Source organism: Hevea brasiliensis, chromosome 15 (genome assembly GCF_030052815.1).
Source record: "Hevea brasiliensis isolate MT/VB/25A 57/8 chromosome 15, ASM3005281v1, whole genome shotgun sequence".
Classification (NCBI taxonomy): domain Eukaryota; kingdom Viridiplantae; phylum Streptophyta; class Magnoliopsida; order Malpighiales; family Euphorbiaceae; genus Hevea; species Hevea brasiliensis.
This window is the reverse complement of record NC_079507.1, coordinates 54,815,657-54,885,662: the sequence shown is the minus strand read 5'-3', so window position 1 is coordinate 54,885,662 and position 70,006 is coordinate 54,815,657. Positions and strand designations below refer to the sequence as shown.

The 70,006-nt window shown below is 33.9% G+C and overlaps 7 protein-coding genes across 20 annotated transcripts in view; 5 read left to right on the top strand and 2 right to left on the bottom strand.

Moving 5' to 3' along the window:
- The window catches only part of LOC110656573 (uridine kinase-like protein 5), a 3,199-nt gene extending 318 nt beyond the window's left edge, over positions 1–2,881 (bottom strand). Inside the window, exons 1-14 of the mRNA XM_021813417.2 lie at positions 2,726–2,881; positions 2,541–2,632; positions 2,296–2,365; positions 2,092–2,207; positions 1,849–1,945; positions 1,643–1,722; positions 1,341–1,535; positions 1,161–1,244; positions 1,014–1,074; positions 687–747; positions 516–609; positions 355–427; positions 202–284; positions 1–111 (exon numbers count right to left, since the gene is read on the bottom strand). The exon at positions 1–111 is cut by the window's left edge and continues 318 nt beyond it. Coding sequence (XP_021669109.2) covers positions 1–111; positions 202–284; positions 355–427; positions 516–609; positions 687–747; positions 1,014–1,074; positions 1,161–1,244; positions 1,341–1,535; positions 1,643–1,722; positions 1,849–1,945; positions 2,092–2,207; positions 2,296–2,365; positions 2,541–2,632; positions 2,726–2,837 — 1,329 coding nt within the window. The 5' untranslated portion in view covers positions 2,838–2,881. The remainder of the gene's footprint in view (positions 112–201; positions 285–354; positions 428–515; positions 610–686; positions 748–1,013; positions 1,075–1,160; positions 1,245–1,340; positions 1,536–1,642; positions 1,723–1,848; positions 1,946–2,091; positions 2,208–2,295; positions 2,366–2,540; positions 2,633–2,725) is intronic.
- Positions 2,882–7,307: 4,426 nt separating this feature from the next.
- On the bottom strand, positions 7,308–11,549 carry LOC110656574 (probable methyltransferase PMT9). Of its 2 annotated transcripts, none has more exons than XM_058136379.1 (8): positions 11,141–11,549; positions 10,685–10,849; positions 10,415–10,597; positions 9,558–10,152; positions 9,314–9,426; positions 8,960–9,180; positions 7,976–8,304; positions 7,308–7,694 (listed from the first exon to the last, which is right to left on the bottom strand). In XM_058136379.1, the coding sequence occupies exons 1-7, from the start codon at positions 11,378–11,380 to the stop codon at positions 7,989–7,991; spliced, it is 1,833 nt and encodes a 610-aa protein (XP_057992362.1). In that variant the 5' UTR covers positions 11,381–11,549; the 3' UTR covers positions 7,308–7,694; positions 7,976–7,988. The 2 variants fall into 2 exon arrangements, with proteins under 2 accessions (XP_057992362.1, XP_057992364.1); XM_058136381.1 differs by having other exon boundaries at positions 7,308–7,688.
- A 28,793-nt stretch (positions 11,550–40,342) lies between these two features.
- On the top strand, positions 40,343–61,159 carry LOC110656575 (E3 ubiquitin-protein ligase RGLG2). 9 transcript variants are annotated; one of them, XM_021813429.2, is made up of 12 exons: positions 40,343–40,563; positions 41,407–41,717; positions 58,313–58,397; positions 58,477–58,617; positions 58,700–58,813; positions 58,920–59,017; positions 59,278–59,357; positions 59,433–59,538; positions 59,634–59,761; positions 59,853–60,036; positions 60,452–60,508; positions 60,609–61,159. In XM_021813429.2, the coding sequence occupies exons 2-12, from the start codon at positions 41,415–41,417 to the stop codon at positions 60,687–60,689; spliced, it is 1,377 nt and encodes a 458-aa protein (XP_021669121.2). In that variant the 5' UTR covers positions 40,343–40,563; positions 41,407–41,414; the 3' UTR covers positions 60,690–61,159. The 9 variants fall into 9 exon arrangements, with proteins under 9 accessions (XP_021669121.2, XP_021669118.2, XP_057992339.1 ...); XM_021813426.2 differs by having other exon boundaries at positions 41,334–41,717; XM_058136354.1 differs by lacking the exon at positions 40,343–40,563 and adding an exon at positions 41,002–41,184.
- Positions 46,063–47,116, top strand: LOC131173824 (uncharacterized). Its single transcript, XM_058136367.1, has one exon. The coding sequence runs from the start codon at positions 46,597–46,599 to the stop codon at positions 46,975–46,977; it is 381 nt and encodes a 126-aa protein (XP_057992350.1). The 5' UTR covers positions 46,063–46,596; the 3' UTR covers positions 46,978–47,116.
- On the top strand, positions 49,127–54,514 carry LOC110656576 (pre-rRNA-processing protein ESF2-like). The gene is made up of 8 exons (XM_058136361.1): positions 49,127–49,277; positions 49,864–50,574; positions 50,713–50,776; positions 51,018–51,085; positions 51,576–51,665; positions 51,755–51,885; positions 53,925–54,071; positions 54,149–54,514. Exons 2-8 carry the CDS (start codon positions 49,869–49,871, stop codon positions 54,167–54,169), a joined length of 1,227 nt encoding a protein of 408 aa, XP_057992344.1. The 5' UTR covers positions 49,127–49,277; positions 49,864–49,868; the 3' UTR covers positions 54,170–54,514.
- An 867-nt stretch (positions 61,160–62,026) lies between the features above and the next one.
- LOC110656579 (uncharacterized) lies at positions 62,027–62,407 on the top strand. The gene has a single exon (XM_058137104.1). It carries the CDS (start codon positions 62,027–62,029, stop codon positions 62,405–62,407), a length of 381 nt encoding a protein of 126 aa, XP_057993087.1.
- Positions 62,408–63,858: 1,451 nt separating this feature from the next.
- On the top strand, positions 63,859–69,236 carry LOC110656583 (pre-rRNA-processing protein ESF2-like). Of its 5 annotated transcripts, XM_058136364.1 has the most exons (9): positions 63,860–64,068; positions 64,555–65,030; positions 65,061–65,265; positions 65,404–65,467; positions 65,709–65,776; positions 66,269–66,358; positions 66,448–66,578; positions 68,628–68,774; positions 68,852–69,236. In XM_058136364.1, the coding sequence occupies exons 2-9, from the start codon at positions 64,560–64,562 to the stop codon at positions 68,870–68,872; spliced, it is 1,197 nt and encodes a 398-aa protein (XP_057992347.1). In that variant the 5' UTR covers positions 63,860–64,068; positions 64,555–64,559; the 3' UTR covers positions 68,873–69,236. The 5 variants fall into 5 exon arrangements, with proteins under 5 accessions (XP_057992349.1, XP_057992348.1, XP_057992347.1 ...); XM_058136363.1 differs by having other exon boundaries at positions 63,866–64,068; positions 64,559–65,265; XM_058136362.1 differs by having other exon boundaries at positions 63,866–64,068; positions 64,555–65,265.
- The last annotated feature ends 770 nt before the right edge of the window (positions 69,237–70,006 follow it).

Here is a 70,006-nt window from a genome sequence, read left to right as displayed (position 1 = left end):
CCCCATGCCCGGAATCACACGTAAATCATTGTCCAATGTTACATCAATCTCTGATGTTACAATCTTCACTTTAGGAAACTTCTTACAGACCGCGTGAATACCTTGAGGTGCCTGCACAAGATACTTCTGGTAAAAATGAAACAAGACATGTAGAGAAAATTGGTGAGTTTCTGAGGAAAAATGAGTATCTGAATGACTTACTGCTATGAGGTTAAGGAAGATGATGCTAGATTCTGGAACGCCTTTACTAAGAAGAAGTGATATAGCTTTGACTGCACAGTTTCCTGTTCAAGCATAGATGTGATGTTACCTGAGATTATGTTCTAAGGAGAACTACAGGTTTGTGTTTCAAACCTGAGGCTAGAACTGGATCAAGCAATAAGACATGGCGACTTGAGATGTCCGCAGGTAGCTTCTCATAAATTAACTGCATCAACATTTATAACTACGTAAAAGGATGATGCTCAAGATGGAAAAAGATCAGAAGTGTGAGATAGTCGATTGCCCCCACGAACCTGTTGTCCGTTGTTGCCCTCTCTGTGGATGAGGATTTTACCAATTTTGATTCCTTTGCAACATGCTCTTAATGCATTCTCCATACTCTCTCCACTGGTATTAGGAAATTTACTATTTGTTATATCATTGAATTTGTTCTGATAACTTGGTAGATAAATGGAAACACATACCTTCTGATGACAGATACCCCACACAATCTTTTACAAAATGCAACTCCAGGATATATGGATCCTGTAAACCATGAAAATGAAATATAAACCAACCAAATTGTGAAAGACACTCCAATTTTTAGAGATATTGAACAAGTTCAATATGCAGACTGTGCAGAAAGAAGCAAACTTCGAATCTGTGAGAAAAAACACACAGATGTGAACTTCTTCAAAGAAATTTATCAGAGATGGGAACTTCAAGTAAAACATTTATGGCTGATGAATGATGATAATACAGGGATGCCTTTGCTGATAGAGATATGGAGCAAATGATATTAGCAGAATTACCTGTTGGAGTTTTGATTTGTCTTTCAGTAAAAGGAAGATGACCAAGACCATGCTCCACAACCTGAAACATTATTTCAAAGAAAATTGCTTTACATTGTTCCAAGAACTCAGTTGTCTTCAGAATGTTCTGCTCATCAAGAGATCTACCATTCGGATTAGTCGGTCTGCATAAAAGACAAAATCATGCTTTGTTGTTTTGACATCACGAATCAGAGTGTGCATTCCCCTTATCTGAAGGCAATTCAGAAACTCTATCAATTATGATTTCCTCTTTTTCAAGAAAGTAGAAATTTCAACTAGAAATAAAGTATACAGTAATTTTTTTACCTGAAATGTTGAGCAAATAACAAAAACGTTTGGATATATTTTGCATAAATCATGCTGGCCAAGCTTGCTTTGGATATGTTGTACTATTAAGTCAATTGCAACATCATTATCTCCTCCTCTAGGAATTATAATGTCTGCATGTTTTTTTGATGGTAAAATATATTCTTCAAAGCTAGGCTTTACAAATCTGGCATACTGCAAGTTAAGTGTAAATGGTTAGTGAAAAGAATATGCAAAGAGAATAAAAGAACCATAGTACTGAAACAGTAGTACAAAGAGGTGAACAGAAGAACTTCACAGACTTGATCAAGCACATTTTGAATATTTCTTCCTCTTTCAACAGTATCTCTTTGAATTCTTCGCGCAAGCCTCAGGTCAGAATCTGCACTGAGAAATCATTGTGATGGTTACCAAGTAAGATATCAACACTAAAAAAGCAGACAGACAAATAAGCTATGTGAAGAAAAAAAAAATCTGCAAATGTATAAATAAGATGATGAAAAAGAACCTGTGTCAACAAAGATCTTCATGTTCATGAGATCGCGAACTCGGGGATCATGAAGAACTAGTATTCCTTCTAAGATGATAACATCTGAAGGGTTAACCTATGCTTAACCAAAAAAGGTAGAACTGAACCATAAGAATAATTTTATCCATTCAAGTGTCAACAATAATTTGGGGATTCAAGACAATTCAAACATTTCATAATAGGGAAATTATATCTCAACAATTTTTCAAATGTGTTGTGTACCTTTTGTCCTGGTCCTGTACTTTGATGGCTTTTGAAATCATAATTTGGTAGTGTAATTGCCTGTCCATGTTTTAATTTTTCCATGCAAGAAAGGAGAAGCTCTGTATTAAAGGCATCTGAAGAGCAAGTAACAATAATGAGAAAAATGTATTGTACTGTATTTTGATCAAAGAACTTGGAATGAGGATATGCTTAATTAATTACCAGGATGGTCAAAATTATACTCATGAACTCTTTCCAATTGTTCATTGCTGAGGGAGTGATAAAAAGAATCCTAAAAATGATTGGAAATCAATGCATGCAGGACAAATTCCAAGAAAAGCCATCAAATTAACCATTGTATTTGATTCATTATAATGATTTTTTCTTTTGTGATCTCTAATATTTCACGAACATCATAAAGAACTAGAAGAAGAAAAATGACAAGAAAAAGAAAGAAATCAAATTACTTGATTTATAAGAAGAACGCCTTGATCATGAAGCTGAGAAATGATCATATTGCAGACGGTTGTTTTCCCAGATGCAGTCCCACCAGCAACACCTTAATTATAATTGAAACAACGAAATAAAAGAGATTAAAACTGAAAGAAAATTGCATATATAAATGGTGTAGAAAAAAAAAACTATAAAATACCAATAATAAAGGGTTGTTTAGGAGGGCTTGAAGCTGATAGGGAGCCATTAGATTGGAAAGACAAGTGATCTTTGATGCTGTTAGCCAATGTAGCTAATGTTTCAGACTCCATCTTTCACCACAAGCTCTCTCTCTCTCTCTCTCTCTCTGTTTATGTTGTTGTTGTAGAGAGAAATTTTGGCATTGAAGCCTTAAGCTAAGGTGGTGATTTATTGATTTATTTATTTGGGGTATGAATTTTGATAGAGTAAGATGAAGCCTTTGTGATGTGAGATGAAATCGGATGTTAAGGTGGTGATTTACGTGTTTGTTTTGCTGTGATTTTTGACAGCGAGATGAGTGGGGAAAGAATAGACCGAGCTACGGGTGAACAAAAGCATGTGTATGCATCCATCCATCCATCCCATTTTTGTAAATAACATTTTATTTAAAATTATAATTAATCTTATTTTAAATTTATTGTTTCAAGTCTACTCAATAATTTTTCTTAATAAAATAATATAATTTAAACCCTTAACGGACACTTATGAAGTGCAAAATAAAAATCTTATCACATTAGCCTAGATTTTATATGTTAACTAGTGGATATATATATATATATATTATTAAATTATTTTTCAAAATTTTTATTTAATTAATTTCATTTAAATAAATTTTCTTTTATTTTAATTTTAATAGTAAAATTTTAAATTAATTTATGACAAAATTATTTAAAATATATATTTTTTAATTTTTTTATGCATAAATTAATGATAATTTATGTAATTATTTTATTTAAAATATAATAACATTATTTTATTTAAAAAATAATTTAAAATTTATTTATGTTATCAGTCAAATAAAATTGATGAAACTAAATTATTACCTAACATGATAAGATTACAAATTTGAACTTTTTTAACATTTAATTCATTTATTAAATTATTATATATATTTGAATTGACTTCAATTAATATTTTTAATTATTTTTACTTGTTGTTAAACTTTTAATATAATTTTATTTTTATATATTTTTAATATTTTTTGGCTGCAAAAAAAAAAAATTTCAACTAAAGCAAAATAATACGCAAATGGGAAAAAACAAATAAAAAGGACACGAGAAAAAATTATTGTTAACCCTTATAATAAATTATGACTTGAGCTATATAAAAAGTGTAAATTGTGTATTTGGGTGACTTTAGATAGAGAATATAGGTTGACTTTTATTAATTAATTATAATATAATATTAATTTGTGTTTAATTATTTTAATTTAATTCATAATTTGTATTTGTTTAATTTTTTTAAAAAAAAATTAATTTGTTTTAATTTTAGTGTGCTTAAAAGAGTGAGAAAAGTAAAATAAAAATTAAAAATAATAAGATTTATAAATCAAGACAAATAACTCTTGAATGAAACAATAAAAATAATAGAACAAATTAAAAGAGAATTTAAGAGCAATAAAATGAAGGAGAAAATGCTTAGCGAGAAGACAAAAATTTAGTGTGTCAAATATGAAAAAAATTTAGTGTGTGTCAAATACAAAAAGTATCAACTGTTTGGATAAAATTCAGATCAAATTTAATTAGGTCATTAAATAATTATTATTAAAAAAAATTAGCAAATCATCAATAATTAAATACTAAATACAATTGCAATTAATGTGTTTAAAAATATTTTACTAAACGATTTTTATTTTCCTTCAAAATAAATATTGGTCTTGATTTCACTACCATTTACTTTTTCATATTAAAAATTGAGGAACATAATACTTTCATGGATGATAATTATATTTAATAATTATAACTGTTTAGGAAACATAGAATAAAATTACTGTTGACCTTTCCTTTTAAAAAAAGAAAATAAAAATTAATAGATAGATACTACCTTTAATAATCAGACTTGTTTAAAAAAATTTAATCATTAACTTCTCATAAAGATTCAAATATCCCCTAATGATTGGTTCTAATTTGAAACAAATATTTTGAAAAAAAAAAAATTAAACCTTCAATTGTGATAATAATTTGTAATGGCTCGGCCCACTGACTAGTATTGTCTACTTTGGCCTAGCTCATACTATGCCTCACGGATTTGTTCCGTTGATTTTTACACCAAAAAGCGCGCTAATCAGTATTCTAATACCACCTAATTTAGGTCCAAAATCTCTCTCGTGCTTTTGTCGATGTGGGATTTGCCTAAGGAACCTTTCTCCCCTCCTTTTGGGACTCAACGTCCTCGCTGAGGTTTGGCTGAGGTTTGCCCCATCATCGCTCAAGAGGCCACGTGTAGTGCTTTGATACCAATTGTAACGACCCGGCCTACTAGCTAGTATTATCCGCTTTGGCCCAGCCCATACTAGGCCTCACGATTTGTCTCTTAGATTTTTACACCCAAAAGCGCGCTAACCAGTGTTCTAAGACCAATTAATTTAAGTCCAGGATCTCTCCGGTGCTTTGTCGATGTGGGATTTGTCTAAGGTCCCTTAGGCAAATCCTACATCGGCAAAGCACGGAGATTATCTTAGGTTCAAAAAGTAATGATATATAAAATGGGACCTTTTGGTGGAATGGCTTGGAGAGTTTGAAGAACTCAAAGGTTAAGCGTGCTCGCTTGAGAAAAATTCTAGGATAGATAATTCCTAGGAAGTTCTTCATTCCATCAATAGGATAAAACCGTGAGGCTTATGGCCAAAGCTGATAATTCCTATAGTAGTTGGAGCCCGACCGTTACAATTGGTATCAGAGCTGCTCGCGTGTCATCTTGGGAGATGGTGGGGTAAACCTCAGCGAAAACGCTGAGTCTCTAAAGGGGGGAGAAAGGTTCCTTAGGCAAATTCCACATGGGCAAAGCACGAAGATAGTCTTGGGTTCAAAAAGTAATTATATATAAAATGGGGAAACTAATCACTAGAGGCGCCTTTTGACGAAATTGCCTGGAGAGTTAGAAGATCTCCAGGGTTAAGCGTGCTCGCTTTGAAAGAAATTTTTGGACGGGTGACCTCCTAGGAAGTTCTCTATTTCATCTATGGGACAAAACTGTGAGACTTATTGCGAAAGCCGACAATTCTTATAGTAGTTGGAGCCCAACCGTTACATAACTAAAGAGTCTTATAATATTCATTAAACTTTAAAATTAAATATCTTGAATTGACAAATTATTAGTAATTAAATACTAAATTTAATTACAGTAAATATGTTTTAAAAATATTTCACTAAACGATTTTGATTTTTCTTTAAAGTAAATATGAATCTTAACTTTATTGTTATTGACGTTTTTAAATTAAAAGTTAGAGAGCATGATAATAAATGATAATTATATTCGATAATTAATAATTTTTCAATATTTAAATTTGGAAGATCAAATTAATTAAAAATTATATTTAAATAATTAAATTATATAATAATTATATATTACAACTATTTAGGAAATACATAAAAAATTTTGTTATCAATAAATTTAATTAAAAATTACTACTTGATATAAATATGATAAATTTAAAATCCTATTTGGCAGTACAAAAGAAAAAGTAGGCTTGAAATCTTATGTAACAAGAAAAATTACCATTAATAAATACAATTTAAAATTACTATTTTGCATAAATGTAATAGCTTTAAAAGTCTATGTGGCAGAACCAAAGAAAAATCTATCTGCCTTATATATATATATATATATATATATATATATATATATATATATATATATATATATATATATATATATATATATATATATATAACATAAAAGATTACAAAATTATTAAATGATATAATTCTTAAATTCTACTTGATTGGTATTATGATAATCTTGAAGTTTAATTACATCCTAATACTTATTGAGGTTTTTAATTTTTATCTAATTTAATTCAAAAATTTCAATTTAACTTAAATTTAATCTAAAAATAAGAAAATCAAGAAATTAACTTTCTTAATTTTTAATACTTAAATCAAGAAATTTAATCTAAAAATTAAAAAATTAAACTTCTTAATTTTTTTATTTAAATCAAAAAATCGATAAATTTAACTTATAAGTTTTAATTTTTGAATTAAATTAATTTAAATTGAAACTTTTAACCTACTAAAAAATTAAAAATAAGTTAAATTAAATTTCACCAATAAGTACGGCTAAATTTTCATATTTAAGTATGTTTTACATATGATTGTGAAATTAATTAAAATCATATTAAATATAATCATCTTCACTTCAATTTATAATTTAAATTTAAACAATTATATACATTTGATGTGAAAAATATATTTTTTTTATTCCAAAAAAATACAAATATTTTAAAATAAGCGTTCACATCCATTGTGAAAAGACAAAAACGAATTACACGGACCAACCATTGATTCCTTGGAGCATGCCTTGTTAGATTCATAGCTAACATGTTTTAAATCTAGCTTTTTTTTTTAATTTTATTTTTTTGATCAAACATGCCGTAAACCTATGACATGCTAATTGCTAAAGAGTCAAAGAATCAGATAAAGTTCAAGAACCAAAGCCTGCATGATTCAAGATTTCAATTGAAAAAAAATGCCAATAAAAAGAAGCGTGCATGACTCGTGTATCATGTCCTTCAGCGTCCTTAATGGAACAAATGATGGCAGTGATCATGGTACTTTTCTTTTCTTTTCTTTTCAATGCCATATAAAGAATCCAAGAACAGAGTATCTTTGAAAAATAAGCAACATAAGTTCCAAGATTAGATGTGAGATAACATTAGTGTAAACAATTACATCCCAATAAATAGAAAACCATCTCCTAATAAATACTTGAAATGGAAGCTCCTCTTTTCTTCATTTTCCCCAGGATAGGCAGCCTTTAAAGCTGTATATCGTGTATGTGCTTTGCACATTCCATCGAACAATGGTATAAATCTTACTTCACTCTCAACCTTACAAACAAGAATCTGCTCTCAATATGGCAATGGAGCACGAGTCCTGACTTTCCCTATCATGTGACACACAGGATTCCAAAAGTTCAACAAGCTGCCCCTTCAAAGAAACAATTTGTCTTTCAGAAAAATAAACCTCAACAGTGGTTCTCTTCATGTACTAAGAAAAGGAAGCAATTTTGCTCTGGTTTAAACCAAAGCTTCTAATTCAATGTTAAGGCTTAAAAAATGAAAAATTACTAATCAGACTATGCTCTTATCATGTTTTTTCTTTAGGTTGTTTCAACCAATGTAATAAATGTAAGTGAAATAGAAAAAACTACACTAGCGTTAAAAGAAGTAAGCGTCTGTTAACAAGAGAAATAAGATAGGGATATATACCTCAGAGCCATATTCACATTGTTGAAACTTCCCCACTCCAAAACTTTTTTCTCACAATCAAAACTTGTTCTTCACCTGAGGAGAGAGTATCACTCCTTGGTTCAACTTCTGATATCCAGTGATCCCACCTTAAGGCAGTCACAAATTTGCGGATATAGTTTATGATTGAGGGTTTGTCCCTTATGATGACAAGCCCTTCTGGCCTTAGTATCCGATCCATTTCAATTAGTAGATCCTCTAAACCACAATCATACTCCTCAATCTTGGTAAATATTTGCCAGGCATGAAGAAGATCATAAGTGCGAGGATATGTAGAAAATGCTTCACACCTACAAAATAGATCAGGTGAAACTCATGTTAGAAACATAGAAACAGGGGGAAAAAATAATGCAGAACTGAGAATACAGGGATGACTACACCTGTTGATGGATAGTATTTGTAATCCTTGTAGTAATACTATGAGTTATATGACAACAGACAGTCTACAATATAAATGAGCAATTATGCAGCCTTTAAAACTAAGAGAAAATGTAATATCACAATCGTTTGAGAAGAGGAAAAACAAAAAAAAAAAAAAAAAAAAATTGCGCATGCCAGGTACCACCAGGACACAAAAGTCATTCCATAAGCCAAACAAGAAGTCAGAATACTCAGATTCCAAGAGCCATTATTCAAGTTCAAATTCCTCACTTTTAAAGTTCATGCTGGAAGAACACCCTCTCTCCCCCCCAACAGCCCACCTGCCAACACCCCCCCCCAACCACACATACACAAACAATCAAACAAAAAGATTAAAAAAAAACCTCAGGTCTCTGCAATACACTTTTTTTGTTTAATTCACAGCTCACCAATTTATGAATTATGAGTCAACTTTAATATTATGAATCTTCTTGTTTCCAATAAAATCTAATGCATTAAGTATAAAATATGCTCTTGTTATAGAATTAAGCTCACTCAAATGCATTAACAAGAATACATGCATACCAATCATGAACAGTTCCAATTAAGCCACGGTCATAAATGATCTTCAATCTAGAAGACTGGTTGACAGGAGACACATTCATCACCCATACATCTGTATCTTTGAGAGCAGCACCAAAACCCCCAAGGTTTGAGTTCATATCCATGACATTTCTGAAGTAATTCTTCCTTACGATAGATTTCATCTGCTTCCAGTACTCACTCACTCTAAATTGCCATATCCTCTGCACCACATTACTCTTTTAGTGGCTTAAATCTGTCAGATAATATAGGAAAATACTAAAAAGAAGATGGTGAGCATGATAGAACTGAATATACATAATTATTTTCTGCAGTGCTAAAAATATAACAACATACAGTGTCTTCATGGAATTCTTCAGCACTGACACCAATTTCTTCCAAACGAGGAGGTGCCTCAGTAAGCCTCTGTGGCCAAGGAACTAGTCCGCTTCCTCTTCCCTTGTGCATCTCTGTAATCAGGCAGCAAGTTTAAGAAAATGACTAAGAAAAAGAAAATCCACCACCGAATCAATTAAGTTTAAGGCATAAAGAAGCCAGCAACTCTCACTCTGCATTAAATGCACATATCAGTGCTGCTTACTTGATGAGTACAGGGAGATGCATGCCTTCATGTGTACATTCCAACTTGCATCTGGGTCATCATCAATACTGCACAAAGGGGGTTGAGTTCCAGGTTCTCTTTTCAAGAAACAACTATTACTTGTGGGCTTTGCCCAGATAACAGTCTGGTCTTTCCTCACAACCACTCTCCAACACATTCTTTTCAAAAGATCATGCATAGCATTCCAGATCCTTCGATTTTCTGGATCATGCGCATATGCTTCAGGAGAAGAGTATGCAAAATATCCTCCAGGTCTCAGTAATCTGTCAAGTTCTAATAAAAGAATTCCATCTCTTTGGAGCCAATCAATCCGACATCTTGAACAATGAGCCAGTTCAAATGATCTGCTTGGAAAAGGAAGCCTTTTTGTTCCCAATACACCAAGAGTCGATGGAATCCCTCTTTCTAATGCAAATTGTATTTGATTTTCATGTACATCATTAGGCGCAATGGACATAGCTATAATGTCATGGGCAAGAAGATAGGCTCCAAAGCTTGCAACCCCACAACCAACATCAAGAACATTCCGGACATTCCCACCATTGTGAAGTTTATCATTCGGAAATTTAAGCATCTAAATGAAATAATTTTAAGGTTGGTAAGAATTAAAAAAAATAAACAATGCAGATTGAAATACAATATTTATAGATAAGGGAAACAAATGGGATTTTCAGTGTTCAGATGACTATTTTGAACTGGAAATTAATACATAACAATCATATTGCAACCTTTTAGCTTCAACAATTGTCAAGGTATATTTTCTATTTCAAATCAATTTCATTTCTCTTTTCAATCAAAAAAACGAAAAAAAGATCAAGATACCATTATCATATTACCCTGGCAAGAGCAACAATGTACTTATCAGCCCCATAATGGAAATGGGTTCCTCCACCAGGAAAATTTATCTTCTCCCCATTCACCACCATCCAGTTTTGATCAGACTTCTCTTGCGCAAGGTGCGTGTGGGGTATATTTGCCTTCCATACTTCATCTCTACTCTCAGGCCATCTTATAGGAATCTGGAGTTCTAAAAATAAATGTCGGAATCAAAACTGACTGAAAACAACCTGAAACAAACGATTACATTCACAAGAACACTCACTAACCTTGTAGCCAATGGGGGGAGGAATAAGACAATTAAAACGGCGATCCTGAGGAGGACAATGCCGTTCATAGTGCTCCATCAATGTCAAATTGGGCTTCAATTTCATTTGGTAGATAAGGTTTCTATCTAAACACGGTATCAACTCCGAGTATTTAACATCACATATCTGCAATGCCAATCACCAAAAACAAAATATAAACAAAACTCTTTTCATCAAAAAAAGAAAAATTCATATGATACAATTCAAGTAAATAAACATATCTGCAGTACCAATCACCAAAAACCAAAAATAAACAAAAATCTTTTCATCAAAAAAGAAAAATTCATATGATACAATTCAAGAAAAATTATTACTTAAGCTTAGATTATAGTAATTAAGTAATTAACCAGCTAAAACATAAAGAAAAATATTAAAAGCTTATTAAATATTTCGAATCAACACATATATGCAATGTACAGGAATGCTATGCGGTATATGCTCCTGGAACAAATCATCAAGATAACGGGTTTCGGAAAAGCCTCCAATAACCGGGTCGGTGCCCTCATGGCTAAAAGAGTAGCGTTCGGATCTGGAGGAGAGTCCAGGAGCGACGGAGGATCCATGGTACAAACAAGTCAAGCCAAGAAGCACAACGAGTCCGATTAGAAGGTAGGTAATTAGCTTGGAAGTGCGAAGTTGCTCGCTCTTCGGCTTCATTTCCGTATAGGACTCTGAAAAGAAACCCGACCCAACAAAATCAGATAAGGATAGTGGCCTCCGAACCCTAGAAGCAGATTTGCCAGAGAGTGAGAGTGCTAAGATTTTCGCGGGACTGGTCTGGAGATAGACCGAGGAGATTTGTGTTGCGCTGTGCAGGTGCTTGCTAGAGTTAATGAAAGTACTGTCTTAGGATTATCTCGTGCGGCAGGGCTCATTTTAGATCCTGAAATTGATTGGTTGATTTTTTGGATTGGCTTTTTAAGCAAATTGTAAATTGACGCGTGTCCTTGTAGTGTCGTTATCCGCAAACCTACTTCGTTTGACTTTTGTGGGCTATTTGGACTCCTTTTATTCTTTTGGGTATTTTAAGCGCAGTTGTTGCTTGAGAATGAGTGTGAGGCCAATATGATGGGGAAATTATATTTATTTTATTTGATTTATATAAAATAACAAATCAATAAAAAGTATAATTATAGTGATTGTTTGATATTCTGTTTAAGGGTTTAAAATTATTTTTTAAAATAAAAATATTATTTTAAATGTTATTAAAAAAAAATTTTTTTAATTATTTTGATTATTTTAATATTTTTATAATTAAAAATTATTAAATTTAATTTTAAATTATTTTTTAATATTCTTTAATTAATATATCTAAAAAGGTAATTTTCTTAACAATAATTTCAACAAACAATAGGCTATAAATATTATAATGGGTAAACCAGAGGTTTGACAAAAACATAAAACTTAGTGATTGTATTTTTAAAATTAAATAATTTAATTTTTAAAATTTAATAAATTTTATAATTTAATTTCTATTGTTATAATTTTAATTAAGTTATTAATAATTTTAGAAAAAATAATCAAATTGTCTTTAACTCTATTTATAATATGAAAATAATTTAGTTTTGAGATTTAATTTTATTAATAATTTAATTATTGAGATTTAATTAAACCTATAATTAGACTTTATAGTTCTAAAACTAAGCAATATAGTTCTTAATATTTTAATAAATCTATATGTAAGTCTTTTATTATTAGAATTTTGATTAGTTCCTCATTAAATTTAGTAAAAATACCAAAATACTTTTAACGGTATTATCAATTTGAAAATAATTTAATTCTTAAAATTTTACTTTAATAACATTTTGCATCAATATTCATATTTTTTTTTTATGTATAACAATATAATATAATATGAAAAATTATAAAATCATATATATATATATATATATAATTATTTATATATTATTAAAATAATAATAACATAAATAGAATTTTATAAAATTAAAAGTGCTTATTTATAAATAGTTATAATATTTAAGAATTAAATTGTAAAATATGTAACACCCCGAAATTTTAAATTTTATTATTTTATGAGCATTATTGGTATTTTAATTTTATTTAAATTTTTGGAATTTTTTTGAGATTTTTCGGATTTTAAAAATCGGGTTCGATTTTCCGAAAATATAAACTTTGATGATTTTTAAAAAATTAATTTAAAGACTACGTGGTAAAACTAAAAATATATTTGGAGTCTACGTATTTTTCTGAGTTTTCTGTAATTTTTTCGGAATTTTTGGACCTCGTTTTCGGTCCCGTGGCAGAGTAAAAATTCAAAATTTTGTATCTTGAATCGGACCGGCCAAATCGAACCGGACCGGATCGGACCGGTCGAATCGGACCGGCCTTTTCCTTTTTCTTCTTTCCTTCCCCGCGCGCGTCGACCTCTCTTCCTTCTCTCTCTCTCTCTCTTTTCTCTCTCCTCCTGCCCCTGCCGCCGGCCAGCCACCTCCCCTTGCCACCCAGTAGGCCGTGTGGGCCCCGACCTTCCCGGCCAGTAGCGCGCTAAGCAGGAAAACACGCGAACTCCTCCCTCGCTTTTCGTCTTCGGTCGAAATCCGCCGATCCGCCACCTGTCGGACACAGTCTTGTGTCTAAAATCATCTACTCGACGAGAGCTTTCCATAGACACCAAGAACACCGAAATCCATTGAGCGGTTTGTCCGATTTTTGCTCGGAAAGATTTTAGCCCATTTCGACTTTTGGGCTAGATTTCTCGAAAACCGTGAATCCCACGAGAAAACCGAGGGTACCAGCACGCTCCACTCGTCGAGAGTTTCGCGGCGACATAAATTTCGAATTTTTTCGACACCGTTTTTCGGTGGGTCCCACGGAACTTCGCAGTGTTTTTCCGAGCATTTAATGAGCTTAGAAAATTCTGAAAAATTTATGTACTAACCCCCGTGTTATGGGCTTCGTGTAGGTATCCTCAATTCGCGGAAATTAGACAGTTGATCAGTGCGTGAATTTACGGCGAACCGCATTCTGGGAAAAGTCTCCGAATTGGATCGAGGTTTTGGCTATCCCCCCATTGTCAGATGTCCCGAGCGCGTCACCGAAGTCGGAATCGGCAAAGGTAAACCCGAACCTTGCTTTTTCGTAATTTTCTAGTGCTTAAATAGGATTAAAAATCCATAAAATATTCGTGGTAGCTTAGAAAATTATGATTCTTTTTGCAATAGCTTAGTAATATTGCTAAGGACCACGGGGAAAAGTTTTAGAGTTTTTAGAGCTTGTTTGGGCAGTTTTTGCAAAAATGATCAATAATAAGGACTAAATTGAAATTTTACATATTGTGATGGATGATTGATTTGATGGGCCCAGGAGGGGCTGTGTGATGTAATTGAGTTGTGAATATATGGATTGTGAATATAGAAGTGTGTTTTGAGCCCTTTTGCAGGTTGAGTAGGTCCTAGGTATAGGGGAAACTCTGCCGGATTTTCGGCACGACTTAGAACGTATTTGGTCTTTTCTTGATTTGTATCGAGTCATTTGTATTAAATAATTGTAATATAATTGTCAGGTGAGCCGGGACAGCCTTCTTCCTCCGCCCAGCCGCCACAGTGACCGTTGTTAAGTCTGTGAGTAAAATATTAATTTTAATTGTAATTTCGATATTATTATATGTTCAAGCATGCCCATGCATCACTTATATGCATATATTTATATAGTTAAACTCTAGGCACGATTTATGTTGCATTCATAACTGTTAACGTGCCATGGATGTTGTTGTGGTAATTTGGAGCAGTGTGCGTGCGTTGGTGTGCGTGTGATGTGGTGTGGACTATGGGCGGGGCGGGTAGTCACGGCTTGAGTTCTTGGCGGGACCCGATCCTTGGGGTAGTGACGGCTTGAGTTCTTATTTGGGACCCCGATTTGGTTTATTAAGCGAAAGTCCGGCTTGAGTTCTTCGCTGGCACCAGGTTGGATTTAAGAGGGCTGTATAGGGGATCAGCTCCCATATATTATGATTGATGTTACAGGGTGCGTGAGTGCTCCAAATTACCTTTTTGATGTTATGATGTGAAAATGTTGTTGATGTTGCATTTCACTCTACAGGGTGCATTAGTTTTAGATAGTTATAGAGATTATGGTTAAAATTGATATTTTACTCTGCAGTCGAACGCTCACTCTGTTCAAAATTTTTCAGCCACAGGAGGATATTTTTGAGGTTAACCTGCTTTCTCCCTCGCAGGTCGATTACTAATGTTTGTATAAACTTGTTAAATCTTAGAATTTCCGCATGTGTTAGAAATGTTTATTTGATTTGGACCTGTAAACTTAATATTCTATGCATGTTGATGGATTGGATGAGGGAGCTGAGCTCCCATTTATTTTTATGCTGATGAGTATGTGGAGGGTGAGCTGAGCTCCCCAATTGATGATATATTATGTTTACAGGTCGGGTGAGTCAAAAACTCCCCGTTGAAAGGTCCACTTTATGGCCGGACTCTGTTCGGTTGGTTTCTTGAATTTGGGCCCAAATGGGCCTTAGGGTTGGATTAATGAATAGTTAGGCTTACGACGGGCTTCGGGGGCTTTAGGCTGGCCCAGGTCCTAGTGCCGGTCCGGCCCATAGGTTGGGTCGTGACAAATGTGGTATCAGAGCTTAGGCTCCAGATTCATAGGGAATAATTGTCTAAAGTGTTGGGAAGAGTCTACTAGGAGTCACATGCGGAAAATAGGGTTCACTTTCGTCTTGCATTGTCATCTTTGCTTCTAGTTTCTGCTCCATATATTGTAAATAAATATGAGTTTATAGAGCTGTGTAATGTGCAGTTTTGAATTTTGTGGGCTAATGCTGCTGAATTTCAGGAAAATGCGTAGAAGCAGGAGAGCGCCTTGCACGAGAACGGATGTGCCTGACGAGGTGTCGGCACAGGATGAGGCGCCTCCCCCGAGGAGGCGGGGTAGGAGGCCTAGAGCTGCTTAAGTAGAAGAGCAGCTGCCACCAGTACAGGATCAGTCTTTTATGGCACAGGGTCCCATGGACCCAATGGCAGCTACTCTAGTCGGTTGCAGAGGACCATCGATATGATGGCGCAGTATATGGTCCACCCTCCACAGCAACAGTAGTCCACCGCACCAAGAGGGGAAACTTACAAACAGATCATCAACTTCAAGAAGTTGGTGCCTGGTACTTATGATGTGTCAGACGATGCATATCGGTTTTTGGATTCCTGCAGACAGGCAGGAACAGAGTTGCAGTTGACTGATAGGAGACTTATAGAGTGTATACAGCACGTCATGGGGCCTATGCCTAGACAATGGATGAATGACTACGTGTTACCCAGGATGGAGGGTTTGTCGTGGACTCAGTTTGTGGAACTGTTCATCAATCGGTTTGTGCCAGAAAGCTTCAGAGATCAGAAGCAGTGGGCCTTTGAGGCCTTAAGACAGAATGGTAGGTCTGTAGATGAATATGCTACAGAATTTCTGGAATTGAGCAGATATGCCCCTACAGTAGTAGCTACAGAAACTATGAAGGTGAAGAGGTTCCTAAAGGGGCTTGACAGGAGGTATGCGAACCTGGCCATGATGTCTGATCAGTCTTTTGATGTGGTGGTTGATCGAGCCAGACAGATAGAGATTAGCTATGCTGTGGATGACAGCGGAAGAGCAAAGAAAAACAGAGCATAGGGTTCTTCAGGTGTTCCCCAAATGGGTACTCCAGATAGTGGTGGCCAGAGTAATTACAGAGGAAAGAGTAGGAACATGAAAAGTGGTTTTAGACACAAACCTCGAGGATTCAGACTAGGGTACGGATCCAACAGTGGTCATAGTTCGGGGTACAGCAGTTCTGGGTCTGGTTCAGGATCCTCCTTGGCACCTTGTGCACAGTGTGGAAGAGGACATTCAGGACCTTGTTTGATGGGTTCAGGAGTATGCTTCAGGTGTGGCCAACCAGGTCACTTTGCTAGAGAATGCCCCGTGTTCAGCGAGCCACAGATGGGGTCACAAGGTTCTGTTGCAAATGTTCCTCGACAGTTGTATCCTGGTGCTTCCAGCATGGCGGCGATCGATTCGATGGCCAGGGCCGAGGACAAGGGGGACATGGATTTGGAGGCAGATCAGGAGGTAGAAGTCAGTATCAGGGTTATGCCACTCAGGGTAGGGGTCAAGCTCGGGTTTTCACCCTGACCCACCAGGATGCTCAGGCTTCAAATGCAGTTGTGGCAGGTATTCTTCTGGTCTGTTCCCATGAGGCTCGTGTTTTAATAGATCCAGGTGCTACGCACTCATTTGTCTCCCCTGTGTTTGCCATGAGATTGGGTAGAAACCCTACAACCTTAGAATGTCCTTTGTCGGTAGCTACCCCGCTTAGTGACAACATAGATGTAGATATGATTTTTCCGGGTAGCCCAGTAGTAGTGGATGGAAAGATCCTCCCAGCCGACTTGGTTCCTCTACCAGTAATGGATTTTGATGTAATCCTGGGGATGGATTGGTTGTCAACTCATTATGCCACTTTAGACTGCAGGAAAAAAAATGTGTATTTCCACATACCTGGTGTGGAAGAGTTTAGCTTTGACGGTGACAAGAGCGTGGCTCCATATAATTTGGTGTCAGCAATTAGTGCTAGAAAAATGTTGAGGCGTGGATGTCAAGGGTATTTGGCATTGGTGAGAGATACATCTGTAGAAGGTGTCAGCATGAAAAATATTCCTGTTGTCAGAGAATTTATGGATGTCTTCCCAGAGAAACTTCCAGGGTTGCCACCAGGAAGGGAAATAGAGTTTTGCGTTGATGTTGTGCCGGGTACAAATCCCATATCCATGCCACCTTACAGGATGGCACCAGCAGAATTGAAAGAGCTGAAGGAGTAACTACAGGAGCTTTTGGACAAGGGTTTTATATGTCCGAGCACTTCACCTTGGGGCGCTCCTGTTCTATTTGTGAGAAAAAAGGATGGGTCATTGAGGTTGTATATCGACTACAGACAGCTGAACAAGGTGACTGTGAAGAACAAGTATCCACTTCCTCGGATCGATGATTTGTTTGATCAGCTCCAAGGAGCTAGATTCTTTTCCAAGATAGACTTGCAATCAGGCTACCATCAGTTGAGAATCAGGAATGAGGACGTGTCCAAAACGGCTTTAAGGACAAGATATGGTCATTATGAGTTCTTGGTGATGTCTTTTGGACTCACTAATGCACCAGCAGCCTTCATGGACTTGATGAACAGGGTGTTCAAGCCATTTTTGGACCGTTTTGTCATCGTATTCATATATGACATTTTGGTATACTCTCAGACCGAGGAAGAACACGTGTGGCACTTGAGAATGGTGTTGCAGACTTTGAGGGAGCACCAGCTATATGCCAAATTTTCAAAATGTGAATTTTGGCTAGAAAGCATCTCATTCTTGGGACACGTGGTTTCAAGAGAAGGTATTCAAGTGGATCCCAAGAAAATTGAAGTCAGAATCGATTGGCTTAGGCCTACAATCCATCGAGGTGCGAAGTTTTCTGGGTTTAGCTGGCTACTATAGGCGTTTTGTGCAAGATTTTTCCAGGATAGCGGCTCCCCTAACTAAGTTAACTCGGAAGAATGTTCCATTCATTTGGACAGATGACTGTGAGAAGAGTTTCCAGAAGCTTAAGGAGTGTCTAACCACTGCCCCTGTGTTGACACTACCTATGAGTGATGAAGGATACACCGTGTACTGTGACGCCTCCAGAGTTAGCCTAGGGTGTGTTTTGATGCAGAATGGAAAAGTAGTGGCTTATGCTTCAAGACAGCTGAAGAGGCATGAGCAGAACTACCCCACCCATGATTTGGAAATGGCGGCTGTAGTCTTTGCACTAAAAATCTGGAGACACTACCTGTATGGTGAAGTGTGCGAGATATACACCGACCATAAGAGTTTGAAGTACATCTTCCAACATAGGGATTTAAACTTGAGACAGAGGAGATGGATGGAGCTTCTGAAAGATTATGATTGCACCATCCAGTACCACCCTGGGAAGGCCAATGTAGTGGCAGATGCCTTGAGCAGAAAATCTTCTGGCAGTTTGGCGCACATTTCAGCAGAGAAGAGACCATTGATTCAAGAAGTACATGAGTTGATGGATCAAGGTTTAATCCTAGATCTTTCAGATAAGGGGGTATTGTTGGCTCATTTTTCAGTGAGGCCAGACTTGCGGAACAGAGTTAGAGTTTCCCAGCACAGAGACCAACAATTGATGAAGATCATAGAAAGAGTACAGCAAGGTGAAGGTGGTGAGTTTGGATTTGCCAATGATGGCGCCCTAGTGCAAGGTTTTAGGATATGTGTGCCCGATGTGGACAATCTCAGGAATGAAATCATGCGAGAGGCACACTACACACTGTACAGTGTCCACCCAGGTTCCACCAAGATGTACCATGATGTGAAAGATAACTATTGGTGGAATGGCATGAAGAGAGACATAGCAGACTTTGTGTCCAAGTGCTTGACTTGTTAGAAGGTGAAGTTTGAACACCAGAGACCGTCAGGGAAGCTGCAAGAGCTCCCTATCCCAGAATGGAAGTGGGAAATGATTACTATGGATTTTGTGACTGGGTTGCCTCGTACCACGCGAGGATATGATTCGATATGGGTAATTGTAGACCGTCTAACCAAATCAGCTCACTTCTTGCCTGTAAAGACTACATACTCTGTGGCACAGTATGCCCGGCTCTACATTCGAGAAATAGTCAGATTGCATGGAGTTCCGGCTTCCATAATATCGACGAGAGGGCCCGATTCACTTCTCGATTTTGGAGAAAGTTGCAGGAGGCACTTGGCACACAGTTGAACTTCAGTACGGCTTTCCACCCTCAGACAGACGGACAGTCCGAAAGGACAATCCAAACACTGGAAGACATGCTTCGCATGAGTGTCTTGGAATTTGGAGGTCAATGGGATGATCAGCTAGCTTTGGTGGAGTTTGCCTACAACAACAGTTACCATTCCAGCATAGGGATGGCACCTTATGAGGCACTATAAGTAAGGAAGTGTAGGTCTCTCCTGCGTGTTGGACAGAAATGGGGGAAGCGAAGGTACATGATGTAGACCTAGTGCAGTACACTTCAGAGGTAGTTCCTTTAATCGAGGAACGCGAGGCGGCTTTCGATGAAGCAGAAGAGTTATGCAGACCCCAGACGGAGGGATGTGGAGTTTGCAGTAGGCGACTATGTATTCCTGAAGGTTTCTCCAATGAAGGGAGTCATGAGGTTTGGAAAGAAGGGCAAGTTGGCACCTCGGTATATTGGACCTTTTGAGGTTACTGATAGAGTTGGAGCAGTTGCCTACCGGTTGGAACTACCACCCAACCTTTCTCACGTTCATCCCGTGTTTCACATCTCCATGCTCAGGAAATACATTCCTGATCCTTCTCATGTACTACAGCCGGATGTAATAGAACTAAAAGAGAATCTGACATTTGAGGAGTAACCTGTAGCCATAGTGGACTACCAAGTGAGACAACCAAGATCAAAACAGATCCCTATGGTTAAGGTTTTGTGGAGGAGTCAGTCAGTGGAAGAGTGCACCTAGGAGTCAGAACGGGACATGCGTAGCAAGTACCCTTATCTGTTTAATGTGTAATCATGTACTTTATTCTGCCTTGTGAAAAAATTCGAGAACGAATTTTCTGTAAGGGGGGAAGAATGTAACACCCCGAAATTTTAAATTTTATTATTTTATGAGCATTATATGTATTTTAATTTTATTTAAATTTTTGGAATTTTTTTGAGATTTTTCGGATTTAAAAAATCGGGTTCGATTTTCCGAAAATATAAACTTTGATGATTTTTAAAAAATTAATTTAAAGACCACGTGGCAAAACTAAAAATATATTTGGAGTCTACGTATTTTTCTGAGTTTTCTGGAATTTTTTCGGAATTTTTGGACCTCGTTTTCGATCCTTAGGCAAAGTAAAAATTCAAAATTTTGTATATTGAATTGGACCGGCCGAATCGAACCGGACCGGATCGGACCGGTCGAATCGGACCGGCCTTTTCCTTTTTCTTCTTTCCTTCCCCGCGCTCGTCGACCTCTCTTCCTTCTCTCTCTCTCTCTCTCTCTCTCTCTCTCTCTCTCTCTCTCTCTCCTCCACGCCCCTGGCCATACCTCCCTGCCACCCAGTAGGCCGTGTGACCCCGACCTTCCCGGCCGCCGCCCCAAACGGCCGGAAAACACGCGCGAACTCCCCTCCCTCGCGCGCGCGGCTTTTCGTCTTCCCGGTCGAAATCCGGCCGATCCGGCCACCAATCGGACCTGGTCTTGTGTCTAAAATCATCTACTCGACGAGAGCTTTCCATAGACACCAAGAACACCGAAATCCATTGAGCGGTTTGTCCGATTTTTGCTCGGGAAGATTTTAGCCAATTTCAACTTTTGGGCTAGATTTCTCGAAAACCGTGAATCCCACGAGAAAACCGAGGGTACCAGCACGCTCCACTCGTCGAGAGCTTTGCGGCGACATAAATTTCGAATTTTTTCGACACCGTTTTTCGCTGGGTCCCACGGAACTTCGCAGTGTTTTTCCAGCTTAGAAAATTCTGAAAAATTTATGTACTAACCCCCGTGTTATGGGCTTCGTGTAGGTATCCTCAATTCGCGGAAATTCGACAGTTGACCGGGTTTGTGAATTTCCGGCCAGACAGACCCGTTACTAGAAAAGTCTCCGAATTGGATCGAGGTTTTGGCTATCCCTCCATTGTTAGACGTCCCGAGCGCGTCCCCGAAGTCGGAATCGGCAAAGGTAAACCCGAACCTTGCTTTTTCGTAATTTTCTAGTGCTTAAATAGGATTAAAAATCCATAAAATATTCGTGGTAGCTTAGAAAATTATGATTCTTTTTGCAATAGCTTAGTAATATTGCTAAGGACCGCGGGGCAAAGTTTTAGAGTTTTTAGAGCTTGTTTGGGCAGTTTTTGCAAAAATGATCAATAATAAGGACTAAATTGAAATTTTACATATTGTGATGGATGATTGATTTGATGGGCCCAGGAGGGGCTGTGTGATGTAATTGAGTTGTGGATATATGGATTGTGAATATAGAAGTGTGTTTTGAGCCCTTTTGCAGGTTGAGTAGGTCCTAGGTATAGGGGAGACTCTGCCGGATTTTCGGCACGACTTAGAACGTATTTGGTCTTTTCTTGATTTGTATCGAGTCATTTGTATTAAATAATTGTAATATAATTGTCAGGTGAGCCGGGACAGCCTTCTTCCTCCGCCCAGCCGCCACAGTGACCGTTGTTAAGTCTGTGAGTAAAATATTAATTTTAATTGTAATTTCGATATTATTATATGTTCAAGCATGCCCATGCATCACTTATATGCATATATTTATATAGTTAAACTCTAGGCACGATTTATGTTGCATTCATAACTGTTAACGTGCCATGGATGTTGTTGTGGTAATTTGGAGCAGTGTGCGTGCGTTGGTGTGCGTGTGATGTGGTGTGGACTATGGACAGGACGGGTAGTCACGGCTTGAGTTCTTCGCTGGGACCCAATCCTTCGGGGGGTAGTCACGGCTTGAGTTCTTCTCTGGGACCCCCGATTTGGTTTATTAAGCGAAAGTCCGGCTTAAGTTCTTCGCTGGCACCAGGTTGGATTTAAGAAGGCTGTATAGGGGATCAGCTCCCATATATTATGATTGATGTTACAGGGTGCGTGAGTGCTCCAAATTACCTTTTTGATGTTATGATGTGAAAATGTTGTTGATGTTGCATTTCACTCTACAGGGTGCATTAGTTTTAGATAGTTATAGAGATTATGGTTAAAATTGATATTTTACTCTCTGAGTCGAACGCTCACTCCTGTTCAAAAATTTTTCCAAGCCACAGGAGGATATTTTTGAGGTTAACCTGCTTTCTCCCTCGCAGGTCGATTATTAATATTTGTATAAACTTGTTAAATCTTAGAATTTCCGCATGTGTTAGAAATGTTTATTTGATTTGGACCTGTAAACTTAATATTCTATGCATGTTTGATGGATTGGATGATGGAGCTGAGCTCCCATTTATTTTTATGCTGATGAGTATGTGGAGGGTGAGCTGAGCTCCCCAATTGATGATATATTATGTTTACAGGTCGGGTGAGTCAAAAACTCCCAGTTAAAAGGTCCACTTTATGGCCGGACTCTGTTCGGTTGGTTTCTTGAATTTGGGCCCAAATGGGCCTTAGGGTTGGATTAATGAATAGTTAGGCTTACTACGAGCCTCGGGGGCTTTAGGCTGGCCCAGGTCCTAGTGCCGGTCCGGCCCATAGGTTGGGTCATGACAAAATATATGAATAATTTTGTAATTAATTAAAATTTTTAAGCATCTTAATGTAATTAATCTAAGTTATAATTTAAATTTAAAATTTTTAATTTAATGGGACCACATTTTAAAAATATAGGGGCTAAATTATTAATAAAACAAAATCTCAATGACTAAATTATTAAGAAAATAAAATTTTAGGAATTAAATTATTTTCAAAAAAAAAGTATATTTTGGTTATTTTTACTAAAATTAACAATAATTTAATAGAATTCTAAAAATTTTATTGCATCTGAGAGATTGAATTACTTGATTTTAAAAATATATCGATGAAATTTTAGGTTTTGTAAAACTAAATTGTAGTTTATTATTATAATTTACATTTTTATCTTTTTATATTTTGTATTTTTTAATTTTAATAATTATTTTTATTTATATTTATAATGATAATTATAAATATAAAAATTCTATATAAAATAATGGCCCAATTGAAATGTTACAGTTTTGGTATGTTTGAAATTAGTTTTAAAAAGATATCTTTATAAATATATTAAGTAAAGAATATTAAATTAATTTTAAATTAAATTTAACATATTTAGTTATAAAATTTTAAAATAATTAAATAATTTTTTTATATTTTATAAATATAAAATAATATTTTAATAAAAAAAATACTCTCTCAATTTTAATCTCAAAACATGCCGTTAATTTCCTACATCCTACTCTATTGACTAAAATGTATTTAAGTAATTTTATTACAAATTTATAATTATTCAAAATGGGAAAAATTTCAATACAAAAATCCTTAAATGAATTCTTATTAACTTTTTGTTTAAAATTTTAATTATGAAGTTATATCAAAAGGGTTGTCTAAAAATATTAATGAGATTTAGCTTTATATTATTAAAATTATTTTTAAATTATAAAAATTTAAATTTAAATCTCAATTAAAATTAAATAATTTATATTATTGTATCCTATTTTGATAAAGAATTCATTTCATCTCAATTTTAAAAAGAGATTTTGTCTTGACCAAAGTAATGAGATAGAGATGAGTTTTATAACATTTAATAATATAAATAAATTATGATTTTTAATAATTAAAAAAAATTAATAAAATGATTTTTTTTTTCATAAAAATATATTTCATTAGATGAATTAAGTTTACAAGATTTAAGTCCACTAGAATTTAAAATGCTATAATAACTCCCACTCAAGCCCAAGCCAAGCCATGAGAAAGTGGATGCAAACCCTGACAAATATGGAACCCTAAACTAAACAATTAAGATCCGATCAACATTTTCAACAATAGCTGGCTTGAATTCCTCATTCACTGGCCTCATTTTCTCGGCGTCCAAATGAGAGAAGTTTGGTAGAAGTGAACGCAAACCATACAGAGACACTAATCACAACATAAAAAGAAGCATAATCGCCACTGAAAATTTCACTTATTTCAAACACTTACAAACTTGGATGAACAAATTTTTGTTTGGTATAACCGTTATACATACAACGATTTAATCCAACACAATCAATGATTATAATGAAACAACTTATAACAGAAACTTAGACTAGTATTAGATGGATTGGGAAAAGGATTAGCACATCCAGTAACTTACATGTGAAGCTTTGACGAGAAGGGTGACCTCATCAACACCAAACCTCCAATACTACCAACCAAATTGCTCCCAAAAACATAACAACAAACATTAGAGAGAAAACTCCTACAACACACAAAGCAACCCACTTAAGTCTAACTAAATCCTCATTCAAGAGGGATATTAGGGCTAGGAGACTGAGAAAACTCGAGAAAAACAAAAAGAAGAAATTGAAAATAACTAAATAAGAGCAAACTTAATGAAAGGGTGGGGAATGATCGGCCAAAACAACTAACCCCTTGGACGACAATGAATGTAAGCCTTTTTAGAAAAAGGGGAGAACATTTGTCTTTAATAATTCGATGCTACACAGAAAGAAAAATGAGAACTTTGATCTTATAATGGTATTTACTAGTAAATTATGACAATAGTAAAGTAGTATTTATTTAATGAATATCCTAAATATTAAAAATGTAAAAAATATTATTAAAAAAAATAACAAAAAAAAAAAGCACTCTTGGATGCGAGACCTTCTTCTGCAGTTGCTGCGAGTTTTCATACGTACACAGCCAGCATTGCATATCATTTCAGTACACTTCCAATTTAAACCCGTGAATGGCGTATGGAATTCAATCCAAGAAGACTTGAAGGAGACTTGACCAGTCAACGACTGCTGTTCACAGATCTTGATTTTCCCTAATCATTGAAATAATTGTAATTGATTAAAAAATTGGTATGGTAGGAATTGAATAGCAAGGACAACAGGTTAGGTACTTTTCTTTGCATTTCAACTCCATCGAATTTATATATAAACTATTAATTAAAATATATAAAAGTCTTATTTAATAATATTAATTAGTAGTCGTCATTTATTTTAATAATTTTTAATTATTAGATATTAATTATTAGTATTTAATTATTTGTGTAGAAAATTAAAGTAAAAATATTTGATAAAAATAATTATTAATTTAACTATTAAATATAAAAATTTATATTATGTCAAAATATTCTCTCAATTTTTAAACACTACTATAAAAATTATGTCAACTGGATAGTATAAATAAGAAAAATATTATTTTAACTATGATCAAAATAATTAATGTTACCTTAAAAGCTGTTACTGAATAGAACCAAAGTCAATTGAGTTCAAATTTGATGATGATAATTTTCACTGATACCCTTCTCGTTACTATTCTTGTAATAAAACTATATCAAATCAAATTCATTTTGTTATTTTAATACAATTTTAAAATTTTTATTAATAATCCAATAGTAATTTTTATTAAATAATATTGAATAATAGTGAATCAAATCAGAATCAATTTATACATATAGTTTTTTTTATATTATATATATATATATACTATCTCTCTTATTTCTGTAATTTTTAAATTAACTTATAAATATAAATATATTAAATTATTTGCATTATAATTTTCTTTTAGTAAGCTTTATTAATACTTAAAGGTTCTACTAAATACTACAATATTGACTATAAATGGATTGTATACACATTAATATTATATTTTCCATTGCACTAATTTTTCTTAACAATTATAATTGCATTAAATCAATAAAAATTAATTTTCTTATTTTTTATAATTAAAGATTTTTATTAGCACTTTATAATAAAATACGTAATATTATGAAATATTGGTTACATATTAAAAATATAATTAAATGATTTATTAAAATTAATTAAGTTATATGATTAGATAAATTTCATAATTTAATATATAATAAAATAGGTGTATGATTTTATTAGAATTAGTTAAGCTATCAAAATTAAATTTAAAGACATTTATTACATAAAAATATAAATTATATATAAAAATAAAATTTTACGTTATATGAACGTGTTATACAAATTATACTATGATTTAATGAAAATAATTAAGCTATGAATTTTATATATTTTTTAAAAATTATAAATATTTAGAAAGATAAACTCAAATTTAATATTGTTTAGAAAATTTTAGTTTAATTTCCAAAAATTAAAATAAATAAATTTATCTTAAAAAATGCCGTTTTCAATTAAATCACATAATTATGATGTCAGAATTAAAAATCTAAATCGATAACTAAACAAGAATTAAGAATTAAAATTAAAAAATTGAAATCAAGAAAGGCTCCTTTCATGAAAAATTTTTTATATATCAAAAATATTTTTCTGGATATCTTTTTCATAAAAATATTTTTTTAAAAAATATTTTTTATTATTTGGTTGTAATATTAAATTAATATTATACATTTATTTTATATATGGATAAGTGTTTTTACATTTTAACAAGATTATTAAAATCTATAAAATGAAAAATGATTTCCTTATTTTGAAAAAAGAAGTCATTTTTTTTTAAAATAAGCTAATTTTTTCTTTAATTAGAAAAATATTTTTCGTTAATCAATTTTTTTAAGTATCAAAATATTAAAAAATATGAATAAAATATTTTTCTTAAAATAAATAGTGCCTGAATCTTAATTAGAATTAATTTTAGAAAATTTTCAAATTCTAAATCAAATGGAGTCCATCGTTGCAATCAGTCATTCTGGTAGAAATCCATGTGTCTTGCTTCCTTAGTTTTCTTTCTAAAAATCCCTTATTCTCTCAATTTTTCTCATTATTTTTCCTTTCTTCTCTTAATTTCTTCCTTTGATCTCCTTTTTGAGTGATTACTAGTGAGTGTTTTCACATATGATAACCCCCTCTCATTCCTGTTCATTTAGTTTTTTCTTCTTTTTAATAACTCTCATATTTATATCCGTTTGAAATAGATTCTGGATATATATCAGCAAACATATTATTGTAGATAAATTTTAAGTGAATAAATCCATATTTATCATTATTGATAGATTTTGAATATATAATTTTATTATATTTTTCTCATTTAATGGAGTTATAAGTTATTATATATTTTTGTCAATGAGTTATTTTGTTTTTGAGAGAATAGTGCTATACAAGGTGCATATCATTTGTTCAGTGGGATATCTAAATTTTAAGGTTATCTAATGGAACTAGTGAAAAGATAGTTAAATCGAATAGTGGAGCACGCAACTCACTCTCTTACATGCTCTTTCAATGTTATCTTATCTTTCAATTATTTTATATAAAAAGTTAATTTCATTTTTGTATAAATATAATATAATGATATGTACTACACTTTCAAGCTCTATTTTCAATTAAATGAAATATCTTTCATATTTTATAGAAAAAATGCATTTTTTTTCAAAGATAAATATTTATTAACATGTAAATTGTATATTTTAAAACTTGAAGGATCACTCCTTTGAATAGCGTAGGTGTCGCCCACATTGTCGAGCCATTGTCGAGCTACTCTTGCTCCCATCAAGGCTACGACGATCAAGCAAGAAAAATGAAGACAAGCAAAACTAAGATGAGCAAGAGAGACGCCCTTCAACCGATAAACATGTTTGATTGAGTGAAGCCACCCAAGGCACAAAAAAAAAAAAAAGGCCCCCATTTCCAAATCAATCGCCAAAAAAAAAAAAAGAATATTGAACTTGGTCTGTTTCCAAATCAATCTATTTACAGCATTTAAGAAGAAGCATGGCAAAAATCATGGTATCGGTCTGTTTTAGCCGTAGAAAGGCCATCCATCACCATCTAATGCTAGCACCACAACCCTTGAGATACCACCTTTCTATTGCTAACCCAAACAAGCCACCTTTCCCACAGAGGCAGACTTACACACTACAACCCAAATCCACATCAAGAAATCCCTCTCAATTAGCACAACAAATCTCTAGAAAAGGAACCCAAATGAATGTATATACACCCAACCTATAGATGGGAGGGAGCAACCCACTCTCCAAACTAAGGGAGGATTTTTCCTTGCCCAAAAAGGATAAATGAATGCCTACAAGACGCAATAAATCTAAGATTTAAATTTGAGATTTCTCTCAATCTCATCTTATTATTAATCACCAGACCAATAAATCATTGACCCTAACCTATCCTTGTCAAATCCCTTTTAATTTCATCCATGCATACACACACTGTATATTCTGTTGCCTTTTTGACTTGTTCACTTGAATGATTATTAAGCATCATTTACCTGAGAATATGACTCGCACAACCATTACTGACCCCACTTTATTTAACACAATTTTTGAATTTTCAATATAAAAAAAAAACGCTAATGAAACAATTTCAATCTAAATTGACTTGTTAAAAATTTGATCCGTCAACTCACTACTTGAGAACCATCTATCGTTTAGACCAAACCGATTAACTTGGATCCCAAACCTTTACATATGGGAAAATTCGGATAAATTTCAATATCCGCCATAGAATTATTTCTAAAATTAAAAATATAATATAAAATTTTTTAAAATTAAAAATTTTATATAATAAAATATTTTTAATTCATAATAATTAATTTATAAGTAATACGTTAATATAAATAATTCAAAATAATGATAATATAAATAATTTTTTTTATTTCATATGATTGAAATTCTTTTATTATTAATCTGTAAAAAAAATTATAGTTGATTTTATTATTATCATATAAAAAAAATTATACACATCACTATTATTCTTAATTATATAAACTGATTATAAAAAATTTAAAAAATTTTATTATATAAAATATTAAAATTCAAAAATATTATATTATATTTTTTAGTTGAGGAAAGATTTGGAGAAAATTTATATGTAGGTATATGACATTGTGATTAGACTTGATGCAAGTTTTGGAGGAAAAATTTTTATACCTATTTGATATTATTAATGAAACTAGTATTAAAAAATATTTTTTAAAATATATTATTTAAAAAATATTAAAATTAATTTAAATTTAAAAATTTTAATTATAAAAATGTTAAAATAATAATTTTCATACAAATCACATCAAAAAGGTAATTTGCAGCACTCACACACCCGATAATGTCAAACAATACATATATGGGAGCTGATCCCCTATACAGCCCTCTTAATTGAACCTCTGCCAGCAAAGATCTCAGTCGGACTTTCGCTTGATAAACCAAATACGGGGTCCCAGCGAAGATCTCAAGTCGTGTCTACCCCGAAGGACCGGGTCCCAGCGAAGATCTCAAGCCGTGTCTACCCCGAAGGACCGGGTCCCAGCGAATCTCTCAAGCCGTGTCTACCCGTCCTGTCCATATCCAACACCATACCACACGCACGCACACTACTCCAAATTACCACAAACAACACCCATGGCAATCCATCAATTAAGAATGCAATATAAAATGTGCTTAGTGTTTAACTACATAGATATATACATATAAGTGATGCATGAGCATGCTTGAACATATAGTAATATCGAAATTATAATTAAAATTAATATTTTACTCACAGACTCAATCAAAGTTACTGTGGCGACTGAGCGGAGGAGGAAGGCTGTCCCGGCTCACCTGACAATTTTATTACAATTATTTAATATATTTTACTCAATACAAACTGAGAAAAGACCAAAAATGTCCTTATTGACCCCACAAGCTCAAAGGAGCATAGATTTTGATGATACCAAAACTCAACTAGAATCAAACTAACATTATTTTAAGTGTTGTGCTTTTGAAGAAAGGATGACATTTTAAGATAACACAGGACGAATCAAAGGAGATAAAAGAAGAAAAGTTTACCTTCCAAAGCTGTATTGAAGATCAAATTTGAAGGTACATATAGTATAGAAGTTAGTTTTAACTTTTAGGATTGCTTATGAAAAGAATTGAGGAGTAGAAGTCAATGATACTTATTTTCAATCCCTCAAAAGATTTTCTTTTAAATATCTTGAATGGCCTAAAAGCATTTGATTATGATAAAGGTTATTGCATTACATTTTTAAGGAGTGATCATAAAAAGAATTTGAAAATAGTTTGTTTGAAAATTTCTGCTCTCAAAATGGTATTTATCATACATTTTCAGCTCCTAGAACTCCACAACAAAATGGAGTTGTTGAAAGGAAAAACAGATCTTTGTAAGAAATGGCAAGAACAATGCTGAATGAAAATAGTTTACCAAAATATTTCTGAGCAGAAGCTGTAAATACAGCATGCTACATTTTGAACAAAGTTTCCATTAGAGCTATTTTAAAGAAAACTCCTTATGAACTTTGGAAAGGAAGAAAACCTAATATTGCATATTTTCATGTCTTTGGTTGCAAATGTTACATTTTAAATAACAAAGACAACTATCTCAAGAAATTTGAAGTTAAATCTTGTGAAGGAATATTTCTAGGTTATTCAACAAATAGCAAAGCATATAGGATTTTCAATAGAAAAACCTTGACCATGGAAGAATCAATGCATATACTTTTTGATGATACTAACACTTTCTTGCAAAGGAAAGATTCTTATGATGATGAAATTGAGCAGATTCTAAATTCAAAGAATTCAAATAAATATGAGCTTGATTCAAAACAACTAGTGGAGACAAAAATGACAAAGAAGAAGAACTTCCTTGCTCCACAAATGTTGAAATTCAATAAGGCTCCCAACCAAATGTGGAAGAATCACAAATTGAGGAACCTCAACATCAAGACATTTCACAAGAATAGAGGTACCATAGAAATCATTCCAAAGATGACATTCTTAATAGTCCATCACAAAGAATGATGACAAGAGCTCAACTTAGAAGATATTTTGGTAATGTTGCTTTTGTTTCTCAATTTGAACCCAAAACATATGATGATGCTCAAAATGATGAAAATTGGCTTTTTGCTATGCAAGAGGAATTAAATTAATTTGAAAGAAATAAAGTGTGGACACTTGTTCCTAAACCTAAAAAGCATTCTATTATTGGAACTAAACGGGTATTTAGAAATAAGATGGATGAAAAAGGACATGTAATTAGAAATAAAGCTAGACTAGTAGCTCAATGATACAACCAAGAGGAAGGTATTGATTTTGATGAAACCTTTGCTCCGGTTGCTAGAATTGAAGCTATTAGAATGTTGTGTGCATTTGCATGTTTTAAGAATTTCAGGCTTTATCAAATGGATGTTAAAAGTGCATTCTTAAATAGATATATTGATGAAGAAGTTTATGTGGCTCAACCTCCTGGTTTTGAAGACCCTCATTTTCCAAATCATGTTTACAAGCTTACTAAAGCTCTCTATGGTTTAAAGCAAGCTCCTAGAGCATGGTATGAGAGACTTAGTAAATTTTTGCTTCAAAATGATTTTAAAAGAGGAAAAGTGGATACTACTCTTTTCATTAAGAAACTAGGAAAAGACATACTTATTGTGCAAATATATGTGGATGATATTATTTTTGGTGCTACTAACCATTCCCTTTGTAAAAAATTTTCTAATATGATGAAAAGTGAATTTGAAATGAGTATGATGGGTGAACTTAATTTCTTCCTTGGATTGCAAATCAAACAAATGAAGGATGAAATTTTTATAAATCAGTCCAAGTACATAAAGGATATGCTAAAGAAATTCAAAATGGAAGATATGAAAAGCATTGGAACTCCCATGAGCTCAACAGTTAAACAAGAAAAAGATGAAAAAGGTAAGGAGATAGATAATAAACTCTATAGAGGTATAATTGGTTCTTTACTCTACTTGACAACATCTAGACCAGACATTCATTTCAGGGTATGTTTATGTGCTAGATTTCAATTATGTCCAAAAGAATCCTATCTTATAGCAGTTAAAAGAATTTTTAAGTACCTCATTGGTACACACAACATTTGCTTGTGGTATCCAAAATGTGAATCATTTGATCTTATTGGTTATAGTGATCCAAATTTTGCTGGTAGTAGATTGGATAGAAAAAGCACTTCTGAAACTTGTCAATTTCTTGGTCATGCATTAGTTTCATGGCACAGTAAAAAGCAAACTTCTATTACACTATCCACAGCAGAAGTTGAATATATTGCAGCTGGAAGTTGTGTTGCGCAAATTTTATGGATGAAACAACAGCTTGAAGATTTTGAAATTAAATTTGATCATATTCCCATAAGATGTGACAATACTATTGCTATAAACTTGTCAAAAAATCCTGTTCAACACTCTAGAAGCAAGCATATTGAAATTAGACATCATTTTATTAGGGATCATGTTCAAAATGGTGATATTCAAATTGAATTTGTCCCTTCTGAAAAACAGCTTGCTGACATTTTTTCAAAGCCACTTAATGAGGAAACTTTTTGCAAAATAAGAAGAGAACTTGGTATGACTGATGCTCTTGATTAACTTTTGATGCATACTCATGTTCTTATATAAAAAAATGAAGTGATATATGTTGGTTTGTGGTGTTAAAAATGTGTTCTAATATTTCTGGTGCAATTTGAAAATTTTTGGGTTTGATCTGATGTGAACAGTATTCTGCAGAATTTGATTGTAGTGGCATACTAATTTGTTTGCTAATTTTCTTATTTGCTAAGTGCTTTACCACTGCTCCTAATTTTTCGTTGGAAAACTAATAGTCAGGTCTGATTGTACTAAAAATCTAAGATTATTCTTCTTTTCTGAGCGCCTATTCTGTATTTTTAAAAGGCACATTGCTAAAATATCCTTTTATTTAAAGCATTGCATCATTATGTATTTTAAGGGCAAAACAGACTTTTGACATATTAACCAACGCGGGACTCAAAATTTTTTTTAGAACCATCAATCTTCTCTCTGCTTCTCCACTGGTACACGGTACCCATCACTATGCAAAAATCTTCATTTATGTCTTTTCAAGTTTAAAATTCAAAATTTCTTCTCTTTTCCGATGCATCGCCTCCCAAAACTCGATCAGATGCATCTTCTCTCCATTGTTAACCCATTTCACTCACAACCCTCTCAACCATCATCTCCCTTCATCTTCTTTAAAAATTTTCGAAACCCATTGGCTCTAAATCAAATCGATCATTCCGCATTCTTCAAGTTAGAAAATCCCTAAAATCTTCCTATTCATTCCCCGTTATCTCTCTCAATCTGCCGAAAGAAACCATTCAAAGTGATTCTAGTTGGATTAAAAATTTCTGACGCATTCTCTTCTGTCACCATCGATTCGTATTCTCTCTCTACAAGTCTCAGGTATTGAATCCGAAACATTAATGGAAACGTGCTTTACAATTTTTTGGTTGTTCTGTCTATTTTGATTTCGTCTCTCATTCTTGAAATTAGTTGATAAATTTTCTTAGTTTGAGTATTCACATTACGCAAAAATGCGCCATATGACAAAATCATAAATTTGTTGTTGTTGATTCTCAAAAACCCGAATATTTCTTACTGTTAGTCCTAATTTTTTTTTAATACATGACATTGTGCTAAAAATGTGTTGATATGCTTCTAATGGTTATACGTTGACTACTCACATTGTTAATTTTGTGAACCTAGCCTTCTCTATCCCTACTGCCAATTTTCTTTTGGTTTGGTCATGGCACGGTCAAAAGGAAAAGGCAAAGTAAAAGTCACTACACCCTCATCATCTTCAGATTCCACTGATGCGAGTGTCCCTGCATCTCCTCCTCCACAGAGAGAAGTTCCTCTAGTAATTGGAAAATCAAAAGAAAAGTCCAAGAAAAGGACCAGTGAGCCTGTCCAAGAAAAAGGATCCAAGAAGAAAAAGACTTCAAAAGCTCCAATTACGCATATGGAAAGGGCCATTCATGAACCAAGGTATATTCACTGTCCTGCTTTTACTGAAGTCTCTGTTCCATTACAGTCTTTGTTTGAATATCAAAAATGGGACAGATTATGCTCTAACACTAAAGGAGTATATGTGGACTTAGTTCAAGAATTTTATAAGAATTTAAGGGTTGATGATGCTGAAAGAGATGAATCTTTTAAGGTAAAAATAAAAGAAAAAGTCAATGAGGTGACAGTAGAAAGATTAGCAAAAGCCCTAGGCATCCCAAATAGTGGGAATAAAATCTGTTCTCACAAAGAAGTATTTGCTGTTGGCGGGTTCAAAAAAGAGATTTTGAGGTTGAAGTGTTTAAAGGAGAAGTGAAAGATAAGACTAGCATTACCCATGCTCACCAAAAATTCTTCATAGCTGTATCATCTATATGCTGAATCCTAGAACTGGTAGTCCAAACTATTTAAGCACACTTGATCTCTACATAATATGGCATATTGTGAATCAAATTGAGTTTAATCTTGCCTACTTTATGCTGAAGCAAATTATGAAATGGAAACCACCTTATAAACTACCCTATGCCCATCTTCTTAATGGCCTATTTAGAGACTTTGGGATACCTCTGGAAATTGAGAAACTTAGAACAAATATGATCCCAATTACAAGTCTGCAGAAAGATGATGATGGCAGAAAACTAAGGTTTGAACAAGGTGTTAGTTCTAAGGATAGTGCAAGTGGTACTTTTAATATTGAAAAAATTCTGGAAGAAGTGAATAATTTAAGGCAATTTGTTGAAATTGAATTTGAAGAAATACAGAAATTTAGAGCTTTTCAAACTGTTCTTATGAATGCTTTTGATTCCAAGATTGATGGAACTTTGATGTTGATGTATAAAATTGTGGAAGAACTATTCAAAATCAAAGTTCATTTGGGTATTTCAAGCACTGAAGCTGGAGAAACCAGTAAGGTTGCTACTAATTCTGTTCCTTAAACAGAAAAAGAAGAGGAAGAAGAAGAAGAAGAAGAAAAATAAGAAGAAGAGGAAGAAGAAGAAGAAACTGAAAAAGAAGAGGAAAAAAAGGAAATAGAACAAGAAGAAGAGGAAGAAAAGGAAGAAGAGGAAGAAGAGGAAACTGAAAAAGATGAAGAGGATTCCGATGATGGAAATGGAAAAGGAGGCAGCAAAGAAGGAAATGGAAAGGATATGGGTGACTCTGATTCTGAGCAGGAACCACAGACTCCTGCTCCTGCTGCACTTGCAAAAGAAAAGGCAAAAACAGCTCAAGAGAAACAAAGAAGCAAGCAGAAAGAGGAAACCGATAAACCATCTGGCAAAAAGGCTAAAACTGATAAAAAGTCTACAGTAGAATCCAGTACTACTGCTGCATCTGAGTTAGCTGCTGGCCCTATTATTCCCTTAACACTTGCAACTGCAATGGCTGCTGAAATCCTTCAAACCTTGAGTGATAAACCTATCAAGCCAAAAAAAGTGAAGATGGATGCTTCACGACAAATCAGAAGAAGCTCTAGGCTAAGAGGATAAATAACCATACTGCATGTTTACTGATTTAATTATGTCTGACAGTCTGTCTCTTAATTTGCTACTTAGTTTGCTATTTTTAGTTTTCTGAACTTTAATTAGTTTATTATATTATCTACTATTTTGACTATTTTGTTTACTGCACTTAAACTGAATTTTGATTTATACACATGTGCATGTTTTCTCCCATGTTCTTTTGACGCTGACAAAAAGGGAGAGAAATGAATGAGTAATCTTATTGGTATAACTTGTGATTGATATAGTTTGTGATTAATATATTGTGCATATGTAGTTAGTATTTTAGTTACACTTGCCTAAAACTCCTTGAGACAGAAAATGCTCATGAATATTTCATTGAAATTATTAAGGGGGAGTTATTTGTGATTAAATGTTGATATAAGCACATACATAGGGGGAGTTATTCCCACATATACATTCATACACAAACTCATACTTGTCAATATTTACATGGCGATTCGATTGAGTTTTGTCATCATCAAAAGGGGGAAGATTGTTGACCCCACAAGCTCAAAGGAGCATAGATTTTGATGATACCAAAACTCAACTAGAATCAAACTAACATTATTTTAAGTGTTGTGCTTTTGAAGAAAGGATGACATTTTAATATAACACAGGACGAATCAAAGGAGATAAAAGAAGAAAAGGTTACCTTCCAAAGCTGTATTGAAGATCAAATTTGAAGGTACATATAGTATAGAAGTTAGTTTTAACTTTTAGGATTACTTGTTAAAAGAATTGAGGAGTAGAAGTCAATGATACTTATTTTCAATCCCTCAAAAGATTTTCTTTTAAATATTTTCAATGGCTTAAAAGCATTTGATTATTATTTGGTGTAAAGTTTTAAAGTTTTCAAAGTTTATGCAGAAAAGTTTTTTTGGTATGCTAACTGGTTTGCTACTTGTTTTGGTATGCTAACTGGTTTGCTACTTTTTCTAGTATGCTAACTATCTCAACTCTGCACAACATCACAGAAAAAGACAAAATAACGGTTATTTTCTTGAAATTCAAAATTGTAACATTCAAATGAGTTCTCAAACGGTCAAAAAAGTTCCAAAGCTATAAATACACCTATCCTTGCACTTAATGAAAGTCTCTTTACTATTCCTAACCCTTTAAGATCATAAAAGCTTTCATTCAAAGTACTCAAAGTGTTTTTATTGCTCATCATTGGCTTACCTACTCATCTCTTCTTTATAGATTCTGTTGTATTGAGTGAGAGTGAGTTTTAAACACTTTATTATCATTTATAAGAGGTCATTCAAGCACCCATTGAAGCTTGATTGTGAAAAGTGTTTGGGATAACATTTGGTAGAAGTGTGAAGCTACTTGTAAAAGCTTTGGTGAAAAGATTTGTAAATGGCTTTTGTCTCTTGCCTTTAAAAGAGAAGATTAGTGGAGTGAAGACTCAAAGTTGAATCTTTGAGAGAGTGGATGTAAGCTAGTTGAGCTGAACCACTGTAAAAATTTAGTGTTCATTTTTCTTAACCCTTACTCTTTACATTTATGCATTTTATCTTTCTGATTGAGGTGCTTTTGTTGATATGAAAGTTGATACTGTTTATTATTAACCTTGCTGCAAACTGAGAAAATTGGTTTACTGCTGAATCTGCTGACATCTGATTTAATTTGCTTATTGTTTTATTTGCTGTCAATTAATATATCCGTGTAACGCTCTGTTTTGTCGTGTTGTGAACTTATTCAGACATCAAATTTCTCACGAATACCAATATATTTTGTTAGATCAGTATACTGATTGCTTATGACCAAACTTTGAATCAACTTATCAATAGAGCTGTATTGTTCATATTTCACATTAGAAAATTAGGTTGAACCAAGCTGCAATTTTTCAAAGGTTTTGAGCAAGAACCGAAAAATTATTTTTAGAGTCCAATTCACTCCCCTCTTGGACATATTTTGGGACATCAATACTAAATCGTGCTGAAAATCCGGCAGAGTCTCCCCTATACCTAGGACCTACCCAACCTGCAAAAGGGCTTAAAACGCACTTCTATATCCACAAACCATACACCCACAACTCAATCACATCACACAGCCCCTCCTGGGCCCATCCAAACAGTTATCAATCACAATATGTAAAATTACAGTTTAGTCCTTATAATTAACAATTTTGCAAAAACTACCTAAATAAACTTTAAAAATTCTAAAACTTTGCCCCGTGGTCCTTAGCAATATTACTATACTAATGCAAAAGGAATTATAATTTTTTGAGCTACCACGAATATTTTATGAATTTTTTAATTCCATTCAAGCACTAGATAATTAAGAAAAAGTAAGGTTGGAGTTTACCTATGCCGATTCCCACCCCCGGGACGCTCTTGGGACGTCTGACAACAGTGGGGTAACTAAAATTTTGACCAAATTCCAAGACTTTTTCGGTAGCCTGTCTATCTGGCAAAAAATTTACAGACCTGGGCAACCGTTGAATTTCCTCAAATTGAAGGTACCTACACGAAGTCCACAACACGGGGGCTAGTATATAATTCTTACAGAATTTTCTAAGCTCATTTAGTGCTCGAAAAAATACTACGAAGTTTCGTGTGACCCACCGAAAAATGGTGTCGGAAAATTTTGAAATTTATATTGCCTCGAAGCTCTCGACGAGTGGAGCGCTTCGGTACTCTCGGTTTTCTCGTGGGGTTCACGGTTTGTGAGAAATCTAGCCCAAAAGTCGAAAATGGGCTAAAATTTTTCAGACAAAAATTGGGCAAACCACTCGATGAATTTTGGTGTTCTTTATATCTATGGAGAACTCTCGAGGTGTAGATGTGTTTTGGCACAAGACCCGGTCCGATCGGTGGCTGGATTGGCCGGATTTGCCGGGAAGGTGAAGTGTCGCGTGCACTCAAGGGAGGACTTCGGGCGCGTTTTATGGTTGCTTGGAGCGTCAGTCGGCGGTTGGGCAGAGCTAAGCGGCGTGTAGACGAGTGGGGAAGGTTGGGGTGGCGTGGCGCGGCGAGGGGAGGTGAGAGGAGAGAGAAAATGTGAGAGAGAGAAGAGACTTTGGGTGCGCGGCAGAAGGGAGAAGAAAAAGAGCTGGCTGGTCCGATTAGATCGGTCCAATTCAGTCTAGTTCGATTCGATCGGTCCAATTCAGGATACAAAATTTTAAATTTTTTACTCTGCATTGGGATCGAAAACGAGGCCCTTAAAATTCAGAAAAAATTCTAGAAAACTCAGAAAAATTCATAAAGTTCAAATATATTTTTAGTTTTACCACGTGGTTTTTAAATAAATTTTTAAAAATCATCAAAGTTTTATATTTTCAGAAAATCGAATCCAATTTCTAAAATCTGAAAAATTTCAAATAATTTCCCAAAAATTAAAATAAAGTAATATATTAATATTTATTCACAAAATAATAAATTTAAAAATTAAGGGTGTTACATCAAAGACTCAAAATAGAATAAAAAAGAGAACAAATATTCTCTAGCAACTAAAGAGAGAGAATCTATATTTACAAGTACATTAAATATACCTTTTTCTGGTATTTTGTTATTTTTATTATTAGGTAAATTATCATTCATTAATAATAATTATTTATAAAGTAAAATTTATTTTATTAAAAACAAATTATTCTTATAATTTTCCTTGCTTCAAGCATATACTGATCTAGTTTGATTCAAATGTATATATTTTATTCACTAGAAATGGCATCTTATTAAACTCCGATGACTACTTCAAATTTAAATCTGAGATTTCTCTTAATCTTTAATCACTAAATCAATAAATCATTAACTGAATCTATCCTTATCAAATCCCTTTTAATTTTCATCCATGCATACACACACTGTATATTCTGTTGCCTTTTTGACTTGTTCACTTGAATGATTATTAAGCATCATTTACCTGAGAATATGACTTGCACAACCATTACTGACCCCACTTTATTTAACACTATTTTTGAATTTTCAATAGAAAAAAAAAGCTAATGAAACGATTTCAATTAAATTGACTTGTTAAAAATTTGATCCGTCAACTCACTACTTGAGAACCGATTAACTTGGATCCCAAACCTTTACATATGGGAAAATTCGGATAAATTTCAATATCCGCTATAGAATTATTTTTAAAATTAAAAATAAAATATAAAATTTTTTAAATTTTAAAATTTTATATAATAAAATATTTTTAACTCATAATAATTAATTTATAAATAATACGTTAATATGAATAATTCAAATAATGATAATATAAATAATTTTTTTTTATTTTATATGATTGAAATTTTTTTATTATTAATAAATAAACAAAAATTATAATTAATTTCACTATTACCATATAAAAAAAAAATTATACACATCACTCTTATTTTTAATTATGTAAATTGATTATAAGAAATTAAAAAAATTTTATTATTAAAAATATCAAAATTCAAAAATTTTATATTATATTTTTTTTTATATTTAAATATTAAAATTAATTTAAATTTAAAAATTTTAATTATAAAAATATTAAAATAATAAAATTAATTTTTATTAATATATTTAAGAAAAACACATATATTTTTTTAACGGCAGGTTAAACTGCAATCCGTTTACGAGACTTCTGTCGCGATCACAGCCAAACACGAGCGTAACAGTCCTTCCGTATCTTCACGAGTATGCGACAGGCACTCACTAAACTGACACTTCGATTCCAAGTTAAAGCAAAAACAGCTATAATTGCATTAGCACGAAATTTCCATGTGCTGGGCTCTTCCATATCCCAAGAACAAAACCCAATCAATTACGGAAAATCTCATCTACAAAAGTTTTCACACTTTCTTGTTGATTTAAAATTTCACAATCTTCAAGCAGAGCATCATCAGATCTACATCCATTTCCATTATTCAAGAATCTCTGCATTTCCAGACGATGCTACCTGGGTAACTCCTCCTTTCTTATTTATTTTCAGGGTTGTCTTGAATTTCTTTAGTATTTGAGTATTAGTGTAGATCTTAAGCAATGCGGTTGATTTGCCTCTGGTTTTGCTCGATTATTGCTTATTAATCTCTGTTAGAGTTCATATTGGACAACAAGTTTTGTCATTTGTTCTTAATTTTTTGTTTTTATTTTCCCCATTTTTTGCCATTTCTAACAATTATTTTTTGTATATTTTTCTCTCTCGAAGCAACCCACTTGGCTGCCATTTGGCGACAAAGTTGGAGTCTTTTGACCTCTAACTTGTGTTTTATTGGTAGTTTCCTTGAAGAAATTAAAAACTTAGTTGAAAAGGCCCGTCTCTCTAACTCTAAGGCGGTGGGAGGACTCTAAAGATGGTTACGTGAGATACCCCTTTATTGAGCTGTCTGTTAGGTCATTGTTTTTGGCTAGGAACTTACCTTGTTTTTTCTTTTTTCTTACTGGGTCTTCTTTTTCTCCTTAACCATTTGAATGAATCTAACGCATTACATATTTTTATGTGTATTTGATGATTTAAATTTTGGGTTCGTCATCTGCTTGCTCATAAAATACATTTCAGTTGAATTTTGAGCTCTTTTGGCTGTGTAGGTTTTCTTTTCTATTGGTTTGAATAAAGAATAATAGAAGTTGTTTTTTGTAGTTGATTTGGTGTGTCATATTGTATTAGGAGGAAAATTTATTCTCCTTCTCTTGCTCTGCCATTTTTCTTTTCTCTTCTTTTTATTTTTTATAGAAGGGGAGAACCATTTTATGAGATTTGTTCTTCTATCGTGGAGGAAAAGTAATTGGCAAATTTCTGTGGGTAGTTAAGTTCATGGGGGCCAAAAATTCAAGGGAGGGAAGTTGGAGGTCGAACTCTTCTTTACGTTCAAATTCGTCTTCATGGGGTGGTTCACATCATGGCTATTCTCATTCCTCGTATGGTCAAGAAAGTAACGGCTACAGCTACGCGGCCCAGCAATCTTATGGTCAAGAAAGTTATAGCTACAACTGCGCACCTCAGCAATCTTATGAGTCACAGCACCATTATTCCTCCTCTCAGAACTATAACAATGATAAAAGGCAGCTTGATAGGAAGTATTCAAGAATTGCTGATGATTACAAGTCCTTAGACCAGGTAACTTGCAGTGTGGTTCTATTTCAGATGAGAAGTAAGATGCCTGGAGCTTTTATGATACTCATTTTATTTTTTTGTAATGTTAAAAATATGCTCTTTGCACATTTATAATTTGCATGTTGGTCCAAATTCAGTTTCTTGTGTAAATTGTGTTTTAATGTTCAAGAACTATGGGATTGCCTATTGATCTTTCATTTTGTTGCAACTAATTTGGATTTCATATACTCAACTGTTCTGCCGTACTTTTGTGGTGGTGGTTGCATTTCAAATTGTGGAACGTGACACTTTGGTGGGAAGAATTTTAGTTACTAAATCTTGTCGGTATTTTTACAATACCATTTAGTGATAATAGCTGGTTATGTTTCGCATGAAAATTTATTCTTTATTAGCAAGTAGACGAGTAGAACTTTTGGTGGCTCTTAGTCCAATTTATTTTGCATTGTAGACGGTAAAGTTGGTCATCTTCCTTCATGAAGAGGCTATTTAGTTGTGCTATGTGCTATTTTGGTTTCAGCCTGAGTTTAGAAGTATACTAATTATAAGTGGTATGAAAATTCTATACACATGTACTCCTTAACTAGTTTCTAAACTTCTACAAGAGCCTGGCATGGTTTATGTAAGTGGAATGTTGCATTGCATTCGTCATAGATTCTTAGGCTTTAGACGTTCTATAGGTCATTTATGCATACCATGATCCTTCTGTCTATCAATAACTGCATGCATTGCATGGTGAATGTGAAGAAGTAAACCATTATCTCGGCAATAATGAGCCAAGCTAGTATTTGCAGTGAATTCCCTTGTCAAGTAGTCATGCATTACGATAGGAACTTCTAATTCTCTTGGTCTGTGAAGATACGTTGTTAGGTGCTCCATTTTATTTTCCCATTGAGGCCAAACCTAGTTATAGTTACGAAATCCCATTGATCGCCTCTACTCGTGCCCTAGCTCGTCTGAGAGCTATATTTGCCTCAATTATTTGTCACCTGCCTTTCGCTTTCCTCAAGTTAGCTTCTGCTATTTCAAGAGTTTGCTGAGCTTCTTGTGGATCAATGTCACTAAGTGTTGTGGTTTGATTACCCATGGTTATGCATTAGTGATCATTATCCTGTTACTGGGATTAGAAGTAATCTTACTATTATCTTCATTGCAGGTGACCGAGGATCTTGCTCGTGCTGGCCTTGAGTCTTCCAATCTCATTGTTGGCATCGATTTCACAAAGAGCAATGAGTGGACAGGTTAAACTCCATCTTCCATATTTGAAGTGTATCTTATGAGTCATTTTGGATGTACTTCTAAATGTAATTTGATGAATAGGATCAAGATCATTTAACAGACGAAGCTTGCATCACATTGGAGATGGTGTAAATCCCTATGAACAAGCAATATCCATTATTGGGAAAACTTTAGCTGCCTTTGATGAGGATAATTTGATTCCCTGTTTTGGATTTGGGGATGGTATGTTATTACTAACTTGCTTAGCTATGAATATTCAATTGAGAAATTGTGAGGTAAAAAGTGCAACTTCTTATGTTGGCAGCATCTACGCATGATCAAGATGTTTTCTGCTTCTATCCGGATGAGAGATTTTGTAATGGATTTGAAGAAGTTCTGAGTCGCTACAGGGAAATTGTGCCCAATCTCCGACTTGCAGGTTTATGTCACAATTCTTGAGGATTTTTTTTTCTCATAAGTATTAATTGATGGCTTGATGCTGTTAATGGTTTGTTATAGCTTATGTTTATTATCATTTGCTGGCAGGACCAACCTCTTTTGCACCTATCATTGAAATGGCATCAACCATTGTTGAGCAGAGTGGTTGCCAGTACCATGTGTTATTGATAATTGCAGATGGGCAGGTATACCTTTGCATTGATTTAATCTTTGGTTCAGAAATAAAAAGAGGGGCAGACTTGCTACCCGGCTAAGATGGTATCAACTGACTGAATAGTTGGACTGATATTAACAAGAATATGAAAGGAATTATAGAATGTTGAAATTATGTTATGATAATCATTATTGCTGTGCAATGGGTTTTTTGGGAAATTAGATATTGAGTTCTTTTAGCAATCATGAGGCGTTTTCTGAAGGATTTAATGACTCTTTACGGTTGTCTCAGGTTACTAGAAGTGTTGATACGGAGCGTGGACAGCTAAGTCCACAAGAGCAGAAGACTGTTGATGCCATTGTAGAGGCAAGGTAAATTCTTTCTCCTCAGGCTATACCTCTCTCCTACGTTAGCTGATGAGTAATTATGTATTTGTTCTCTTGCAGTAAGCTTCCCTTATCGATTGTATTAGTTGGGGTTGGAGATGGACCTTGGGACACGATGAGGGAATTTGATGATAACATCCCTGCTCGAGAGTTCGATAATTTCCAAGTGAGTTTTTTCTTTTAGATGTTGCTGCATAGATTTTCTCATGTTTTTGAAACTTTTTGATCGATGAGATTGTTAACAGTTATTTCTTGCCCTAGTTTGTAAATTTTACAGAAATTATGTCAAAGCATGTGGACTCATCCCGAAAGGAGACAGAATTTGCTCTGGCAGCTCTAATGGAAATTCCTTCACAATATAAGGCCACGATAGAGCTTAATATATTGGGGTAATAAATTATTCTTGCTGTTGTCTATTTTTCAAGACCTTCAACACGTGAATTGACACAATATTTTTGTCATTTTAATCTAATTGGGCAGTCGTCGCAAGGGGAATGTTCCTGAGAGGATTTCCCTCCCTCCACCTTTATACAGTGCAACATCTTTCAGCACCTCTAAACCTTCCCAATCGAGCAGTTTTAAGCCAAGTTTTCCTTCTAATCCAGTTGACACCCAACCAGCCAGCTCAGCTCCACCTGCTCCAGCTTCAACTTATGATAATCAGGTGAGTTCAAAGCTGGAAATGCTCTTTTTCTTCTGCTTCCTTTTTTTTGGGGTATAAAGAGCGGTGTTTTATTTATGTTTTTGCTTTAACTAGATAAAACTGATTTCAAATTAGCTGACTAGATTTTGAATGGGATTTATGATTTTATCTTACTCACCTAAGTAGTTTGGAAATCATACTATTCTTGCTTATTATCTCAATTTGATGCTACACACCATCAATGTTGTTCTGGTGGATGCAAATTATTGTTTGGCAATGACTTGCATTAGGAAGCTTGATTGTCTAGAGATAGTGCTTACCTTTTCACATTTTTTCTACCAGTATGGTGGTGATGAGATGTAATAGTCATTATTTATGCTTCTTTGCTGGTTATGAGGGTAAAGATTCACTCATGTGGTTGTTTCATAGGTTTGTCCCATTTGCCTCACTAATGCGAAGGACATGGCCTTTGGTTGTGGTCATCAGGTATGTTTCCTTGAATATCGTCTTGCATTTTGTATAGCTGTGTAGGATATATGTCAGGACATTGATGTGAATTTCATTTGTGAATTGTCTTGCCTATTAGACGTGCTGTGAATGTGGAGAAAGCCTTCAGTTATGTCCGATCTGTCGAAGCACAATTCAAATGAGAATAAAGCTCTACTAAGCAGTGATGTAACCATTGTTTATATATATATATATATATATATATATATATATATATATATATATATTTCATCATTCATTGTGATTCATTATTAAATATTGAAAATATCGGTTCTGCTGGTATTAGCTTCAGATGTATGATGTGGATTCAAGGGAATGAAATCAATGCTCTATGTACATCACTCCTACTGGATTGATTCTTTCTTATTACTCTTCCATGGATGCTGGTCAGAATGTTCCCCCTTAAGACTTAAGAACCATACAAGAAGTAGATGAATGCCTTAAAGGCATTTGGTTAAAACCAATCCATGTCAAGCCGCTGGAAACATAAATATTATCTATGGATGTATGATTAGGTCTGGTCATTTATTCTTACTAATCAAAGAGTAGATCCAGATGGTGGGATCTATCAGTTAAAGTTGGTAGTTAGGTACCTTAGATTCTCGACTGTTTGATCTCAATTGTGGAATTTCTCAAGGGAAGCATTTTTATTACTTTTACCTTCCCTAAAACATCTTATTATCTCCATTGGTTAACTTTTGTATCCTATTTATTGGTTTCCATCTAAATTTCATGGAATTCACCTATGGATAAATGGTGAACGGACTTTGTGTCACCTATGCTCGGTTAAGAAGGAAATAAATTTGACAACAATCAGAATTCACAAGTCTCATTTCCATTGGTTCTCATTCAAAGGCTGTTATAGAAGTTATTCAATGGCTGTTGTAGAAGCTTCAATGTTTCTAGACAACTTGTTTAAGGTTTCATCAATATTCCATGGTTGATGTTGATGGACATTTTTGTACCCACTTAAGGTTCTGTGACTTGTATGTATTTATTTACTCAGAATAATTTCTGTTCTCTTCCTTTCTCTTCAAGCAAGGCAAACCAATCCATTTTGATATGAGTAGACTACAGTGAACTAAGCTGTCAAAGGGATTTCTTGCAAGCATACTGGGAATAAAAATGGAAAATTGGAGTCAATATGAAAATTTGACAAGCAGTGTGATTCATTATTATCCTTACATGGAAAGGCAAAGCTTCAAAAGTAATACAAGTTAGGTACCATTAATTATGATTAAAATGGTGCAAAAGAGTGATATATGAGGTATGAAATAAAGAACTTAGGTATATTACCCACTCAGTCACCAGCTTCTGCTACAACATTCAATGCGCTCTACTGTTTCTGAAACTCCAATTCTCATTCATATATAGGCTAGAGAAAACCAATAAAACAAGTTCACAGCATTCTGTGGGGTCGAAAAGGACAAACCATCTTATATACTTCTCATAAACTAATCTATACATTTATCTTCATTTTCCTTCCCTCAAAAACTCATCATTTCTGCTGCCCTGGAGATGGCCTCTGCCTCCAGCATTCCCTACCACAGACTGAAACATGATGATCTGTTTGGTGACTATGACGAAGGAGAGAGACTCGTGGGAAGACCATCATCTAGAAGCTGGCACAGGTTTAAGAGGGTGCATCAGAGAAAGAGATTTAGGGTTAGGATTCCAAGTTTGAGAAGGTTCCTGAGGAGGAAAGTTAAGCTGGTTTATGCTGCTTATGCTAAATTGCTGAAGAGATGGAAAGAAAGTCAGGCTAACTTTGGTGATCTTTTTGCTGGGAATTATCTGTTCTTGCAGGTGAATCCCAATTCATTGAAGCGTTTTGAGAAAGCATATCATAGAACTACTACTGGCTTGTCTCCAAGCTACTCTCTGCCAAGAATTGCTTAATTAATATTGTTTCTAAGGTTGCTTTTATTGTTCTTCATGTCATAGCAAGATAATGCATATGCCTCTTAGCCCTTATCCTCAAGGATAAGTTTCTGTTATTAAAGGCTTAGTTGAATAAATGATTTCTGATTGCTGCTAAGGAACCCAATTTTTCAAATTTGCAGTGATCTTTGATTAGCTTTACTATGATAAGTTTGGAATTGCAAATTCTGGATAGAGATTTTAACTTGTTCAATAGCATTATTCAATTTGAGTTTCTTTAATCTGGTTAGGTAAGAGCCACTGAAATTTTGTAAGCAACTTATGACCTGTGAGGTTAGTGATTGAAAAAGGCAGACTCTGTATTGAAATCATATGATGCAAAGAAGAAGACATGATAATAAAGCATAACAGGTGGGGTGAATTTTGGAGGAAGATGTTTCCTTTTCAAGTGGGAGTTGATTCATAATCAAATCCATTAATGGCACAACCGCAAGCAGCAGCTTCATTCTGCACATGTGCCCTAGAATCATAGGAGATTCAACTAAAAATGATAATGCAGATGAATGTATCCTGTGACCAGTTGGGTTTAAAGTCAGGCTTTCTCTAACCAATTGATTGAGACTTATGCTGGAGCTTTGTTAGTGACAAGTCTGTTATTTGATATTCCAAATTTTTTTTTTAGAAAATTATAAAAAAAACCTGAATTTTAAAAATTTTGCAATTCTAACCTAAATTAAAAAAATTATTGATTGCTTAGCTATTTGGAGAGTGTTTGACTTCACTACTTACTTTTAATTTATAATTTAATTTAAAAATAAATAATTATTTAATAAAATTATTTAAAATTAATTTTTAAATAATTTAAATATTTAAATAAAAATATTTAAAAGGAATTTAATTTATCAAAATAACTAAAAAGTATATATAATTGAGTGTTGTAGCTGTTAAAATGATAATAATGTTAATATATTTAAAAATTATTAGGATAATAAAATTTTTTTTATTTAGTTAAATAATAATTTTAAAATAAATAGATAAATTATAAATAAAATATACCTTACTTATAGCTTTTAAGTTATTTTAGTAGTTTTTTTAATTTATAAGTTAAATCAAATATTAATCTATTTATAACTTTCTATTTATAAGTCAATTTAATCGATTTAAAAATCAAACCAAACACTCTTTTAATAGCTAAAGGTGTATTAGGTTCAAGTCCCCACTGAACCAATTTTTTCACCCCAATTAATCCAATTTAATTGGAAAAACATAGATATATATATATTTTTTTAGTTTATTCAATAAAATTGCTTTCTTGGATTAAAAAAAAAAGGAAAAAAAAAAAAAAAGCCACTATAATTAGAACTCCTAGGCCCAGCCACTGAGTCCAAGGTCCACATCAGTCATTCCATTCATTTCTCATCAAAAGATGCGTTGGATCTTAACGGCTGAAACGGTGTGTTTCGTACAATTTAAAACGTTACCAAAAGAATCTCGCATTAAACCCTAACGCAATCAATTTCTGGTACTCTCTTCTCTTGATTTCCCTTTCCACTAGATACAACCCGGTGCAACTAAAAGCTTGCTTTGAGTCCCACCACCGAAGCCGGAACGAATCCTAGACCGCTTCACTTGCCTCTCAATCATCGTCGGTCGCCAGTGTCAATAATCTTTTGGGGCTCTATCTGCTTTTAATTGCATGGAATTGGATGTTATATTTCAGCTGAAAATACTGATAAATTTGAGTCTCTTTGATTACACGTTAAGTGTGCTTGTTGCTATATTGAAATTATTTCTGTTACCTATAACCTATGTAGCACGAAAACGGAAACGCGGACACGGGGAAACACGGAAACGAACACGGGGAAACAGTATTTTTAAAAATATAGGAAACGAAAACGTGGGAAAACGCGTAAATATAAAAAATATAGGGATATATTTATAAATAAATATATATATATATATATATATGAATTTGAAAGTCCTAATTATAATAAATTTAAATATTAAAAAAAGAAAAAAATAATAAAATTAATTATTTGATTAATTAATTGGATTATTTATATATTTATAATTATAAATAAATGAAATAATAAATATATGTAGAATAATAAAATTAATATTAAAATACTGAAAATAAAGGTTTAAAGTTTTGATAAAGTGAAAATTGAATAAAAAAAATAATAATGATTAAAAAAAATTTTCAAATAGGAAATAACGTATCAGGATTCGGGGAGGGAGAGAGCCATCCAAGAAGGAGCAGCGCGGCAGCGCCATCGGGGACCAGTCACCTACCATCGCCGGCACGTTGCCCCCACCAGGTACACCTCCTCCTTCTCCTCTTCTTCTTCTTCTTCTTCTTCTTCTTTTTTCTTTGCCTTCTCCTTTCTTCCTGGAGGTGCGCGACTTTTTTTTTTTTTTTTTTAAGAAACGCGTGTCCGGCGAAGGAAACGCGTTTCCGATTTCAAGGAATTACGGAAACGGCCCGGAGACGTTTCCTCGCCGTGTCCTAACGTTTCCGGCAAGGAAACGTTTCCAGAACGGGGAAACGCTCCCGCCTCCCGTTTCCGTGCATCCTAGCCTATAACAATTCAAGGGTCAGCCATATGTTGTGAATTTTACTAATGTTAGTTTCTTTGATTGAGAATAGATTGAGTTGCGAAATTTAGGTCAAAGATTTGAGTTTCAAATTTTTATTAAGCAGCGTAGATGTGTAACTCACACCTTTATATTGTACCCACAAAAAAAAAAAAACCTATAATTACTTATGTTTTGCTTTTTATTCACATTTTTATTCATTTATTTTATATTAAAAATGTAGTGTATTTAATTGTTTGTATTAGCTTAACTATCTGCATATATTTCCTTCTCTGCAAGTGAGATTGTATTTTCATTTTATTTCATTAGGCAGAATGGCTAATGAAGAATATAAGGTTACTGGGTCGAGTTCTCAGAATGAAGGGTGTCCAAAGTCCAGTGCAGAAAGGGCTACAAGTAGGAAGAATAAAAAGAAAAAGCAATCGCAGGAAAGTGTAAAAACAGAGCATGAACAGGAGATCAATGAACACAGCCCTCCAGCTGGAGGGAATTTACAAGCTGGTGATATGAGGGTGGAAAGTGGGAAAAATAAAATAAAGAAGAAATTGTTGGAGGAAGCTTCTTTAAGCAAGGAAGGTAGTAAAAAATCTAATGGTGAGAGGAAAAAGAAAGTAAAGGAAACAAAAAGGCAATTATTACAGAAAACTGCTGAGGATGAAGAGGAAGATGTTAATACAGTGGGTTTTCCACAGGAGGTGAATCCAGCAGCTGAAGGTGGAAAAATTGAAACTGCAAAAGGCAAGGAAGAAGAAGAGGTCATTGGAATAAATCCTATAGAAGAAGAGGTCATTGGAATAAATCCTATAGAAGAAGAGGATCCAAAATCCAATGTTGAAATGGTCAATAGGCTTCAAAAGAAGAAGAAGAAGAATAAAGAGCAGTTACTAAAGGAAGCTGCTAAGGCTGACAAGCGTGGTGTTTGCTACTTAAGTCGAATCCCTCCCCACATGGATCATGTAAAGCTTCGTCATATTCTTTCCCAATATAGAGAAATACAGAGGATCTACCTTGCACCTGAAGGTGACCAATTGATAACTATTCAATTCTTAACTTTTTCTCTTATTCATCTTTCTGATTAGTCATATTAGCAAACCTCCTTAAGTTACGTGATAGTAAGCAGCTAATCAATTAAAGAGAATGCATTATTTTACTCTACAGATCCCACTGCTCGAGTAAATCTCAAAAGAGCTGGTGGATTTCGAGGTCAAGAATTCTCTGAAGGGTATGTTAAAAGGAAAAAATGCTGTTAAATTTATGCTAAACAATTTAACATAGCTTCATAGAATTAACAGCTAATATTCCTAGGATACTCTGGATCTCTCTGTCTTTCTCTCCCTCTGTGTGTGTGTGTGTGTTTATAACGACCTACTTGACATTGTATCTTTGATTTTGTTTAACATACAAAGATTGCATTAAATTGCTATTTAAGTAATCAATTGATTCTCCTCGTCTGTAACCTGCAGGTGGGTTGAATTTACCAATAAGAGCATTGCAAAAAGGGTTGCCAATATGTTAAATGGTGAACAAATAGGTTGGTAATTAATTGCAATGATTTTTTTCGTATAAAATTTTGCATGTAATTTATATATAAGCTCCTTGGTGTTCTTATTTGTGTATATTTTGGACAGCGGAGTAAGAATTAGCTTTCATGTCGAGAAACCAATAAAATCAAAATTCTTTCCTTGATATTGGAAATTATATATGAGCAAAATGCATTGGTCCCTTTTAACCTAGCTACTTGGCCTAAAATTCTTATTCTTTGTTTGGATTGTGGTTCCTTTTTCATTTTCATTTCTGTCTGTTGTTTGTGTTGTCGCCCAAATGAAGAATTGGGTTTACTTAAGTATCTTATATATATATATACTCATTTTTTTTTTGGATATAGTCCATGTTTTTCTTGATGTCTTCCTCCTAATGTTTTAGCAGAATATTGCGAAGTTTGTGTAGTTCCTATTAGCTGCATGTTTTTATTTGCTCATGTTTTCCTTTATTTATATATTAATTAATTTTTTCATGTTTAGGTGGCAGAAAGAGGTCTCAATTCTATTATGACCTTTGGAATATCAAATACTTGAGTAAATTCAAGTGGGATGATCTTACAGAAGAAATTGGTAGAGAAGACATTTCTCGTTTGTCATATCATTATCAGGTAATTTTTTATAGTTTTCTGTATGTCTAAGTCCTGGTGTTTCTATTGCAGCATATAAGAGTGCTATGCGGGAGCAGAAATTAGCTCTAGAAATTTCTGCTGCAAAGAGGGAGCGGGATTTCTATCTCAATAAGGTGGATCAATCTCGTGCTTTGAGTTCTATAGAAGAACGATTAAAAAAGGTAAATATTGTATAACTGTGTACAATTTTGAGCTAGTTCAGGTTACTATTTTTTAGATTCCTTATAATTTTTCTAAAATATTAAACAGAACTGAGGTTCTTTGGATAGGCATCTTTTGGTTTACTCATCTTTTAAATTCTACATATGGACAACAGTATTTCAGCCCTTTATAGGAATGGTTTAAGTGTGTTTGGGTAGTGGAGCAACTTCTTCGTTAGTTTGGATGGAGTGGAGCAATTTCAGCCCTTTGATCACATATAGTTCTGATAGATGAGACGCGAGAATGAGTTAACAGAAAGCTAGATTTTTGGAGAAGTACTTTAGAGTTAAAGGGTTTTAAGTTAAGTAGAACAAAGACAGAATACATGCATTGCAAGTTCAGTGAAGGCGGTGCCAATTGTGGATAAGTTGAAAGAAGGGAGATTGAGATGGTTTGGTCATGTGAAGCGTAGACATACGGAGGCTTCAGTTAGACAAGTAGAGCACATTAGGTTAGAGGATAGAAAGAAAAGAAGGGGTAGACCTAAACTGACTCGGAAGAGAGTGATACAACATGATCTAGAAGCATTACACATTTCCTAGGATTTAACCGAAAATCATTTAGAGTGGAGAAAGAGAATCCGTATAGCCGATCCAAAATTTTTGGGATAAAGGCTTAGTTGAGTTGAGTTGAGTTGAGTTGTTAGAAACCCCAACCATAGGTTTTATATGCATTAAGACCAACTGGGGAATCATGAAGGTACTGGAACAAATGGTCTTACCTTGTTTTTGAAATGTTGGGTCTTCATGCTCTGAGTTGCTTCATGGCTAGTTGTGTTATTTGGACACAGGTTAACAGCTCAGACATGCCAGCCCATGTATAAGACTGTTCTATGTGAATGGAACTAATTATATCTGTGCAAAATGACCAACAAGTCTCTTCAATTAAATAGAAGAAACTGGAGAAGCAGGAATGAGGGAGGAAAGGATTATTGCCACAGGGGTGTGTTTTTGGGTGTATGTTTTTCTGTGTCAAGGTTTTGTGAATTGTCATTTCTAGGTCCCTGTTCTTTGTTGAATCTTTATCCCATGTTCAGTATATGTTAACATGGCATTAAGTGCACTCTTTTCTTTTACCTCAAGAGACCTTACACGTAGCAATCACATAACAGAATGTTACAAAAAATTACATTGCATATCACGTCAAATAGAACAGGTATCATAATGCATGCCTAGATCTGATGGGTATTCTAGAAACTGAATTTCGGAAGATGGAAAGTGAAAGTTCACTAGAGGCCATGCCTTGAACGAAATGTGAATGCTACACACATGGCATTTGTGCACATGCATGCCATGCACATTAAGAGGAGAAAGTGGTCCAGACTCCAGAGAGAGAGAGAGTGTGCGAGTGTTCCTGACATTCAATTCAGTATTTGGTAATCGCTAATCTCTTTTTTTTCTTCATCTTCTCTTTGTATAAGGAGAGCACTTTGACACAAACTTATGCATGCAATGATCTATACTCAAATCCCCACTTACTGAAACCAGTCAAGGTAGACCCATGTTGTAATTGTTGTTTCTTATTTTGATATTGCAGCCCCTCGTCAAATTGTGTCATAATATCAAAAGAAATCCCACTTCTTTAATTGAATTTGTGAGAAGGTGAAGTAGATGCCGCAGCCTACTGCAGTAAACATTTAACATATGAATAACTAAAAATTTCAAGCCACCTAGATCTCTTTTCCCCCTTGAAGCAGCCTATTTTATTACAAAGTAATGGATTCAGCGCACACATCTTTTGTACTCATTTTCAAGGTCAATGATTATACTTTTTGCACATTTATGGTTTTAGGACCACTTGTTTGGTAGAGAGAAAACTTGTAGATTTGAGGTAGTTCAATATCTTTTTATGGCATAAAGGTTTTTTTTTTTTTTAATCAAATAATTCAGTGAATTTATTATTTATGGCATGAAGTTTTATTTTCACCGTCTCCTTTTTGTTGTCTACTGAGCGTTTATTTTTATAGTGCATTTATGTTCCTGCATTATTGCTTCTGCAGAAACAAAAGGTCCAACAAGAGTCAGGAGGTCAACTCTCTGTTGGTGAGCAAGCACCGAAGGTCATCCGTCAATTCCCACAGACAAAACCAGTTGCAAATAAAGTGGAAGAAAGCAAATCTCAACTCTCAAAAGACATTCTGGCTGGGGTGAGTGAGTCATTATTTACAGGTATCAACTTCATATTACCTTATTCCTTACGCTCGGTTTGTGTTGTCCTGTGCAGGTATTTGGTGGTTTATGGTAATAGGTTTTGAAGTTTTTAGTTTTTGTTCGACATGAGGAGCTTAGGAAGATACCAAATACTGCTTTACTTGTCTGTGGGTCTGGTTCTTTGACTTTTTGATGCATTAACAGAGCATCTTACAATTTTGTTACCATTTTCACAATGTTGCTGGTGATTATTTATGGAACTGAGAGATTGTGCTGTATCACTCTACTCGAGGATCGTCATGGCCGTGACTTTGATTATAATGACAGCCCACATACTGTAAAGCCTTTTAAGGAAGCATACTATGTACTTGATTTCCATTGCTATTCCTTTTACGGAAGCATATTATGTACCAAATTTTGACTACAAAATTTAATTCAACGATGAGGGTTTTTTTTTTTTAATAAAAATTCAACGATGAGTTTTTAGATAAAAATTTCGTGTTGTTGAACGTATCTGTTAATTTGAAGTAGTGGACAAACGTCAAGGCAAAGTTGTACGTTGACTTAAAAAGAGTTTTTAGGCATTTCGACCTTAAAGTCAGGCTTCCACTAGATAATTAAACACATATAGAGAAAAGCACAAATGTAAATTATATATATATAGAAAAACCCCATATTGGTTTCTTTAATATTCTGTTTGGTTGATGTCTTGATGAGAAATGCAGTAATTGAAGAAAAAGTTTTTCCCCCCTTCGTTTGACTTGGTATATTACCATTCTTAAGTCAAAGTTCTCACCTTTTGGTTTATAATAGTGGTTTTATAGAAGAGTGCTAGGAGCATACGTACGTTCTTCCCTATTATGGCCCAAACAATGAGAGAGTTTAGTAATCACTTTAGTTATGGTATTTATTGTGCAGAGCTCATAGGGACTTTGATGTTCAGATTTCTTTTAATTTTTCAGATTTCTTTTAATTTCTAGATATATTTTCACTAAAGTTGTCTATGGTATGTGTCTAAGGGTGTGATTTGCATATATGTGTCTAGTTATTAGACTATAAATACCCATGTAATCTAGGTATTTTAGTAGAGATTTATCATGATTATTATTGACAACTGATAATTTAATAAGAGTTTTGAGAATTTTGTTGCTTTTCCCTTTCGAGTATTTTTGGTTCTACATCAAAAGATATCGCTCAAAACATGTTTTCTAGACTTTTGAAGGACCAGACTAATGGGTTCTGTAAAATAGAATGAGCAAAGTTTTGGAATTGGGAAAAGGAGGACCAACTCAATAAGCTAGTGTGATATAGCAATTTAGAATTTTTATATGATTTTTATTGAATTAAGCATATCTGGAGAAAGTTCTGGTGGCATATGTTGCAAACAATACTTGTATATTTGGAGAATTGAATTTTAGAAGAAAGGATTAGTTTAATTTTATTTATGGCTCTCGATTGAGTGAACTAAGAGCTTTAACTATTAGAATGTTATACAAGTTGTTGAGAGGTAGAAAAGTTGCAAGTTTATTAAACTTGTGATGTTGGCTGGTAAGGAAGAATGTATCAGAAAATAACTGGCAAGAGAGAAAAACAAACACACACTGAGAATCATTATGAATAATTTGACATGATATGGTTCTAACATATGGCACTGTGAGGAAAATAGGAAGAAAGGAAAGAATGAGGCGTTAGCTAAAATATGCTAGGTGTTGATTAACAATGTGGATTATCAATACAGATGGGAACTTACAAGAAAGATAATTTTCATTGTTTACTTGCTAGTGAACCATAGGTTGTCTAATCATTATGGTCTGTGTGTTCCAAGCCAATTCCTTGTTGGGCATATAACAGTTAGTCCCACACTAATCTTACATCTGCATAGGAAAAAAAATATAGCTTTCAATTGGATACTTCAACTATAGTATATTTTTGTCTAGGTGCTATCTACATTCCGGAGACATTCATAGTGGTCTTAAAACTTTTGAAGAAAACTTAGAATTCTGGAAAGCTTCCTGCAGTGGAACTATACACGGTAAGTTTTGGTTACAGATACAATATCTCTGATGTGAGAACATATTAATCTCTCATAAGTTGAATTTTATTACTGCAATAGAATGCCATTTTATAATTTTTATGTTCTGGAAAAATTCAAGGATTTGTCTAGCAATAATATTGGAGAGAACTCAGTGTCTGATACTACATTTTACTTTGTCGTTGGAAAAAGACAACCTTCATATTTCTGATGTATAATGTGGTGGTATTCCTTATTCACAAGTACCTTTCCTCTAAAATTTATAAATCCCTGTTGTGAATGATATAAAAGTTTTTGGGATTTCACTAGAAATGTGTTAGTAGTGTGAGTACTCTCGGTTCTTGGTAGTCCTATTCTAACTACTTTTTATTTATTATTTTGCAATTGAGATGATAATGGTAGTGCAAACCCTGAAATTATGTAAAATTCTCTTATTTTAGGCACTTGTAGGAGGATCCATGGTAGGTTATAGTCCCAAGGGAATGCAACTGCTCAAGACTCATTGGTGTGGTTGGGTTTTGATTCTTTATTCCTTCTGATGTTTTGATCATTATGCTTATTGATATAGCAAGCACTGACACACACAGTTGCACAATCACAATATAGAGAAAAGAAAAAAAAAAGGATATATTTATGTGCTTCGGCTGTAAAATCTACGTCCACCATCCAAATATGAGAGAAAATACACTATATTAGAAAAAGAGAGAGATAGAATCACACAGAATTCTCCAAACCTTAGCTCTAGTAGATTTTCTAAAACTTATGTCAAAGAATGAGGAGACATCCAAAAAGGGGATAGAATTTGCTCTTGCTGCTCTGATGAATATTCCCTCTCAGTATAGCAAAACAAAATATCTAAATTTGGGGTAAAAAAAAAATATTTTCCTTCTGGTCATTCTTTAAAGTCTTTATCAATTGAAAACTGATGCATCTTTTTGTCATATTTTTACCTTTTCATTTTAATTGACAGTTGTCAAATAGGAAGCGTTCCTGAGAGGATTCCCCTTCCTCCACCTGAAATTGGAGAATCATCTTTCAATAACTCACATGTACCACCTTGTGAAGGAGACAGCCAGCCTGTTGATTCAGCTCTGCTTGCTGTGAGCCAAATTAATGAAGAAATGGTAAGTTGCTTTTAAGGTGTGGAAATACCTTCTGATCAAAGAAAAACATTATAAAATTGTTCTTGCATATAGAAATTGGCTGCTTATGTTCTGAATAAGGTTTGGGTTTAATCAAATACGCTTTGATTATTTTGGAATATGCACTTTGCTTGTTTACCATTTTTATTTATGGCTGCACAAGATGCATTATTTTTTGGCAGTGAGTTGCATTGGGGATTTTAGTTCACACGACATGACACTTGTTTAGATGCTAACCCTTATTTTCCAACAATTTACCGGTTAAATTGTTCATGTGACTTTGACTGTTGGTCATGAGCATAAACACAAACTTCTATGTGGTTATTGTGCTTATGCAGTGTTTCATTTGCACCTTAAATTCTAAGGGAGTGGTCTTTGATTGTGGACATCAGGTAGTTCGCCTTTCATGCTATTTTTATTTAAGCTTTTACAGGAGATACATCAAATGGAAGAAATTTGATGCATTTTTTGTTTTATGAATTATCTTTTTCTGACAGATATGTAGAGCATGTTTAGGCCAATTAGACCGCTTAGGAGAGAAGCGATGTCCATTCTGCAGAAGGCCAATTCAAAGCATAACACTGTTAAGCTTTTGAAAATATGTAGAAGTAAACCATTATCAATAACTGCATGCATTGCGTGGTGAATGTGAAGAAGTAAACCATTATCTCGGCAATAATGAGCCAAGCTAGTATTTGCAGTGAATTCCCCTGTTAAGTAGCGATGCATTACGATAGGAACTTCTAATTCTTTTGGTCTGTGAAGATACGTTGTTAGGTGCTCCATTTTATTTTCCCATTGAGGCCAAACCTAGTTATAGTTACGAAATCCCATTGATAGTCTCTACTCGTGCCCTAGCTTGTCTGAGAGCTAGATTTGCCTCAATTATTTGTCACCTGCCTTCCGCTTTCCTCAAGTTAGCTTCTGCTATTTCAACAGTTTGCTGAGCTTCTTGTGGATCAATGTCACTAAGTGTTGTGGTTTGATTACCCATGGTTATGCATTAGTGATCATTATCCTGTTACTGGGATTAGAAGTAATCTTACTATTATCTTCATTGCAGGTGACCGAGGCTCTTGCTCGTGCTGGCCTTGAGTCTTCCAATCTCATTGTTGGCATCGATTTCACAAAGAGCAATGAGTGGACAGGTTAAACTCCATCTTCCATATTTGAAGTGTATCTTATGAGTCATTTTGGATGTACTTCTAAATGTAATTTGATGAATAGGATCAAGATCATTTAACAGACGAAGCTTGCATCACATTGGAGATGGTGTAAATCCCTATGAACAAGCAATATCCATTATTGGGAAAACTTTAGCTGCCTTTGATGAGGATAATTTGATTCCCTGTTTTGGATTTGGGGATGGTATGTTATTACTAACTTGCTTAACTATGAATATTCAATTGAGAAATTGTGAGGTAACAAGTGCAACTTCTTATGTTGGCAGCATCTACGCATGATCAAGATGTTTTCTGCTTCTATCCGGATGAGAGATTTTGTAATGGATTTGAAGAAGTTCTGAGTCGCTACAGGGAAATTGTGCCCAATCTCCGACTTGCAGGTTTATGTCACAATTCTTTAGGATTTTTTTTCTCGTAAGTATTAATTGATGGCTTGATGCTGTTAATGGTTTGTTATAGCCTATGTTTATTATCATTTTCTGGCAGGACCAACCTCTTTTGCACCTATCATTGAAATGGCATCAACCATTGTTGAGCAGAGTGGTGGCCAGTACCATGTGTTATTGATAATTGCAGATGGGCAGGTATACCTTTGCATTGATTTAATCTTTGGTTCAGAAATAAAAAGAGTGGCAGACTTGCTACCCGGCTAAGATGGTATCAACTGACTGAATAGTTGGACTGATATTAACAAGAATATGAAAGGAATTATAGAATGTTGAAATTATGTTATGATAATCATTATTGCTGTGCAATGGGTTTTTTGGGAAATTAGATATTGAGTTCTTTTAGCAATCATGAGGCGTTTTCTGAAGGATTTAATGACTCTTTACTGTTGTCTCAGGTTACTAGAAGTGTTGATACGGAGCGTGGACAGCTAAGTCCACAAGAGCAGAAGACTGTTGATGCCATTGTAGAGGCAAGGTAAATTCTTTCTCCTCAGCCTATACCTCTCTCCTACGTTAGCTGATGATTAATTATGTATTTGTTCTCTTGCAGTAAGCTTCCCTTATCGATTGTATTAGTTGGGGTTGGAGATGGACCTTGGGACACGATGAGGGAATTTGATGATAACATCCCTGCTCGAGAGTTCGATAATTTCCAAGTGAGTTTTTTCTTTTAGATGTTGCTGCATAGATTTTCTCATGTTTTTGAAACTTTTTGATCGATGAGATTGTTAACAGTTATTTCTTGCCCTAGTTTGTAAATTTTACAGAAATTATGTCAAAGCATGTGGACTCATCCCAAAAGGAGACAGAATTTGCTCTGGCAGCTCTAATGGAAATTCCTTCTCAATATAAGGCCACGATAGAGCTTAATATATTGGGGTAATAAATTATTCTTGCTGTTGTCTATTTTTCAAGACCTTCAACACGTGAATTGACACAATATTTTTGTCATTTTAATCTAATTGGGCAGTCGTTGCAAGGGGAATGTTCCTGAGAGGATTTCCCTCCCTCCACCTTTATATGGTGCAACATCTTTCAGCACCTCTAAACCTTCCCAATCGAACAGTTTTAAGCCAAGTTTTCCTTCTAATCCAGTTGACACCCAACCAGCCAGCTCAGCTCCACCTGCTCCAGCTTCAACTTATGATAATCAGGTGAGTTCAAAGCTGGAAATGCTCTTTTTCTTCTGCTTCCTTTTTTTTGGGATATAAAGAGCGGTGTTTTATTTATATTTTTGCTTTAACTAGATAAAACTGATTTCAAATTAGCTGACTAGATTTTGAATGGGATTTATGATTTTATCTTACTCACCTAAGTAGTTTGGAAATCATACTATTCTTGCTTATTATCTCAATTTGATGCTACAGTCTACACACCATCAATGTTGTTCTGGTGGATGCAAATTATTGTTTGGCAATGACTTGCATTAGGAAGCTTGATTGTCTAGAGATAGTGCTTACCTTTTCACATTTTTTCTTCCAGTATGGTGGTGATGAGATGTAATAGTCATTATTTATGCTTCTTTGCTGGTTATGAGGGTAAAGATTCACTCATGTGGTTGTTTCATAGGTTTGTCCCATTTGCCTCACTAATGCGAAGGACATGGCCTTTGGTTGTGGTCATCAGGTATGTTTCCTTGAATATCGTCTGGCATTTTGTATAGCTGTGTAGGATATATGTCAGGACATTGATGTGAATTTCATTTGTGAATTGTCTTGCCTATTAGACGTGCTGTGAATGTGGAGAAAGCCTTCAGTTATGTCCGATCTGTCGAAGCACAATTCAAATGAGAATAAAGCTCTACTAAAGCAGTGATGTAACCATTGTTTATATATATATATATATATTTCATCATTCATTGTGATTCATTATTAAATATTGAAAATATCGGTTCTGCTGGTATTAGCTTCAGATGTATGATGTGGATTCAAGGGAATGAAATCAATGCCCTATGTACATCACTCCTACTGGATTGATTCTTTCTTATTACTCTTCCATGGATGCTGGTCAGAATGTTCCCCCTTGATTAAGACTCGAGAACCATACAAGAAGCAGATGAATGCCTTAAAGGCATTTGGTTAAAACCAATCCATGTCAAGCCGCTGGAAACATAAATATTATCTATGGATGTATGATTAGGTCTGGTCATTTATTCTTACTAATCAAAGAGTAGATCCAGATGGTGGGATCTATCAGTTAAAGTTGGTAGTTAGGTACCTTAGATTCTCGACTGTTTGATCTCAATTGTGGAATTTCTCAAGAGAAGCATTTTTATTACTTTTACCTTCCCTAAAACATCTTATTATCTCCATTGGTTAACTTTTGTATCTTATTTATTGGTTTCCATCTAAATTTCATGGAATTCACCTATGGATAAATGGTGAACGGACTTTGTGTCACCTATGATCTGTTAAAAAGGAAATAAATTTGACACCAATCAGAATTCACAAGTCTCTCATTTCCATTGGTTCTCATTCAAAGGCTGTTATAGAAGTTATTCAATGGCTGTTGTAGAAGCTTCAATGTTTCTAGACAACTTGTTTAAGGTTTCATCAATATTCCATGGTTGATGTTGATGGACATTTTTGTACCCACTTAAGGTTCTGTGACTTGTAAGTATTTATTTACTCAGAATAATTTCTGTTCTCTTCCTTTCTCTTCAAGCAAGGCAAACCAATCCATTTTGATATGAGCAGACGACAGTGAACTAAGCTGTCAAAGGGATTTCTTGCAAGCATACTGGGAACAAAAATGGAAAATTGGAGTCAATATGAAAATTTGACAAGCAGTGTGATTCATTATTATCCGTACATGGAAAGGCAAAGCTTCAAAAGTAATACAAGTTAGGTACCATTAATTATGATTAAAATGGTGCAAAAGAGTGATATATGAGGTATGAAATAAAGAACTTAGGTATATTACCCACTCAGTCACCAGCTTCTGCGACAACATTCAATGCGCTCAACTGTTTCTGAAACTCCAGTTCTCATTCATATATAGGCTAGAGAAAACCAATAAAACAAGCCCACAGCATTCTGTGGGGTCGAAAAGGACAAACCATCTTATATACTTCTCATAAACTAATCTATACATCTATCTTCATTTTCCTTCCCTCAAAAACTCATCATTTCTGCTGCCCTGGAGATGGCCTCTGCCTCCAGCATTCCCTACCACAGACTGAAACATGATGATCTGTTTGGTGACTATGACGAAGGAGAGAGACTCGCGGGAAGACCATCATCTAGAAGTTGGCACAGGTTTAAGAGTGTGCATCAGAGAAAGAGATTTAGGGTTAGGATTCCAAGTTTGAGAAGGTTCCTGAGGAGGAAAGTTAAGCTTGTTTATGCTGCTTATGCTAAATTGCTGAAGAGATGGAAAGAAAGTCAGGCTAACTTTGGTGATCTTTTTGCTGGGAATTATCTGTTCTTGCAGGTGAATCCCAATTCATTGAAGCGTTTTGAGAAAGCATATCATAGAACTACTACTGGCTTGTCTCCAAGCTACTCTCTGCCAAGAATTGCTTAATTAATATTGTTTCTAAGGTTGCTTTTATTGTTCTTCATGTCATAGCAAGATAATGCATATGCCTCTTAGCCCTTATCCTCAAGGATAAGTTTCTGTTATTAAAGGCCTAGTTGAATAAATGATTTCTGATTGCTGCTAAGGAACCCAATTTTTCAAATTTGCAGTGATCTTTGATTAGCTTTACTATGATAAGTTTGGAATTGCAAATTCTAGATAGAGATTTTAACTTGTTCAATAGCATTATTCAATTTGAGTTTCTTTAATCTGGTTGGGTAAGAGCCACTGAAATTTTGTAAGCAACTTATGACCTGTGAGGTTAGTGATTGAAAAAGGCAGACTCTGTATTGAAATCATATGATGCAAAGAAGAAGACATGATAATAAAGCATAACAGTTGGGGTGAATTTTGGAGGAAGATGTTTCCTTTTCAAGTGGGAGTTGATTCATAATCAAATCCATTAATGGCACAACCGCAAGCAGCAGCTTCATTCTGCACATGTGCCCTAGAATTATAGGAGATTCAACTAAAAATGATAATGCAGATGAATGTATCCTGTGAGCAGTTGGGTTTAAAGTCAGGCTTTCTCTAACCAATTGATTGAGACTTATGCTGGAGCTTTGTTAGTGACAAGTCTGTTATTTGATATTCCAATTTTTTTTTTTTAGAAAATTATAAAAAAACCTGAATTTTAAAATTTTTGTAATTCTAACCCAAATTAAAAAAATTATTGATTGCTTTGCTATTTGGAGAGTGTTTGACTTCACTACTTACTTTTAATTTATAATTTAATTTAAAAATAAATAATTATTTGATAAAACTATTTAAAATTAACTTTTAAATAATTTAAATATTTAAATAAAAATGTTTAGAAAAAATTTAATTTATCAAAATAACTAAAAAATATATATAATTGAGTATTGTAACTGTTAAAATGAAAATAATGTTAATATATTTAAAAATTATAAGAATAATATAATTTTTTTATTTAGTTAAATAGTAATTCTAAAATAAGTAGATAAATTATAAGTAAAATATACCTTAATTATAACTTTTGAGTTATTTTAGCAGTTTTTTTAATTTATAAGTCAAATTAAATATTAATCTACTTATAACTTTTTATTTATAAGTCAGTTTAATCCATTTAAAAGTCAAATCAAACACCCTTTTAATAGCTAAAGGTGTATTAGGTTCAAGTCCCCACTAAACCAATTTTTTTACCCCAATTAATCCAATTTAATTGGCAAAACATAGATATATTTTTTTTTAGTTTATTCAATAAAATTGCTTTCTTTGATTAAAAAAAAAAGAAAAAAAAAACGCCACCTATAAATAGAACTCCTAGGCCCAGCCACTGAGCCCAAGGTCCACATAAGTTATTCCATTCATTTCTCAGCAAAAGATGCGTTGGATCTTAACGGCTAAAACGGTGTGTTTCGTACAATTTAGAACGTTACCAAAAGAATCTTGCATTAAACCCTACTCTCACTCCCTCCAACAATGAAACTCCTAATGCAATCAATTTCTGGTACTCCCTTCTCTTGATTTCCCTTTCCACTAGATACAACCCGGTGCAACTAAAAGCTTGCTTTGAGTCCCGCCACCGAAGCCGGAACGAATCCTAGACCGCTTCACTTGCCTCTCAATCATCGTCGGCCGCCAGTGTCAGTAATCTTTTGGGGCTTTATCTGCTTTTAACTGCATGGAATTGGATGTTATATTTCAGCTGAAAATACTGATAAATTTGAGTCTCTTTGATTACACGTTAAGTGTGCTTGTTGCTATATTGAAATTATTTCTGTTACCTATAACAATTCAAGGGTCAGCCATATGTTGTGAATTTTACTAATGTTAGTTTCTTTGATTGAGAATAGATTGAGTTGCGAAATTTAGGTCAAAGATTTGAGTTTCAAATTTTTATTAAGCAGCGTAGATGTGTAACTCACACCTTTATATTGTACCCACAAAAAAAAAAAAACCTATAATTACTTATGTTTTGCTTTTTATTCAAATGCATGTGGAAAATTCACATTTTTATTCATTTATTTTACATTAAAAATGTAGTGTATTTAATTGTTTGTATTAGCTTAACTATCTGCATATATTTCCTTCTCTGCAAGTGAGATTGTATTTTCATTTTATTTCATTAGGCAGAATGGCTAATGAAGAATATAAGGTTACTGGGTCGAGTTCTCAGAATGAAGGGTGTCCAAAGTCCAGTGCAGAAAGGGCTACAAGTAGGAAGAATAAAAAGAAAAAGCAATCGCAGGAAAGTGTAAAAACAGAGTATGAACAGGAGATCCATGAACACAGCCCTCCAGCTGGAGGGAATTTACAAGCTGGTGATATGAGGATGGAAAGTGGGAAAAATAAAATAAAGAAGAAATTGTTGGAGGAAGCTTCTTTAAGCAAGGAAGGTAGTAAAAAATCTAATGGTGAGAGGAAAAAGAAAGTAAAGGAAACAAAAAGGCAATTATTACAGAAAACTGCTGAGGATGAAGAGGAAGATGTTAATACAGTGGGTTTTCCACAGGAGGTGAATCCAGCAGCTGAAGGTGGAAAAATTGAAACTGCAAAAGGCAAGGAAGAAGAAGAGGTCATTGGAATAAATCCTATAGAAGAAGAGGTCATTGGAATAAATCCTATAGAAGAAGAGGATCCAAAATCCAATGTTGAAATGGTCAATAGGCTTCAAAAGAAGAAGAAGAAGAATAAAGAGCAGTTACTAAAGGAAGCTGCTAAGGCTGACAAGCGTGGTGTTTGCTACTTAAGTCGAATCCCTCCCCACATGGATCATGTAAAGCTTCGTCATATTCTTTCCCAATATGGAGAAATACAGAGGATCTACCTTGCACCTGAAGGTGACCAATTGATAACTATTCAATTCTTAACTTTTTCTCTTATTCATCTTTCTGATTAGTCATATTAGCAAACCTCCTCAAGTTATGTGATAGTAAGCAGTTAATCAATTAAAGAGAATGCATTATTTTACTCTACAGATCCCACTGCTCGAGTAAATCGCAAAAGAGCTGGTGGATTTCGAGGTCAAGAATTCTCTGAAGGGTATGTTAAAAGGAAAAAATGCTGTTAAATTTATGCTAAACAATTTAACATAGCTTCATAGAATTAACAGCTAATATTCCTAGGATACTCTGGATCTCTCTGTCTTTCTCTCCCCCTGTGTGTGTGTGTGTGTTTATAACGACCTACTTGACATTGTATCTTTGATTTTGTTTAACATAGAAAGATTGCATTAAATTGCTATTTAAGTAATCAACTGATTCTCCTCGTCTGTAACCTGCAGGTGGGTTGAATTTACCAATAAGAGCATTGCAAAAAGGGTTGCCAATATGTTAAATGGTGAACAAATAGGTTGGTAATTAATTGCAATGATTTTTTTCCTATAAAATTTTGCATGTAATTTATATATAAGCTCCTTGGTGTTCTTATTTGTGTATATTTTGGACAACGGAGTAAGAATTAGCTTTCATGTTGAGAAACCAATAAAATCAAAATTCTTTCCTTGATATTGGAAATTATATATGAGCAAAATGCATGAGCCCCTTTTAACCTAGCTACTTGGCCTAAAATTCTTATTCTTTGTTTGGATTGTGGTTCCTTTTTCACTTTCATTTCTGTCTGTTGTTTGTGTTGTCGCCCAAATGAAGAATTGGGTTTACTTAAGTATCTTATATATATATATATACTCATTTTTTTTTTGGATATAGTCCATGTTTTTCTTGATGTCTTCCTCCTAATGTTTTAGCAGAATATTGCGAAGTTTGTGTAGTTCCTATTAGCTGCATGTTTTTATCTGCTCATGTTTTCCTTTATTTATATATTAATTAATTTTTTCATGTTTAGGTGGTAGAAAGAGGTCTCAATTCTATTATGACCTTTGGAATATCAAATACTTGAGTAAATTCAAGTGGGATGATCTTACAGAAGAAATTGGTAGAGAAGACATTTCTCGTTTGTCATATCATTATCAGGTAATTTTTTATAGTTTTCTGTATGTCTAAGTCCTGGTGTTTCTATTGCAGCATATAAGAGTGCTATGCGAGAGCAGAAATTAGCTCTAGAAATTTCTGCTGCAAAGAGGGAGCGGGATTTCTATCTCAATAAGGTGGATCAATCTCGTGCTTTGAGTTCTATAGAAGAACGATTAAAAAAGGTAAATATTGTATAACTGTGTACAATTTTGAGCTAGTTCAGGTTACTATTTTTTAGATTCCTTATAATTTTTCTAAAATATTAAACAGAACTGAGGTTCTTTGGCTAGGCATCTTTTGGTTTCCTCATCTTTTAAATTCTACACATGGACAACAGTATTTCAGCCCTTTATAGGAATGGTTTAAGTGTGTTTGGGTAGTGGAGCAACTTCTTCGTTAGTTTGGATGGAGTGGAGCAATTTCAGCTCTTTGATCACATATAGTTCTGATAGATGAGACGCGAGAATGAGTTAATAGAAAGCTAGATTTTTGGAGAAGTACTTTAGAGTTAAAGGGTTTTAAGTTAAGTAGAACAAAGACAGAATACATGCATTGCAAGTTCAGTGAAGGCGGTGCCAATTGAGGATAAGTTGAAAGAAGGGAGATTGAGATGGTTTGGTCATGTGAAGCGTAGACATACGGAGGCTTCAGTTATACAAGTAGAGCACATTAGGTTATAGAATAGAAAGAAAAGAAGGGGTAGACCTAAACTGACTCGGAAGAGAGTGATATAACATGATCTAGAAGCATTACACATTTCCTAGGATTTAACTCAAAATCATTTAGAGTGGAGAAAGAGAATCCATATAGCCCGATCCAAAATTTTTGAGATAAAGGCTTAGTTGAGTTGAGTTGAGTTGAGTTGAGTTGTTAGAAACCCCAACCATAGGTTTTATATGCATTAAGACCAACTGGGGAATCACGAAGGTACTGGAACAAATGGTCTTACCTTGTTTTTGAAATGTTGGGTCTTCATGCTCTGAGATGCTTCATGGCTAGTTGTGTTATTTGGACACAGGTTAACAGCTCAGACATGCCAGCCCATGTATAAGACTGTTCTATGTGAATGGAACTAATTATATCTGTGCAAAATGACCAACAAGTCTCTTCAGTTAAATAGAAGAAACTGGAGAAGCAGGAATGAGGGAGGAAAGGATTATTGCCACAGGGTTGTGTTTTTGGGTGTATGTCTTTCTGTGTCAAGGTTTTGTGAATTGTCATTTCTAGGTCCCTGTTCTTTGTTGAATCTTTATCCCATGTTCAGTATATGTTAACATGGCATTAAGTGCACTCTTTTCTCTTACCTCAAGAGACCTTGCACGTAGCAATCACATAACAGAATGTTACAAAAAATTACCTTGCATATCACGTCAAATAGAACAGGTATCATAATGCATGCCTAGATCTGATGGGTATTCTAGAAACTGAATTTCAGAAGATGGAAAGTGAAAGTTCACTAGAGGCCATGCCTTGAACGAAATGTGAATGCTACACACATGGCATTTGTGCACATGCATGCCATGCACATTAAGAGGAGAAAGTGGTCCAGACTCCAGAGAGAGAGAGAGTGTGCGAGTGTTCCTGACATTCAATTCAGTATTTGGTAATCGCTAATCTCTTTTTTTTCTTCATCTTCTCTTTGTCTAAGGAGAGCACTTTGACACAAACTTATGCATGCAATGATCTATACTCAAATCCCCACTTACTGAAACCAGTCAAGGTAGACCCATGTTGTAATTGCTGTTTCTTATTTTGATATTGCAGCCCCTCGTCAAATTGTGTCATAATATCAAAAGAAATCCCACTTCTTTAATTGAATTTGTGAGAAGGTGAAGTAGATGCCGCAGCCTACTGCAGTAAACATTTAACATATGAATAACTAAAAATTTCAAGCCACCTAGATCTCTTTTCCCCCTTGAAGCAGCCTATTTTATTACAAAGTAATGGATTCAGCGCACACATCTTTTGTACTCATTTTCAAGGTCAATGATTATACTTTTTGCACATTTATGGTTTTAGGACCACTTGTTTGGTAGAGAGAAAACTTGTAGATTTGAGGTAGTTCAATATCTTTTTATGGCATAAAGGTTTTTTTTTTTTTTTTTAAATCAAATAATTCAGTGAATTTATTATTTATGGCATGAAGTTTTATTTTCACCGTCTCCTTTTTGTTGTCTACTGAGCGTTTATTTTTATAGTGCATTTATGTTCCTGCATTATTGCTTCTGCAGAAACAAAAGGTCCAACAAGAGTCAGGAGGTCAACTCTCTGTTGGTGAGCAAGCACCGAAGGTCATCCGTCAATTCCCACAGACAAAACCAGTTGCAAATAAAGTGGAAGAAAGCAAATCTCAACTCTCAAAAGACATTCTGGCTGGGGTGAGTGAGTCATTATTTACAGGTATCAACTTCATATTACCTTATTCCTTACGCTCGGTTTGTGTTGTCCTGTGCAGGTATTTGGTGGTTTATGGTAATAGGTTTTGAAGTTTTCAGTTTTTGTTCGACATGAGGAGCTTAGGAAGATACCAAATACTGCTTTACTTGTCTGTGGGTTTGGTTCTTCGACTTTTTGATGCATTAACAGAGCATCTTACAATTTTGTTACCATTTTCACAATGTTGCTGGTGATTATTTATGGAACTGAGAGATTGTGCTGTATCACTCTACTCGAGGATCGTCATGGCCGTGACTTTGATTATAATGACAGCCCACATACTGTAAAGCCTTTTAAGGAAGCATACTATGTACTTGATTTCCATTGCTATTCCTTTTACGGAAGCATATTATGTACCAAATTTTGACTACAAAATTTAATTCAACGATGAGGGTTTTTTTTTTTTTAATAAAAATTCAACGATGAGTTTTTAGATAAAAATTTCGTGTTGTTGAACGTATCTGTTAATTTGAAGTAGTGGACAAACGTCAAGGCAAAGTTGTACATTGACTTAAAAGGAGTTTTTAGGCATTTCGACCTTAAAGTCAGGCTTTCTCTAACCAATTGATTGAGACTTATGCTGGAGCTTTGTTAGTGACAAGTCTGTTATTTGATATTCCAAAATTTTTTTTTTAGAAAATTATAAAAAAATCTGAATTTTAAAAATTTTACAATTCTAACCTAAATTAAAAAAATTATTGATTGCTTAGCTATTGAGAGAGTGTTTGACTTCACTACTTACTTTTAATTTATAACTTAATTTAAAAATAAATAATTATTTGATAAAATTATTTAAAATTAATTTTTAAATAGTTTAAATATTTAAATAGAAATGTTTAAAAGAAATTTAATTTATCAAAATAACTAAAAAGTGTATATAATTGAGTGTTGTAGTTGTTAAAATGAAAATAATGTTAATATATCTAAAAATTATTAGGATAATATAATTTTTTTTATTTAGTTAAATAGTAATTTTAATATAGGTAGATAAATTATAAGTAAAAGATACCTTACTTATAACTTTTGAGTTGTTTTAATAGTTTTTTTAATTTGTAAATCAAATCAAATATTAATATATTTATAACTTTCTATTTATAAGGCAGTTTAATCGATTTAAAAGTGAAACCAAACACCATTTTAATGGCTAAAAGTGTATTAGGTTCAAGTCCCCACT

Excerpts from the sequence above, each read along its gene's own strand:
- LOC110656574 (XM_058136379.1), bottom strand. The coding sequence starts at position 11,380 with ATGAAGCCGAAGAGCGAGCAACTTCGCACTTCCAAGCTAATTACCTAC. Across the intron at positions 10,850-11,140 it reads ATATACCGCATAGCATTCCT|ATATGTGATGTTAAATACTC; the intron begins GTACATTGCATA and ends TTGGCATTGCAG. Across the intron at positions 10,598-10,684 it reads CTCCCCCCATTGGCTACAAG|ATTCCTATAAGATGGCCTGA; the intron begins GTTAGTGAGTGT and ends TTAGAACTCCAG.
- LOC110656575 (XM_021813429.2), top strand. The coding sequence starts at position 41,415 with ATGGGGGCCAAAAATTCAAGGGAGGGAAGTTGGAGGTCGAACTCTTCT. Across the intron at positions 41,718-58,312 it reads ATTACAAGTCCTTAGACCAG|GTGACCGAGGCTCTTGCTCG; the intron begins GTAACTTGCAGT and ends TCTTCATTGCAG. Across the intron at positions 59,762-59,852 it reads ATAGAGCTTAATATATTGGG|TCGTTGCAAGGGGAATGTTC; the intron begins GTAATAAATTAT and ends CTAATTGGGCAG.
- LOC131173824 (XM_058136367.1), top strand. The coding sequence starts at position 46,597 with ATGGCCTCTGCCTCCAGCATTCCCTACCACAGACTGAAACATGATGAT.
- LOC110656576 (XM_058136361.1), top strand. The coding sequence starts at position 49,869 with ATGGCTAATGAAGAATATAAGGTTACTGGGTCGAGTTCTCAGAATGAA. Across the intron at positions 51,086-51,575 it reads GTTAAATGGTGAACAAATAG|GTGGCAGAAAGAGGTCTCAA; the intron begins GTTGGTAATTAA and ends TTTCATGTTTAG. Across the intron at positions 54,072-54,148 it reads CAAAAGACATTCTGGCTGGG|GTATTTGGTGGTTTATGGTA; the intron begins GTGAGTGAGTCA and ends TGTCCTGTGCAG.
- LOC110656579 (XM_058137104.1), top strand. The coding sequence starts at position 62,027 with ATGGCCTCTGCCTCCAGCATTCCCTACCACAGACTGAAACATGATGAT.
- LOC110656583 (XM_058136363.1), top strand. The coding sequence starts at position 64,560 with ATGGCTAATGAAGAATATAAGGTTACTGGGTCGAGTTCTCAGAATGAA. Across the intron at positions 65,266-65,403 it reads GATCTACCTTGCACCTGAAG|ATCCCACTGCTCGAGTAAAT; the intron begins GTGACCAATTGA and ends TTTACTCTACAG. Across the intron at positions 66,579-68,627 it reads TAGAAGAACGATTAAAAAAG|AAACAAAAGGTCCAACAAGA; the intron begins GTAAATATTGTA and ends TTGCTTCTGCAG.